Below are 72,089 nucleotides of genomic sequence, written 5' to 3' on the forward strand. Positions count from 1 at the left end.
TATTGGCCATATACCACACCCCCTCGTGCCTTATTGCTTAAATAGTTCCATGCGTCCATTTCTTTAGCCACCAATGGATCACAGTGTATCAATGTGTCCATATGGCAGAGGCTGGTGATCTCACATTAGTAGACATTTAACTTTAAGATTATAAATTGAATTCAGATTTTTATGATAATGATTGAAATTAAAATATTATTATTGAAATGAAACTTTTTCTCCAGGTAATAGGCCAAACAGAAACCCTGCTGACACATTTACTGAAAATATAGGCTATGACCATTTTTTGTGGCATCACAATTGATGATGACTTTCAATTATCGTCGCTATTGTAACAGTATTCAGAGGTGGAAGAAGGATCGGACCAAAGTGCAGAGTGGTAAGTGTTCATGATGTAATATTTAATGAAACAAACTGAACACTGAAATACAAAACAATAAAGTGAATGAACGAAAACCGAAACAGTACTGTGTGGACCAAACACCCACAACTCAAAAGTTAAACTGATAGAGGAATTCTAAATTCCTTTATGTTTTAATTGCCAAAACCAATTTCGCACTCGTTTCTAATTCATTAATGATGTGTAAGTTCATTAATTATGCATGAAGTAGATCGAGACCAGTCTTAAAAGCCAGGTAAGAGCATTTAATTCCAGAGAGTACTAACCACATACACAGATTTCCACAGGTTATAAACTCAAAATGACATCATCAGTTTCCCACGATAGCCCCGTTGTTTTTTTGTTTAGGTCCGGAGATGCTCTCTACTCCCCTCATAAACCAGACATTCCAATCTGTCTAAAATATATACTTTTCTCCCACCAATGGAACATAACCCAAACATTCTTATCTTGTCTGAAAAGCTTTTCTCTCCCTTAACCTTCCCAAGAGGCACAGACAATTAATTAGTTCTGCTTACATTTTCAGTAACAGCTTAACCAAGAACTAATAATAGTATTAGAATAAATGGTTCTAATCAATAATGTATACATAATTAATCATTTCAAATATAATTTCCTCTAACAGAAACCCAGGCTACCTAAGTATGATTCTCAATCAGGGACAACGATTGACAGCTGCCTCTGATTGAGAACTCACGAACCCCAACATAGAAAAACACACAGACTGCCCACCCAACTCACGCCCCGACCATACTAAAACAAAGAAACTGGTCAGAACGTGACAGCTATAGGATGCAATCATAATTTATTTTTTATTTTACCTTTATTTAACCAGGCAAGTCAGTTAAGAACATATTCTTATTTTCAATGACGGCCTTGTTCAGGGGCAGAACGACAGATTTGTACCTTGTCAGCTCGGGGTTTGAACTCACAACCTTCCGGTTACTAGTCCAACGCTCTAACCACTAGGCTACGCTGCCGCCCATAGTAAGCTAGTCATTCCCCTGACAACAGTGGGCTGTACTTGACCCTTTGACCTGGTGACTCACATAGCTGATTGAAACATCCCTGACAACCTCCCTAGACCAGCTGACATCAGCTCCGGTGACAAAGGACGCTGACTGTAGACAGACGGTCTCCAGGGGAAGAATTCTTCCTGTAACCTAGATGAACCAACAGAATAGTTCATAGTACTTTTTAATGTTACACAAAGAAAGGTATGTGAGCCTGTATGCATGGAACATCTCAAGGGGGGGAGAAAAAAGAAGAAGAAAAAGTCCTTTTACAAGTGCTTGTAAAACCGGAGAGTAGTGGATACATACTCTGACCTCAATCAAAGTAGTAAGAGCACGTTAAATATTCTTTACCCTTGAGTCCATTTATCTCGGCAGGAATTTTAGAAGACTTGAACTATTCTAACCCATTAGGAGCTGCCAGCAGGTCACTGCCAAATGTTTATCAACTGAGATTTACTCTTGGGAATGTATTTTATTACTCAACTTTTAAAAGCAGCTTTGAGACAATTTATGACATCCTCTTGTGGTTAAACTTTGAAGGAAAAGCCATTTTGTCAGGATTTGGCCAGGGTTGTTCCGGTTTTTGGTCACTAGATGCCCCCATTGTGCTTTTTGACCTTTTGTTTTCCCTTGATCCCCATTATTATTTGCACCTGTGCCTCGTTTCCCCTGATTGTATTTAAACCCTTAGTTTTCCTCTGTTCTTTGCTCTGTGTTTGTATGTTAGCACCCAGCCCTAGTATTCTGTGAACTCTTGTTGATCCCGGTGGACTCTCTTGTGGAATTCTGTTTTTTGTTCTTGTTTATTTATTTTTGAGTATCTTTTGAAGCTTTTTATGCTATACCTACCACCTTGTGGATTTACCTTTTTGTCTTGGAGGATTACCTTTGTTCTTGTGGAATTCCTTTTGAGGTTGTGGAGTTACATGTTTTCCTGAAGGACTTCACTTTTTACTTCATTAAATACACCGTCTCAAGTACTGCTGTGTCTGCCTCATCTTCTGGGTTCTGCCGACTATTCGTGGTTCAGTTGGTTAAGTGACTGTTTCTCACTCCGGAGACCTGGGTTCGCAACCGGGTCCTGACACATTTGTCCTAAGTTATTTTTCGAAAGCTAAACTCAGCTTCAACGTGGCCCCTGGGAGCTGTGTTGGTAGGCTTTCTGCACACAGGACGAGCCCAATAAACCTAAACATAGCGATTGTAGAGCCCGACCAATGTAGGATTTTTGGGTCCGATTAGCGATTTTAGGTAGGCAAAAGTGACCTATTACCAATATGTTTTTTTAGAGGTGGAATTAAAAATCATACATTTTTTTCACATTGTGCCTCAAAAGGATGAACTGATACTCCAAATTCTTAACTAAATATTACAATTTAAGAACATTTTATTTGTGGTTTACATGATCACCACCAAAAAGCAACTATATCCTATATATGTCTTGCTGCTTTTTGTTCTATGTTGCTCTATCTGTATGCTATGTCTTGCTTGTCCTATGTTGCTCTGTCTGTATGCTATGTCTTGCTTGTCCTATGTTGCTATGTTTTGCTTGTTCTATGTTGCTATTGTCTATATTGTAATTGTTTTTAATAACCTGCCCAGGGACTGCGGTTGAAAATTAGCCGGCTGGCTAAAACCGGCACCTTTATTGAAACGTTGATTAATGTGCACTGTCCCTGTAAAAATAAAAAATAAACTAAACTAAACTAAATACAAAACAAATAAAAAATAAATAAAAAATACCTTAGGTAAAACATACAGATTTGTCTATGGCAGAAGTGTTTGTGCTGAAGGGCTGAATGAATTAAACTTAGTCTCAAAGTAAATCTGAAACTGCACTTTTTATTAAAACACACATCACCACAACACTACATAACGAGATACCTAAGACGACAACATAGCATGGCAGCAACACATGACAGCATGGCCGCAACACATGACAGCTTGGCCGCAACACATGACAGCATGGCCGTAACACATGACAGCATGGCCGTAACACATGACAGCATGGCCGTAACACATGACAGCATGGCCGTAACACATGACAGCAACACATGACAGCAACACATGAAAGCATGGCAGCAACACATGACAGCATGGCCGTAACACATGACAGCATGGCCGTAACACATGACAGCATGGCCGTAACACATGACAGCATGGCCGCAACACATGACAGCATGGCCATAACACATGACAGCAACACATGACAGCATGGCCGCAACACATGACAGCATGGCCGTAACACATGACATCATGGCCGTAACACATGACATCATGGCCGCAACACATGACAGCATGGCCGTAACACATGACAGCAACACATGGCAGCATGGCCGCAACACATGACAGCATGGCCGTAACACATGACAGCATGGCCGCAACACATGACAGCATGGCCGCAACACATGACAGCATGGCCGTAACACATGACAGCAACACATGACAGCATGGCCGTAACACATGACAGCATGGCCGTAACACATGAAAAGCATGGCCGTAACACATGAAAAGCATGGCCGTAACACATGACAGCATGGCAGCAACACATGACAGCATGGCAGCAACACATGACAGCATGGCCGTAACACATGACAGCATGGCAGTAACACATGACAGCATGGCCGTAACACATGACAGCATGGCCGTAACACATAACAGCATGGCCATAACACATGACAGCAACACATGACAGCAACACATGACAGCATGGCAGCAACACATGACAGCATGGCCGTAACACATGACAGCATGGCCGTAACACACGACAGCATGGCCGTAACACACGACAGCATGGCCGCAACACATGACAGCATGGCCATAACACATGACAGCAACACATGACAGCATGGCCGCAACACATGACATCATGGCCGTAACACATGACAGCATGGCCGTAACACACGACAGCATGGCCGTAACACACGACAGCATGGCCGCAACACATGACAGCATGGCCATAACACATGACAGCAACACATGACAGCATGGCCGCAACACATGACATCATGGCCGTAACACATGACAGCATGGCCGTAACACATGACAGCATGGCCGTAACACATGACAGCAACACATGGCAGCAACACGACAGCATGGCCGTAACACATGACAGCATGGCCGTAACACATGACAGCATGGCCGTAACACATGACAGCAACACATGACAGCATGGCAGCAACACATGACAGCATGGCCGTAACACATGACAGCATGGCCGTAACACATGACAGCATGGCCGCAACACATGACAGCATGGCCATAACACATGACAGCAACACATGACAGCATGGCCGCAACACATGACAGCATGGCCGTAACACATGACAGCATGGCCGCAACACATGACAGCAACACATGACAGCATGGCCGCAACACATGACAGCATGGCCGCAACACATGACAGCATGGCCATAACACATGACAGAAACACATGACAGCATGGCCGCAACACATGACAGCATGGCCATAACACATGACAGAAACACATGACAGCATGGCAGCAACACATGACAGCATGGCCGTAACACATGACAGCATGGCCGTAACACATGACAGCATGGCCATAACACATGACAGCAACACATGACAGCATGGCCGCAACACATGACAGCATGGCCGTAACACATGACATCATGGCCGTAACACATGACAGCATGGCCGTAACACATGACAGCAACACATTGCAGCAACACGACAGCATGGCCGTAACACATGACAGCATGGCCGTAACACATGACAGCATGGCCGTAACACATGACAGCAACACATGACAGCATGGCAGCAACACATGACAGCATGGCCGTAACACATGACAGCATGGCCGTAACACATGACAGCATGGCCGTAACACATGACAGCATGGCCATAACACATGACAGCAACACATGACAGCATGGCCGTAACACATGACAGCATGGCCGCAACACATGACAGCATGGCCGTAACACATGACAGCATGGCCGCAACACATGACAGCATGGCCGTAACACATGACAGCATGGCCGTAACACATGACAGCAACACATGGCAGCATGGCCGCAACACATGACAGCATGGCCGCAACACATGACAGCATGGCCGTAACACATGACAGCATGGCCGCAACACATGACAGCATGGCCGTAACACATGACAGCAACACATGGCAGCATGGCCGCAACACATGACAGCATGGCCGTAACACATGACAGCATGGCCGCAACACATGACAGCATGGCCGCAACACATGACAGTATGGCCGTAACACATGACAGCAACACATGGCAGCAACACATGACAGCATGGCCGTAACACATGACAGCATGGCCGTAACACATGAAAAGCATGGCCGTAACACATGACAGCAACACATGACAGCATGGCAGCAACACATGACAGCATGGCCGTAACACATGACAGCATGGCCGCAACACATGAAAAGCATGGCCGCAACACATGACAGCAACACATGACAGCATGGCCGTAACACATGACAGCATGGCCGTAACACATGACAGCAACACATGACAGCATGGCCGTAACACATGACAGCATGGCCAGCACAAAACATGGTCAAAACATTATTGGGCACAGACAACATCAAAGGGTAAGAAGGTAGAGCCAACAATACATCACATGAAGTAACCACAACTCTCAGGGATGTGTGTGCCTTGGGGAACTTTAACAGAATATGACTGGCAGAACGGGTGTTGTATGTGGAGGATAAGGGCTGCAGTAGATATCTCAGATAAGGGGGAATGAGGCCTAAGAGAGTTTAATAAATAAGCATCTACCAGTGGGTCTTGCGACGGGTATACAGAGATTACCAATTTACAGACGATTGTAGAGTGCAGTGATGGCCGAATGGTAAAGAACATCTAGCCGCTAGAGAGCACTCTTACCCGCTGATCTATAAATGACTTCTCCGTAATCTAGCATAGGTAGGATGGTCATCTAAATCAGTGTTAGTTTGGCAGCTGGGGTGAAAGAGGAGCGATTATGATAGAGGAAACCAAGTCAAGATTTAACTTTAGCCTGCAGCTTTGATATGTGCTGAGAGAAGGACAGTGTACCGTCTAGCCATACTCCCAAGTACTTGTATGAGGTGACTACCTCAAGCTCTATACCCTCAGTGGTAGTAATCACACCTGTGGGGAGAGTCTTCTTACCAAACCATATGACCTTTGTTTTGGAGGTGTTCAAGGTTAAGGGCAGAGAAAGCTTGTTGGACACTAAGAAAGCTTTGTTGTAGAGCATTTCACACACTCAGCTGGCCCCTCCCCAGATTTTAAGACTACACTACAGTGCTTTACAACAGTCAAATGTCATGTAAATAAACTATTTATGACAACCGTGCAATGAGAGCTTGTTCAGAGAATTTTCAGGAGATTGTAAACTCCATTGGAATCGTTCCCATTGTGTATGTTCCCATGCATTGTCAATGGACCGCATGGTGCATTCTGGGAGATTCTAGGACAAGAGCTGTCCTTCATGGGAATGTATGGGAGTCAATTGTGCACCAGCTCAAAAGAACAACATTAGCATGAATTTCATCAACAAGTAAAACGTAAATATTTTCAGAGATTTGAGACAATTAACTTGTTCTCTGTAATATCGCATAGCTTTGAAATTGTTATGTTACTTACTTTCATGGAAAATAGGCTGGTTTCTCGATTCATACCCTGATTGAGGGATTGCTTGACGATAGGCTTAGCAACCACGTGACCAGCATGACAACATGAACACTGCGCCAACTAACTAAGCCCACTAACATAATAGCCCTAGACAGTAACAGTGTTATTTTTGTATGAAGGATGAGTCAATGTTGACACATATGTAGGACAGATTGCTTGCTAGCTAGCTAGGCTAACTACCTTTCTGGCAAGAGAGCTTAATTACATTGCTGGTTAGCTAACGTAAACTCACCCCATTCCGTACAAATGTGCGCAACCGCGACATTCAAACGAGGCTGCAAAGAAAATTAATGGGACTGTAGCGACTGTGTTGACTTCAAAATCTGGGGTGTGAACTACGTTTCTATTCAAGCGTTGATGGACATGGTAATGGATCTATAGTTTTGGAGAAAAGTTGAATAAACGGACCCTCCGTTACACCGTGACGTGTCATGCCGTAACGTACAGCACGCATAAAGCTACTATTTCTGTCTTACAACCTCTCTCCACCAGGTGGAGCACTTCTCATCGTTAAAAACAATAAATGGACAGTGACGGGGTAAGGGGGGATACCTAGTCATTTTTTGCATCATCACTGCATGCGATCATGACTCTCAAAGCCTCTGTTTACTTCTTAAGATCACTTTAGCAACGCCTTAACAACCCGATTCAAATTCGATACACAAACCGTCAAATATGTATGTAATGACACATTATATAAACTCTTTATAGTTTTTATTTACATTTACGGGCGATAAGGTAATAAATTGGACAGATTGAGTGAAAGGCTAAATGATGTTCAATGAGCAGCTCAGAGCGCCCTCTTCAGGCAACCATTGAAATATTATAAAAAATAACTGCAAATGAGCACATGTATTTGTTAATTCTATGTACACAATATCGGTGCTTTAAATGGTGGAATAAAGACTAATACAAATGTTTCTGTGAAAGGCTAACATCTGCAGATAATATCAGTCGGGCTCTAATTAATTGTGCATTTAATTTAACACACGACTGACCTATTGCTGTCCATTTCACTTGATGGATTTTTTAAGAGTAATGTGTGAGTGAGCATGTCTAATGATCTGTGTGGAGCCTCACCACCAGATAAATGACTGTTCATTTTATGTGCGACTTCAGCGACACAACAAATTTCCGTCAAATGTAGATTTTTTAAACTGTGCTGTGTGTATCCTCACCACCAGGATGTCTTGGCTGATCTCCAGCCCCCAGTGTGCCAACTCCATCTGGGCCTCTGGGTTGGTGTTCTTCAGGAGCTGCTTCAGGGAGTGGGTGTGCTGCTCACTCCTCACTCACATTGATGTGCATTGTCAGGTCCTGGGACGGTTAAACCGTCACTTTCATTCTATAACAATATAATTACTCTGACTTTGCCCTTCCCATTTAATCTCTGACGTGTCTGGGTTCAAATAGTATTTGTTTCCCCATCCCCAATACTTAGAGCACTACATTCAGCCTGTCTGGATTGCCAGCTGGGTTTATGGTGTACAATTTTTGGATGATTCAATTGATTTAATTGAGTCAGGAAAACTCAAATAAGCACAACATTTGAAAGAAAACAATAGTAACCAGCTAATGTGTAATCAAATGCTGCGTTATCAAAATCACTGTGCTGCCATCATGGACTGTGGATGTCACAGAATGTAAATGTCACAGAAAACCCCCCAGGGAATAGAATGCATTGCTGACACAATGATTTTACCATCATGGCTCGGAAGTCCGTTCTCATTTGGTCAGGGATTCCAGTCATGAAGGAGAGCTCAGGCAGAAGCAGGATCATGCCGGTTATGATGTGCTGTAAAAGAAAAACACTCAATTAAATAGAACGTATTGTATCTATATGGAGAAGAATGTCTCCAACTCCTCAATAGAAACTCAAAACGACTATTTATAAAGCATGTGTGATAGTAGAACATCAGTAAGAGCTATGAAAACAGAGTATGTTGAGATTAATCCCAACACTGACTCGCCCCATATGGGTTGGGCCATATCTTTTATGGTGATGCCGTAGTTTTTGCTGTTCATATTACAGGAAAACGGTTGTAATACACACATAGGAAATGCACTTGAATAACACACTCGGCTCTGTTCAAAAACATAGATTAGTTGCCTGCTTGAGATCGAATGAATGGGCAACTTCAGACCCGGCCTTACCTGTAGTCGGCCATGTTGAAGGAATCTTTGAGGGATGCGGTAGGTGTGGTTGTTCAAGCGGGTGATGACAATGCTGCCAATCAGCTCTTTGGTGCACTCATCCCAGAAGCTCTCCCTGCTTTTCTGGTAGATCACTTTCCTGGGATGCAGAGGGGTCAAAAGGACAAAGGTTACCACTGAAGGTCCTGCAAGTCAGCCCAATTGTTTCCCAGCATATGTCCCTTTAGTGACCAAGACTAGACAACCCCTCAGTCTCACAAGTCCCTGAGGTTGTTTTGAAGTGGTTGACGCATACTCGGTGTCCAAATCTCTATGAGCAGGCTGATGCACTTTCTGTGAGAACTTGTCAATATTTGTTGAAATATGAGTGTATTAGTGAAAATGCTATTTGTAAATATCTTTGTCAAAAAAGTGTTTTAAATTAGTATGAACTATAGTAGACAGTGCACCACGTGGGTATAAACACAATGTGTATGTATCTACACTGAGTATACCAAACATTAAGAACACCTTAATATTGACTTGCACCCCACAGTTGTGTCAAGTTGGCTGGATGTCCATTGGGTCGTGGACCATTCTTGATACACAACTGTTGAGTGTGGAACAACCCAGCAGCATTGCAGTTCTTGGCACAAACCGGTGCGCCTGGTACCTACTACCATACCACGTTCAAAGGCACTTAAATCTTTGTCTTACTGATTCACCCTCAATGGGACAAGTAAGGTGACATCAATAAGGATCATAGTTTTCACCTGGATTCACCTAGTCAGTCTGTCATGGAAAGAGCAGGTGTCCTTCATGTTTTGTACACTCAGTGTACACCTCAAAATACCTGTCCAGAGAACAGATTTATCATGCATATTTTAGAGTATTAGACAAGTTAGTCAGTGACGTAATGTAACCATTTTTCTAAGTGGTTAGGTTGAACTCACATGCAGTCAAGGACGGACTCGTTTCATAGCACTTTGTGGGACACATCCACCTGGAGGTACAGGCTTCTGCCAGTGTGCATTCTGCACATTGAGTAACCTTGCCACACCTGCAGCCTAGAATATGAAGATGGAAACCAAGTGGCTTGAGTCAGCTGCTATTATCCAAGAGATTTCAGTTGGAGTATAATTTCTCAGTCTGTGGACAATTTGAATTCCTTCCCGATGTTCCCAAGTATGACTGCGCTTTTTGGAACATAATGATTCCGCCCCACATGCTTCAGTCCCAGGATCCTCATTAACCTTGACAACACACAGGGAGAGAACACTAATGTCTCGTCTAACCAGACAAATGTAACATTTGGTGTACCCGCCAGGCTTTTTTGGGGGGTATATATTTGATTTGTAAAATGAGCTACTTCAGTGAAAAAGCTTTTTAGGATTTAGGGGGAAATTGACCGTTTTAAACAGTCTGGCCTCATGTGTAAAACATTTGAGGCCTCTCAAGAAAGCAATTGTTTTTCCTTGAAACTATCAAACGAGCACAATAGATGACTCAAATCAAATCAAATCCAATTTTATTTGTCACATACACATGGTTAGCAGATGTTAATGCGAGTGTAGCGAAATGCTTGTGCTTCTAGTTCCGACAATGCAGTAATAACCAACAAGTAATCTAACTAACAATTCCAAAACTACTGTCTTATACACAGTGTAAGGGGATAAAGAATATGTACATAAAGTTATATGAATGAGTGATGGTACAGAGCAGCATAGGCAAGATACAGTAGATGGTATCGAGTACAGTATATACATATGAGATGAGTATGTAAACAAAGTGGCATAGTTAAAGTGGCTAGTGATACATGTAATACATAAGGATGCAGTCGATGATATAGCGTACAGTATATGCATATGAGATGAATAATGTAGGGTAAGTAACATTATATAAGGTAGCATTGTTTAAAGTGGCTAGTGATATATTTACATCATTTCCCATCAATTCCCATTATTAAAGTGGCTGGAGTTGAGTCAGTCTGATGGCCTTGAGATAGAAGCTGTTTTTCAGTCTCTCGGTTCCAGCTTTGATGCACCTGTACTGACCTCGCCTTCTGGATGATAGCGGGGTGAACAGGCAGTGGCTCGGGTGGTTGATGTCCTTGATGATCTTTATGGCCTTCCTGTAACATCGGGTGGTGTAGGTGTCCTGGAGGGCAGGTAGTTTGCCCCCGGTGATGCGTTGTGCAGACCTCACTACCCTCTGGAGAGCCTTACGGTTGTGGGCGGAGCAGTTGCCGTACCAGGCGGTGATACAGCCCGCCAGGATGCTCTCGATTGTGCATCTGTAGAAGTTTGTGAGTGCTTTTGGTGACAAGCCGAATTTCTTCAGCCTCCTGAGGTTGAAGAGGCGCTGCTGCGCCTTCTTCACGATGCTGTCTGTGTGAGTGGACCAATTCAGTTTGTCTGTGATGTATATGCCGAGGAACTTAAAACTTGCTACCCTCTCCACTACTGTTCCATGGATAGGGGGGTGTTCCCTCTGCTGTTTCCTGAAGTCCACACCTCCTCCCTGTAGGCCGTCTCGTCGTTGTTGGTAATCAAGCCTACCACTGTTGTGTCGTCCGCAAACTTGATGATTGAGTTGGAGGCGTGCGTGGCCACACAGTCGTGGGTGAACAGGGAGTACAGGAGAGGGCTCAGAACGCACCCTTGTGGGGCCCCAGTGTTGAGGATCAGCGGGGTGGAGATGTTGTTGCCTACCCTCACCACATGGGGCGGACCGTCAGGAAGTCCAGTACCCAGTTGCACAGGGCGGGGTCGAGACCCAGGGTCTCGAGCTTGATGACGAGCTTGGAGGGTACTATGGTGTTGAATGCCGAGCTGTAGTCGATGAACAGCATTCTCACATAGGTATTCCTCTTGTCCAGATGGGTTAGGGCAGTGTGCAGTGTGGTTGAGATTGCATCGTCTGTGGACCTATTTGGGCGGTAAGCAAATTGGAGTGGGTCTAGGGTGTCAGGTAGGGTGGAGGTGATATGGTCCTTGACTAGTCTCTCAAAGCACTTCATGATGACGGAAGTGAGTGCTACGGGGCGGTAGTCGTTTTGCTCAGTTACCTTAGCTTTCTTGGGAACAGGAACAATGGTGGCCCTCTTGAAGCATGTGGGAACAGCAGACTGGTATAGGGATTGATTGAATATGTCCGTAAACACACCGGCCAGCTGGTCTGCGCATGCTCTGAGGGCGCGGCTGGGGATGCCGTCTGGGCCTGCAGCCTTGCGAGGGTTAACACGTTTAAATGTCTTACTCACCTCGGCTGCAGTGAAGGAGAGTCCGCATGTTTTCATTGCAGGCCGTGTCAGTGGCACTGTATTGTCCTCAAAGCGTGCAAAAAAGTTATTTAGTCTGCCTGGCAGCAAGACATCCTGGTCCGTGACTGGGCTGGATTTCTTCTTGAAGTCCGTGATTGACTGTAGACCCTGCCACATGCCTCTTGTGTCTGAGCCGTTGTATTGAGATTCTACTTTGTCTCTGTACTGACGCTTAGCTTGTTTGATAGCCTTGCGGAGGGAATAGCTGCACTGTTTGTATTCGGTCATGTTACCAGTCACCTTGCCCTGATTAAAAGCAGTGGTTCGCGCTTTCAGTTTCACGCGAATGCTGCCATCAATCCACGGTTTCTGGTTAGGGAATGTTTTAATCGTTGCTATGGGAACGACATCTTCAACGCACGTTCTAATGAACTCGCACACCGAATCAGCGTATTCGTCAATATTGTTATCTGACGCAATACGAAACATATCCCAGTCCACGTGATGGAAGCAGTCTTGGAGTGTGGAGTCAGCTTGGTCGGACCAGCGTTGGACAGACCTCAGCGTGGGAGCCTCTTGTTTTAGTTTCTGTCTGTAGGCAGGGATCAACAAAATGGAGTCGTGGTCAGCTTTTCCGAAAGGAGGGCGGGGCAGGGCCTTATATGCGTCGCGGAATTTAGAGTAACAATGATCCAAGGTTTTTCCACCCCTGGTTGCGCAATCGATATGCTGATAAAATTTAGGGAGTCTTGTTTTCAGATTAGCCTTGTTAAAATCCCCAGTTACAATGAATGACTCATTGCGAGCTCACAGAACAGGGCTCCGGGCAGCCGAGCGGAAATGGAGGAAAACTCGCCTCCCTGCGGACCTGGCATCCTTTCACTCCCTCCTCTCTACATTTTCCTCCTCTGTCTCTGCTGCTAAAGCCACTTTCTACCATTCTAAATTCCAAGCATCTGCCTCTAACCCTAGGAAGCTCTTTGCCACCTTCTCCTCCCTCCTGAATCCTCCCCCCCTCCCTCCTCCCTCTCTGCAGATGACTTCGTCAACCATTTTGAAAAGAAGGTCGATGACATCCGATCCTCGTTTGCTAAGTCAAACGACACCGCTGGTTCTGCTCACACTGCCCTACCCTATGCTCTGACCTCTTTCTCCCCTCTCTCTCCAGATGAAATCTCGCGTCTTGTGACGGCCGGCCGCCCAACAACCTGCCCGCTTGACCCTATCCCCTCCTCTCTTCTCCAGACCATTTCCGGAGACCTTCTCCCTTACCTTACCTCGCTCATCAACTCATCCCTGACCGCTGGCTACGTCCCTCCCGTCTTCAAGAGAGCGAGAGTTGCACCCCTTCTGAAAAAACCTACACTCGATCCCTCCGATGTCAACAACTACAGACCAGTATCCCTTCTCTCTTTTCTCTCCAAAACTCTTGAGCGTGCCGTCCTTGGCCAGCTCTACCGCTATCTCTCTCAGAATGACCTTCTTGATCCAAATCAGTCAGGTTTCAAGACTAGTCATTCAACTGAGACTGCTCTTCTCTGTATCACGGAGGCGCTCCGCACTGCTAAAGCTAACTCTCTCTCCTCTGCTCTCATCCTTCTAGACCTATCGGCTGCCTTCGATACTGTGAACCATCAGATCCTCCTCTCCACCCTCTCCGAGTTGGGCATCTCCGGCGCGGCCCACGCTGGATTGCGTCCTACCTGACAGGTCGCTCCTACCAGGTGGCGTGGCGAGAATCTGTCTCCTCACCACGCGCTCTCACCACTGGTGTCCCCCAGGGCTCTGTTCTAGGCCCTCTCTTATTCTCGCTATACACCAAGTCACTTGGCTCTGTCATAACCTCACATGGTCTCTCCTATCATTGCTATGCAGACGACACACAATTAATCTTCTCCTTTCCCCCTTCTGATGACCAGGTGGCGAATCGCATCTCTGCATGTCTGGCAGACATATCAGTGTGGATGACGGATCACCACCTCAAGCTGAACCTCAGCAAGACGGAGCTCCTCTTCCTCCCGGGGAAGGACTGCCCGTTCCATGATCTCGCCATCACGGTTGACAACTCCATTGTGTCCTCCTCCCAGAGCGCTAAGAACCTTGGCGTGATCCTGGACAACACCCTGACGTTCTCAACTAACATCAAGGCGGTGTCCCGTTCCTGTAGGTTCATGCTCTACAACATCCGCAGAGTACGACCCTGCCTCACACAGGAAGCGGCGCAGGTCCTAATCCAGGCACTTGTCATCTCCCGTCTTGATTACTGCAACTCGCTGTTGGCTGGGCTCCCTGCCTGTGCCATTAAACCCCTACAACTCATCCAGAACGCCGCAGCCCGTCTGGTGTTCAACCTTCCCAAGTTCTCTCACGTCACCCCGCTCCTCCGCTCTCTCCACTGGCTTCCAGTTGAAGCTCGCATCCGCTACAAGACCATGGTGCTCGCCTACGGAGCTGTGAGGGGAACGGCACCTCAGTACCTCCAGGCTCTGATCAGGCCCTACACCCAAACAAGGGCACTGCGTTCATCCACCTCTGGCCTGCTCGCCTCCCTACCACTGAGGAAGTACAGTTCCCGCTCAGCCCAGTCAAAACTGTTCGCTGCTCTGGCCCCCAATGGTGGAACAAACTCCCTCACGACGCCAGGACAGCGGAGTCAATCACCACCTTCCGGAGACACCTGAAACCCCACCTCTTCAAGGAATACCTAGGATAGGGTAAGTAAGGGTAAGTAATCCTTCTCACCCCCCTTCTCCCCCCAACAAGATTTAGATGCAAGTGGCTGTTCCACTGGTTGTCATAAGGTGTATGCACCAATTTGTAAGTCGCTCTGGATAAGAGCGTCTGCTAAATGACTTAAATGTAAATGTAAATGTGAATGCAGCCTCCGGATAAATGGATTCCAGTTTGCAAAGAGTCAAATAAAGTTTGTTCAGAGCCATCGATGTGTCTGCTTGGGGGGGATATATACGGATGTGATTATAATCGAAGAGAATTCTCTTGGTAGATAATGCCTGTCTACATTTGATCGTGAGGAATTCTAAATCAGGTGAACAGAAGGATTTGAGTTCCTGTATGTTTCTTTCATCACACCATGTCTCGTTAGCCATAAGGCATACGCCCCCGCCCCTCTTCTTACCAGAAAGATGTTTGTTTCTGTCGGCGCGATGCGTGGAGAAACCCGCTGGCTACACCGCCTCCGATAACGTCTCTCCAGTGAGCCATATTTCCGTGAAGCAAAGAACGTTACAGTCTCTGATGTCCCTCTGGAATGCTACCCTTGCTCGGATTTCGGACTCCATGAAGAGAACAAGGGGAGATTAGCTAAATTCAGACGACTTAGGGCAGGTTTTCCCCCAGAGAACGTCTCTCATAGGTAGACAACAGGCCTTTAAAACAAAAACACCTCCAATTTCTCAAAATTTAAAAAGGTCAATTGGTGGTGGACCATATTGCAGCACTGGGGTGTATTTTTTGAGACCAAATGGAAGACAACATAATGTAAACAGGGAGGGACTACCTGAACCTGTCCAATAAGAACCATTGTTTTCTGTTGTAAAATGTTTTGCTATGATGTGCCTTAATGAAGGCTGCATTGTTATTTCTACAGCAGATATTTTTCACAGGATTGTTGCTCTTTTTTTCCCTAATACATGTACTTACGTGAAAGTGACATGGTACTGATAGACTGCCTCGTTTCTGCAGCCAATGGTGATATGGTTTGAACCTATGTGCAATGTTACTCCTTTGGTACCAATCTTTGGCAATGGTTTACTGAAAAAGGAGAAAATATCCGTTCAATGACTGTTAGACCTAGTCATAAAACACACAATTCATAATATAATGAGCTTCAACAATATTGGGACAGTGACACAATTGTTGTTGTTTTGGCTCTGTACTCCAGCACTTTAGAATTGAGGGTATTTTCATCCATATCGGGTGGACCGTTTTAGAAATGACAGCACAGTTTGTACATAGTACCCCCATTTTAGGGGACCAAAAGTATTGGGACAAATTCACTTATGTATATTATAGTAAAAAGTATTTGGTCCCATATTCATAGCACGGAATGACTTCATCAAGTTTGTGACTACACATTTGTTGGATGCATTTGCTGTTTGTTTTGGTTGTGTTTCAGATTATTTTGTGCCCCGTTTTAATGAATGGTAAATAATGTAGTGTCATTTGGAATCACTTCTATTGTAAATAAGAATAATGTTTCTAAACACTTTGTCACGCCTTGGTCATTGTATTTTGTGTTTTTGTTATATGTTTGGGTAGGCCAGGGTGTGACATGGGTTTATATGTTGTATTCGTATTGGGGTTTGTATTATTTGGGATCGCGGCTGATTAGGGGTGTTGTTAGGCTTGGCTGCCTGAGGCGATTCTCAATCAGAGTCAGGTGCTTATCGTTGTCTCTGATTGGGAACCGTATTTAGGCAGCCTGAGTTTCGCTTTGTATTTCGTGGGTGATTGTTCCTGTCTCTGTGTTGTAGTCACCAGATAGGCTGTAATTAGTTTCTCGTTCCGTTCTGTTGTTTTTGTATTTAGTTTCAGCTATTTCATGTACCGCGTTTTCTTTCATTAAAGTCATGAGTAACCAACACGCTGCATTTCGGTCCGACTCTCTTTCTTCAACAGACGAACGCCGTTACACACTTCTACATTAATGTGGATGCTACCATGATTACAGATAATCCTGAAAAATGATAAGGGAGAAAGTTAGACTCATAAACCTTGAAAATGCTAACCTCCCCAGTCATTGTAATGGTGCGAGGTTAGCATGTCTTGGGGATCTGATATTTGTGAGTCTCTGTTATGAGGTGTACACGAGGTGAGGAAGTTACACTTGTATGCAATTTATTACTAAATGTTTGCCATAAGATATTTTATAGCGGCTTTCTGCCAGAAGTCAAAGATCTCTGGATGAGTTCTGTACAGCTGCCATTTTCCCCCTGTGCTTCCTACTAGCATTTTTTCACCTCTTCGGTTCTTTTCCCCTCTGCTCCATGTACACATGCTGCTCTTCCTTTAGAAAATGCATGCATTACACCTTTCTTTATTTGCACATTTTCTCTTCTAAGTGTCCAATCACCAAAAACGACATTCGGTAGCTACTAGCCATGCTTGTATAACTTTATGAGCTGGATTTGCCTGTCTTTGCAATTAGTTTGTTCGTTTTCACTCATTAGAATTGAGCTTTTAGTTTGTACTAATTTAGTTTGCATTCTGGTAATAGCATTCTGGTAATAGCATTATGGTAATAGCATTCTGGTAATAACATTCTAGTAATATAGGCTTTTCTTGCACTTTAAGCGCCCCCTTGTCTGCTATGCTGTTAATACCGTAAATTCCGAGGTGAGAGAAGGACGGTATGACAATATAGAAATATGGATACCGCCCAAGCCTACCTTATAGTCCTTGGAACATTTCAAGTACAAAGTGCTGGAGTAAAGAGCCAAAACAACAACAAGAATGGTCAATGTCCCAAAAGTTTTGGAGCTCACTGTATACAAATACATTTCTGCCTCATCATTTGATTGCCTTCAACAACAGTAAAGTCATTTATAGCAACAATAACAACATCATTTACTTCATAACAATATATGTTTTCAGAACATGGTTTGACCAATACTGGTATTTAGTTACTATATGGATGGTACTTACCAGGTGGCCTCCATTTTAAGTTCTCCCTCAGTTGGACATCTACCTGGAGCCATGTGGGCCTCTTTGGGTGGGCAAGAGGGGAATCAGCGAAGACAGGATGGGGCTAGGAGGAAGAGCAGGGGCCACAGTGGGCCCCCTCCCAGTACCCAAGGGGGCATTGATGCTCGTCCCATTCCCATCATCTGAGATGGCAGACCTTGGCCAAGGAAGCTGCAGACAGAGACGGACACATTACAAGTTCTTAGTTGATCAAAAACACCATCCAGAACATAAGTGTGACATAATATGTAGAAGAAAATAAAAATCAGAAAATATTTAAATATTTGTTTTTATATAACTCATAAGCTCCATTATCTAATTAAATATTACTGCTTATCAATTTGTCTGAAGAGAATGGCTCTATTTGTATTGTCTGGCCTAGACAGTTCCTTGAATTATTATAGGGAATGAATTATGACAATGACAAATCACATTAGGGCTGCACAATTAATTGCAATATTGACATATGCAATACCCATATTGTAAGATATCTTTATCGCAATATTTTGAAACAGCCAAGCCTGGTCCTGGCCGTTCTGCGGCCCTAAGCAAGGCAAAAAGAATTGCCCTCCCATACCCCTGCAAATCGAGAATAGTCCCAGTAAGATAAATGAAAAAAATCTGAACCAATCATAGACGTTTATAATTTGGTCGAAAGCCGGGCCAGACTACATCCCCAAAAAATGACGACACAAAAAAAGAGGGGCGGTCCAGGTCACTATAACTATATCAATTTTGCCAATTAGATTGGTCCCCTCTACCACACAGAACCTCACTAATCTACGGACGGAAACGCACGAGGTGGCTAAAAACAGACCTCCATCCTCTGCTAGCTTGCTACCCATGGACCGGCTAGCTGTCTGAATCGCCGTGACTCCAACCAACCTCACTACTCACTGGACCCTTATGATCACTCGACTAAGCATGCCTCTCCTTAATGTCAATATGCCTTGTCCAGTGCTGTTCTGGTTAGTGTTTATTGGCTTATTTCACTGTAGAGCCTCTAACCCTGCTCATTATACTTTATCCAACCTTTCAGTTCCACCACCCACACATGTGATGGCATCACCTGGTTTCAATCATGTTTCTAGAGACAATATCTCTCTCATCATCACTCAATGCCTAGGTTTACCTCCACTCTATTCACATCCTACCTGTTACTGTAATTTAATTATTCCAATATGTTTTCATTAATTGAATTCCCTATTTTATGAGAATTTGTAAGATTCTTGTTTGCATAAAATAGACGGAGACCAGTCTTTTCAATAATAGGTAACATAATTTATTCTCGGAGCGTGCTGCAACAGTTTATATACAATAACATGACGTCATTTCATTGCTTCTAAAAATGAATCTCCTCCTCTCGACCGGGACAAAGGGAACTTTAAAAGTTCATTCAAAGTTCATTCCAACTCACTAACACATACACAAGACACACAACACAACTGAATTAACTTTTGACTCCTCACCATTATCGATCACCACTTAGCTGACAGTTCTAATTAACAGAACCTAGGAATGCACTCACTGCCTTATCTAAAACACCCCAGAGCTCAGTTTCGGCGGTTCAACCATAGGTTAACTACCTTATCTGTTTACTTAATCCGCAAACCATTCCTTTCTTCCTAGTTGGAATGGTGTTCATTAACTTTAATTACTCCTTGTCCGTGTCACACAATCCCTTCTTATGAACTCATATTGTTAATCAGATATGCATGCTCATCAACCGATCACTGCCTGCACCTGCCCGCCTGTCCAGCATCACTACTCTGGATGGTTCTGACTTAGAATATGTGGACAACTACAAATACCTAGATGTCTGGTTAGACTGTAAACTCTCCTTCCAGATTCACATCAAACATCTCCAATCCAATGTTAAATCTATAATTGGCTTCCTATTTCGCAACAAAGCATCCTTCACTCATGCTGCAAAACATACCCTCGTAAAACGGACCATCCTACCGATCCTCGACTTCGTCGGTCATTTACAAAATAGCCTCCAATACCCTACTCAATAAATTGGATGCAGTCTCTCACAGGCCCATCCGTTTTGTCACCAAAGCTCCATATACTACCCACCACTGCGACCTGTACGCTCTCGTTGGCTGGCCTTCGCTTCATACTCGTCACCAAACCCACTGTCTCCAGGTCATCTACAAGATCCTGCTAGGTAAAGTCCCCCCTTATCTCAGCTCGCTGGTCACCATAACAGCACCCACCTGTAGCACGCGCTCCAGCAGGTATATCTCTCTGGTCACCCGCAAAACCAATTCTTCCTTTTGCCGCCTCTCCTTCCAGTTCTCTGCTGCCAGCTGTCAGAGCTGTCAAACACATCTCCCTCACTCGCTTTAAGCACCAGCTGTCAGAACAGCTCACAGATTACTGCACCTGTACATAGCCCATCTATAATTTAGCCCAAACAACTACCTCTTCCCCTACTGGATTTAGTTATTTTGCTCCTTTGCACGGCATTATTTTGATTTCTCCTCTGCACATTCTTCCACTGCAAATCTACCAGTCCAGTGTTTTACTTGCTATATTGTATTTACTTCGCCACCATGGCCTTTTTTTTGCCTTTACCTCCCTTATCTCACCTCATTTGTTCACATCGTATATAGACTTATTTTTCTACTGTATTATTGACTGTATGTTTGTTTTACTCCATTTGTAACTCTGTGTTGTTGTATGTGTCAAACTGCTTTGCTTTATCTTGGCCAGGTCGCAATTTTAAATGAGAACTTGTTCTCAACTTGCCTACCTGGTTAAATAAGGGTGAAATAAAAATAAATAAAAAATCTATTTCATGGCCTACCTTCAAACTCAGTGCTGCTTTGCTTGACATCATGGGGAAATCAAAATAAATTAGCCAAGAGCTCAGAACAAAATAGTACGCAAGTATAAACACCTTGGGATCACGCAGCCGTCATACCGCTCAGGAAGGAGACCCGTTCTGTTTCCTAGAGATGAACGTACTTTGGTGCGGAAAGTGCAAATCAATCCCAGAACAACAGCAAAGGACCTTGTGAAGATGCTGGAGGAAACAGGTACAAAAGTATCTATATCCATAGTAAAACGAGTCCTATATCGATATAACCTGAAAAGCCACTCAGCAAGGAGGAAGCCACTGCTCCAAAACTGCCATAAAAACGCCAGACTACGGTTTGCAACTGCACATGGGGACAAAGATCATACTTTTTGGAGAAATGTCCTTTGGTCTGATGAAACAAAAATAGAATTGTTTGGCCTTAATGACCATCGTTATGTTTGGAGGAAAAAGGGGGAGGCTTGCAAGCCATCCCAACCGCATCATGTTGTGGGGTTGCTTTGCTGCAGGAGGGACTGGTGCACTTCACAAAATAGATGGCATCATGAGGCCGGAAAATTATGTGGATATATTGAAGCAACTTCTCACGACATCAGTCAGGAAGTTAAAGCTTGGTCCCAAATGGGTCTTCCAAATGGACAATTACCCCAAGCATACTTCCAAAGTTGTGGCAAAATGGCTTAAGGACAACAAAGTCAAGTTATTGGAATGGCCATCACAAAGCCCTGACCTCAACCCTATAGAACATTTGTGGGCAGAACTGGAAATGCGTGTGCGAGCAAGGAGGCCTACAAACCTGACTCAGTTACACCAGCTCTCAGGAGGAATGGGACAAAATTCACCCAACGTATTGTGGGAAGCTTGTGGAAGGCTACCTGAGACATTTGACCCAAGTTAAACAATTTAAAGGCAATGCTACCAAATACTAATTGAGTGTATGTAAACTTCTGACCCACTGGGAATGTGAAAGAAAAATGAAAGCAAATAAAAGATGAAAAAAAGAATTCTCTACTATTATTCTGACATTTCACATTCTTAAAATAAAGTGGTAATCCTAAATGACCTAAAACAGGGAATTTGTACTAGGATTAATTGTTAGGAATTGTGAAACAGTTTAAATGTATTTGGCTAAGGTGTATGTAAACTTTCGACTTCAACTGTATGCCAATGTAATTTTTTTTCTATTAAATACATTTACAAACATTTCTAAAAACCTGTTTTTGCTTCGTCATTATGGGGTATTGTGTGTAGATAGATGGGGGGGAACTATTCAATCAGTTTTAGAATAATGTAACAAAATGTGGCAAAAGTCAAGGGGTCTGAATACGTTCTGAATGCACCCGCTAGAGGACATTGCCAGGCATCCTCTTTAGCATATGCATCAGCTGCATATCAACCTGCACAAACATGCTTGATAAATAAATGCTTGATAAATAGTGCATAAACTATTGTAAAGGATGAATTGCTTGAAGAAATATTCATGGAGATATATCAATAAAAAAATGACAACAATAGTTTTGTTTCGATAGAGTCAAGAATATGTTTTGTATAATTCTACAAAGTCCTACAAAAATGTAGGCCTATAGACAAAAATGTTTGTGTCATCCATTTGATCAACTTTATTTGTAGATTTGATTAGTAATAGAATTATAATCATTCTAAAAAGTCCAGTTACAGCTTCTTTTGACAAAGTAGAAACTGAAATGATGACGATGATTACCATAATAATAATATAACCAGCATAGGTGAAATGATTTGCAGTATTCCTAAACAAAAGCCCCAGTGCATTACCAATTGTAAAGGATGAATTGCATAAATAAATATTAATGCGAATATATTAAATAGCAAGATATTAAAACAGTCATTTGTTGATTGTGTCAGACACTGTATTGTGCCCATATACCCATGCCTTTACACATTAATCAATTGCGTCTTCTCTTTATGCTTCGGGTCCACAGTCAGCACACAGCTGACTATGGAGCCACACAAACAAAATGGCTTGCACTGCACACTGTATGGGCCTTGTTTTGTGTGCACCTGCCGACTTAACATCGTGTCTTATTTGTCCCAAGTGTGAGCTGTGGTGGTTGGGGAAGGAGGAGGGCAGGACCTGCTGCCTTGGCGGCTGGCTTGGCGGCTGTAGCTTCTTTCTTGGCGTTCATGTGGTTCTCACAAAGCTCACATGCCAGATCCAGTGGGATGCATGGTGCTGAGGATGCAAACACTCTTATTTAACATCTGTACACAGTGTTGCTTTAACACTCTCCATCACTGATGTGGAGTACAGCATTGCTGGTATGTTGTTTTGCGCAGAGGGGGGCATCTCCTGCCTCTGTCCATTGTTCCGAGCAGGCTAGTCTTCTTTGCAATCAACTTGTCTGCCAGGGGAATTGATGTGAAGAAGTTGTCCATGGTCACATTTCTGCCTTTGCCCATGTAAGGCTCCACGAGTCTCAAAACCAGTCTCAGAAAGGTGCTCACCCACTAGCCTGGTTTCATCTTTCCCCTGATACAGAAAAACATTGAGCAAGTACTTGGTTTCAACACCGGCGACTAACCAAAACGTAACTGAAGTCATTTATCATTTTCTATCTGGCGACAGAATGACATATTGTCATTTTACATTTATTATGTTTCTATGTTTTTTCTTAGTAGCCAGAGCAATGCTGAAGCACGAGTGGTCATGAGAATAAGCTCTGGCTTTCTAGGTCCGTATCTTGTAATTGGTTCAGCCTACGACTCTCATCTCCCCAAGGTGCCAGAATTAGTGATAACAGGTGTAGGAACTGTGCCTAACTTATTTCTGCTGCCGGCTCCTGTTTCACTAGTTCTGACTGCAAATTGTGGTGAACCCTGCTCGCAGCGCTAACTGTTAGGTTCTAATTATCAGAGTAAGAACTCAACGGACACTATGAAAGCTCAAACCAAGTTTATTCTTCCCAAAGGATCGAACAGCTGAACAGACAACATATTCTTCACACAAGCACTCACATTTAACCCTTTCTCCTATGCTGAGTCTCCTCCTACACTGAGTCTCCTTCTACATATCTGAACAGCCAATGCATCTCTGTTGCTAGACAGAACCTGAGTGATATGTTCTTCCTCACTTCATCTGACCTGTCCTCTGTCCCAAAGTGCTCACTCTACTCCCCAGCTCACGGCTGTCATGGTGACTGGTACCAGACTGTCTCTTCTCCCAGAGGATCCCTGATGGCTAACAACAACATATCCTGACAATGTAAACGTTATACATTAACCTCTCTCCCTCAGTGACATGAATAAGTATATTTAATATTCTCAGAACCCAACAGTATCAACCCGTAAGGCATACGGTCAAATGATTTGCTGCTGGTAAATGGGCATAACACACTCATCATTACATTATTGTCTTTCTAAATTAAAATCAACATTTTCACCCTCCTTGTCATTGTTAGGCCTAATTTAAATTCAACTGTGAAGTAAGGTGCACAATTGTCATACATTTGTCATTAATTCAGTGAGGAGAGAGAGAGACAAATTAGCACCTGGCTGGGTACCAATGTCCTACAGCACATTGTCTTGGCGGATTAAGTTAGCACTAAGTGTGGGGGTGAAAGAAAAAAAAAACTGGTAAAAAGTTTAAATACTTTTCTGTTTGTGATTTAAAAATGAGCAGACATTGAGGAAATGTCAGGGATGGAGCAGGATTTATTTTTTTTGGCTGCTTTTTAATTTATTTACAAAATCAAATGGCTGGCAGTTGGCCTATGGCGGTTCTAGTGTTAAAGGGATACTTTGGGATTTTGGCAATGGTAAACATTTTATGTCTCTGCATCCAGTATGAAGGAAGTTTAGAGGTCATTTCACCAGCTAATGCTAACTAGAGTTAGCGCAATGACTGGGAGTCTATGGTATCTCCTAGCATGCTAGCAACTCCCTTCACACTACACGCAGACATAAAAATGGTATCCATGAGTTCATCTGACTCTGGGGAGGTAGATGAAGGGCTTCATTGGCAAAATGCTGAAGTATCCCTTTAAGCTCTGAATATCAGCTATCCAACTTTATAAGGAGTTATGAGCCTATTTGTTCAATGAAAATCAATGTGTTTACACAGCAGGAAATGCAGAAGTATTCTCCTTTCACTATGATCAGCTCGTTTGTATGGATAGAAACTTGAAACCACTGATCATGACAATTTAGCCCATGGGGCGAAACTCTAGTACTGCAGTTGTGAGTCGCCTGACTGTCCATTCCATATTGCCTATTCTACTCTGACCTGTCCGGTTTTTAGGATATGGTGTTCGTAGGGCTGTCCCGACAAAAAAAGTTGTCTGTTCTTTCAATATATTGACACATCCTATGTGTTTTAAACAACTCAATTATATTCACTGCGCTTATCTGATGCTTTAAAACACACAATTTGATAAAAAAATTAAGACACACAAATGACTAGGAGTCTGACCAGCAATTGATTTGATTGTGCCAGGCTGGGCCAGGCTGGGACAATTTGACACTGTGGTGGGATTAACAAGATTACCTTTAAAACGGTATAAAATACATGTATGTTTGAGGAATTTTAAATATGAGATTTCTGTTGTTTTGAATTTGGCGCCCTGCACTTTCACTGGCTTTTGTCATATCGATCCCGTTAACGGGATTGCAGCCCTAAGAAGTTGTTTAAGAAATCTGTCGACAAACAGCCTATGTAATTGTTTGACTTGGGGTCAGCCCTAGGTGTTTGTTAACATTTTTTTATTTGATTGGTTGCCATTTAGGTTAGGCTAAATGATCTGAGAAACGGGCATGATGTAAAAAGTGTCTTTCTTATTACATTGTCATACACTTTCTCTCTAGTCTGTAGGCTACAGAAAAGGCCACATACTCTTTTGACCATATCCGTTATCTGATATATTATTTACAGTGCATTCGGAAAGTTTTCAGACCATAGCTGTTTGAATACCCATACTAACATACTGTATAATAAACTCAGTATACACTATTTACATTATGTGTCGGGGGGCTAGGGTCAGTTTGTTATATCTGGAGTACTTCTCCTGTCCTATCCGGTGTGCTGTGTGAATTTAAGTATGCTCTCTCTACTTCTCTCTTGGAGGACCTGAGCCCTAGGACCAAGCCTCAGGACTACCTGACATGATGACACCTTGCTGTCCCCAGTCCACCTCCAGTTTCAACTGTTCTGCCTGTGATTATTATTATTTGACCATGCTGGTCATTTATGAACATTTGAACATCTTGGCCATGTTCTGTTATAATCTCCACCTGGCACAGCCAGAAGAGGACTGGCCACCCCTCATAGCCTGGTTTCTTCCTACGTTTTGGCCTTTCTAGGGAGTTTTTCCTAGCCACCGTGCTTCTACACCTGCATTGCTTGCTTTTTAGGCTGGGTTTCTGTACAGCACTTTGAGATATCAGCTGATGTACGAAGGGCTATATAAATACATTTGATTTGATTTGATTCAACAAAGTACTGCGTAAAGGGTCTGAATACTTATGTGTATGTGATTTCACTTTTTTTTGCAAAAAACATAAAAACAGTTTTTGCTTTGACATTATGGGGTATTATCTATAGATTGATGAAGGGGGGAAAATGATTTAATTAATTTTAGAATAAGGCTGTAACATAACAAAATGTGGAAAAAGTCAAGGGGTCTGAATACTTTCCGAAGGGACTGTATCTTGCAGCCCTAAGTCACATACACACGGAAGAGTGGGAAGTCTGACTTAACTTCACATAGACAATGGATAATGAATTAATAAGGAGATGGGCATGTTATGATAAGGATATATGAGTGGGATTCCTGTATATGCACAGCATGAATTATGAATTCTAGAAGCATTACTGCCAGGTCCCAAAATACCTTTTTCCCCAGGCTAAATAGAAGGGTTTGAGTTTACCATGTCATTCTCCTTCCTGCCTGCTGCCTCAGCCTATCATGTCCTCAGGGAACCAGTCTCTCCCCAGGCCAGCAACTGCCACTGCACCAGTAGGGGTTGTCTGTGGTTTGTGCTTTGCTCCGAAATCTCCGACAGCACCCCTTTCTGTGCCAAAAAGAACACCAGAGAAAAACACCAGGGGATTCAGTGGATTCATACCTCTCCTAATTCCTGGGGCCTCATTTGGTGCATAAGGAAATCAACCAAGCATACCAGTTTCCTAAATCTTTTTAAACTCTAATTACAATTTGACTATGTTCCATTTTTACAGGAGTCTTCAGTACTTCTACTTATTGCGTACAGAAGATGGCTTAACTTTAGTGCATCAATATTTGACAGATTTCTAATATTAATGGATTTTGGAGGTCGGTTCGGTTTTGATTATTAAAAAATAAAAGTTTTCAATTTTGGTTTTCATTATTTGTGTTGATGCTCGAACACAGAATAAAACCATGAACAAATCCCCATGATGGTAATGACTGCCCATTACTGCGTATCACTTACTAACCATGATTTATTCACAAAAGCTTTACAAAAATATTTCAGTGGTTTTATTTGATGACTATTATTTAATTCCAAGTCATCTCAATAGAGCTGCTGCCTATGCTGTAACTATTTTGTAGTTCTTCAAAGTAAACAAGGCATACTTCTTTGACTGCTGAATACCAATTATCAATCCCTTTGATCGTGTATTTTCAGGTAGAAAAGCAACAGCTGCTCTATTCCCCCTCACAATCATGCATTCTTGTCTCTTCTGTAGCAGGTGTTAAAGAAACACAGACCGGACAAGTAAATGTGCAATGGATTATGGTCATTGTAGTTAATTTAGTGCATACAATGAGTTAATTATGTAGTATATTGGTCTGTTGGAAACTACAACTCCCTACTACATCGCAGTTCTGGCTGGCTCTGAAATTGCGCACATTGAGCTCCACAGACAGAAACTGAATGAAATGGAATTCAAATAATTGAACCTATGTAGGTCAATTAGTTGTTTAAAAAACAATAATAACAAAAAATAGCCAACATTTTGGTTAATCATTCAGCACTAATTTGAACTCAAACTTGTGGAAAACATGATCTTCCCAGTTAGTTTGATCCAGTGTGCCTTCATCTCTCGCCAAGTGTCCCAAATGGCACCCTATTAGCTATGTAGGGCACTACCTTTGGGCCCTGAAAAGAAGTAGTGTACTACATTGGGAATGGGGTGCCATTTGGGACATGAACCTAGTCTTTCATAAAGTTATTATAACTCACCCACTGGCAGAGCTCCCTTACCCCAGGAGGTCTTTGAGGATTCGATTCCAATGCCTCTGAACATGGACACCAGAGACGACCCCTGGTCTTGGATGGGCATGTCCACCTGCCAATTACAATATCGTTACAAGAGCTATGCGAGAGCCAAACCTGGGCTCAAATGGTATTTGAACAATTTTGAGCGGGCGGCAGGTATCCTAGAGCGTTGGGCCAGTAACCGAAAAGGTCACTGGTTCGAATCCCCGAACGGACAAGGTGAAAATTATGTTGGTGTGCCCTTGAGCAAAGCACTTAACCCTAATTGCTCCTGTAAATCGCTCTGGATAAGAGCGTCTGCAAAATGTAAGTATGTAATCTGTCCTTGATTGAGCTTGCAATGAGTGAAATTGAACTAACTGAATAGTCCCATAAGCGCAAACCACCTTGAACCCTAGTCTGAGTTGGAGTTAGGAGAAGGACTTTACAAACCCTAAGTAACACAACACAAACCTGCTTGATTACTACTTCTACTTCAGGCCAGACTTGTGTGATAGGCTGACCTGGAGGACCTTGACCAGTGAGGCTCCAAACCCCTCTTGCCACCCCTACCACCGACTCAGCTGACGAAAGAAGCAGTCCTCTTGTGCGGCCAAGCCCACCATCTTCTGATGTGGGCATGAGTATCCCCTTGGCGAAGCCAATGGAGGGCTCGCTCGCTGAGAAGGGCAATCCTCTCCCATACTGCATTAGCAGTGTATCACCAGGGTTGATGAAACTCCTGGCTCTTCCTGTTGCTGGCTTATCTGACAGAAGTCCTCCCTCCCGCTGCTGCAGGCAAGCCATGAGGGAGGCTTGGGAACGAGGCGTGTTTGGATCAATTCAAACTAGCTTCTCTCCCATGCAATGCTTGTGAGATGGAAAAGGACATGGAAACTCGCTAAACCATGAGAATGCTCCAGATGGCAATATGCACATGTATTGTCTCATAATGAAAAAACCTACTTTGCTAGTATCAAAACACATATGGAAAAGGTATTATGACGGGGAAAAAGACAGGAGGCGACTTGCTGGGTTTGCTCAACGCCGAGGGCGCAACACTTGAGTTCACTTAGCAAGGCTCAGCCGCCAAGCCAATTCATGTCAGCGTAAAATTTACAATATCGACGCCCGAAAAAGCAGCCGGTTGCCGCCAGTCGGGAATAGTTAGCCGGCTAACTAGTTGCATGTGTTTTTCCACCCTAACATTCATTAGACTAGTAACGTAAACTACTCAGACATGTTATACCAACATCAAAGGTTAACACAATATTGCAATAGCAATTTCTAGTGTTTCAACAACAGCTAATGAATGCTAGCAGCAAGTGCGACTGCTTTCACTTGCAAAAACATGCACCGGTGGGAACGCGAGAGATAATCATCAAATGCGTCGCTATTTCGTTGCGTGATACGTTCTTTACAATTCAAACAGAACGCCAAACCTTATTTTCGTCAACCTTTGCTGTATTTACAGGTCTCGCATCTCGAAATGTGTACTGACCTGTCTGCCACTTGACAACTAGCAAAAATTACGGAATGTTTGGAAACACCCTGGTAAATCGAACAAATTTGTCTAAAGTGCATTGGTTCACGATAGCTGTCAATCTGGGGGAAATAATATTCTATAAAATATTTCAAATTGTAATATTTTACGAGAGCATACATTTTCACAAATTACGCTTTAAAAATGTTAGCAATCTATTGTAATGAAACAGCAGGGTGCAGGTCTCGAACCCTCCACCTTCTAGCCCGAGGTCAGGTGTGCTATCGACTGCCGCAAAAGCATGCTTCAGCGGCAGAGTCGATTTCCGAGCTTAATACAATAGTATGTGAAAAGACAGGACAGGAACACATCAGTCTCCAATGCACCATCTGACAAGTTGTTCTTTCTCTGTGTTTTCTCGCACTCACACAACCACACATAAAGCCATAATGTATACTATAAAATAATAATCAGTCTTTAATACAAAGGTCAACCGATTAATTGGAAATCGGTATTTTTGGGCGCCGATTTGCCCATTTAAAAATAAAAAATAAATGTAATACCTTTTTTTAACTAGGCAAGTCAGTTATGAACACATTCTTATTTTCAATTACGGCCTAGGAAAGGTGGGTTAACTGCCTTGTTCAGGGGCAGAACGACAGATTTTCTCCTTATCAGCTCCGGGATCCAATCTTGCAACCTTACAGTTAACTAGTCCTATATCTGTTCTGAGTTCTACATTTTTTGGAAGGGGCATGCTTATTTAAGATGGTGAGGAAATTACTGTTAAAGAACGACCGGGCATCCTCGACTGACGGGATGAGGTCAATATCCTTCCAGGTCGATTAGAAAGGCCTGCTCGCAGAAGTGTTTTAGGGAGCGTTTGACAGTGATGAGGGGTGGTCGTTTGAGCGGGCCCATTGCGGATGCAGGCAATGAGGCAGTGATCACTGAGATCCTGATTGAAAACAGCAGAGCTGTATTTGGAGGGCAAGTTGGTCAGGATAACAAGTTGGTCATTGGTGCTGGTGGCCTGTGTTCATTATCCGCTAGAGGAGTCACACTACTCTCACATTCTTAGCAATATATGTTAATGTCATTATTTGGCAACAGTTGTAATTCCCCTAATTTATCTAATTCAATTGAGTTTCTCATTGAAAGATGGGAATCTGTACGATTACCCCTTGAGCCCAAATTATGACCAAAGCTGGGAAGTACCTCCCTCTCAACCTCCAGCATGAACTATTCTGAATTCTGCACCAGTGATATACATTCTAGGGGGAAGGCTGTCATTGACATGTATTATCTGCATGATTTAGGAAAACAACTGACTTCTTGCATTTCAACACATTTTGCCATGGGGCATAGTGAAAAATGTGCAGCTTTATAATGCTATTCTACAAATGTATGTTTATGTGCACTACATCATCAGACACAGCCTTTTATCTGCTAGAAGGAAATGAGATGGAAACATCTATGTATGTAAATCTGTTGCCATTTGGATGGAAACCTAGCTATAGTCCTCGTTATGTCAACTGGTTTATTGGACATTAGTCCAGTTAATTACTACCTTCAAAGAGATGAGGCTGTTGCACAGCTGGCAACCTCGGCAGGGTAGCCTAGTGGTTAGAGCGTTGGACTAGTAACCGGAAGGTTGCGAGTTCAAACCCCCGTTCTGCCCCTGAACAGGCAGTTAACCCATTGTTCCCAGTCCGTCATTGAAAATAAGAATATGTTCTTAACTGACTTGCCTGGTTAAATAAAGGTAAAATAAAAATAATAAAAAAATATATAACTTTTATAATTTCTCTGATTATTGGCATTTGTAATCATCATAATCTTTCGATTATTTAATGTCCCAGAACTGATTCCTCGACCAGATAATGTCGGGATTAAGGTCACAGTAATGAATAATCCTCAATTTACCACCAACCAAACGAGATAAACAATGTGTATCTTCATCTCTCCTAGAATAAGCCTGCATTATCACAAACTGTCCCATAGAATGTACTACACTTCATGACCAAAAGTACAGTTGAAGTCAGAAGTTTACATACACCTAGGTTGGAGTCAGTAAAACTCATTTTTCAACCACTCCACAAATGTCTTGTTAACGCATTATAGTTTTGGCAAACATCTACTTTGTGTATGACACAAGTCATTTCCACTCACTGGACCCCTATTGATCACCAGGCTACGCATGCCTCTTCCTAATATCAATATGCCTTGTCCATTACTGTCCTGGTTAGTGATTACTGTCTTCTTTCACTGTAGAGCCTCTAGCCCTGCTTAATATGCTTTAACCCACCATTTAGTTCCACCTCCCACATATGCAGTGACATCACTTGGTTTAAAAGTCTCTAGAGACAATATCTCTCTTATCATTACTCAATGCCTAGGTTTACCTCCAATGTACTCACATCCTACCATACCTTTGTCTGTACATTTAGCCTTGAATCTATTCTATTGTGGCCAGAAACCTGCTCCTTTTACTCTCTGTTCTGAATGTAATAGACGACCAGTTCTGATAGCCTTTAGCCGTACCATTATCCTACTCCTCCTCTGTTCCTCTGGTGATGTAGAGGTGAATCCAGGCCCTGCAGTGCCTAGCTCCACTCCTATTCCCCAGGTGCTCTCATTTGTTGACTTCTGTAACCGTAAAAGTATTGGTTTCATGCATGTTAACATTAGAAGCCTCCTCCCTAAGTTTGTTTTATTCACTGCTTTAGCACACTGCCAGCCCGGATGTCCTAGCTGTGTCTGAATCCTGGCTTAGGAAGACCACCAAAAACCCTGACATTTCCATCCCTAACTTTAACATTTTCCGACAAGATGAAACTGCCAAAAGGGGCGGGGTTGAAATCTACTGCAGTGATAGCCTGCAGAGTTCTATCTTACTATCCAGGTCTGTACCCAAACAATTCGAGCTTCTACTTTTAAAAATACACCTTTCCAGAAACAAGTCTCTCACCGTTGCCGCTTGCTATAGACCACCCTCTGCCCCCAGCTGTGCCCTGGACACCATATGTGAATTGATTGTCCCCCATCTATCTTCAGAGCTCGTGCTGCTAGGTGACCTAAACTGTGACATGCTTAATACCCCGGTCATCCTGCAATCTAAGCTTGATGCCCTCAATCTCACAAAAATGATCAATGAACCCACCAGGTACAACCCCAAATCCGTAAGCACGGGCACCCTCATAGATATCATCCTAACCAACTTTCCCTCCAAATACACCAAGATCTCAGCGATCACTGCCTTATTGCCTGCACCCGTAATGGGTCTGCGGTCAAACGACCACCCCTCACCACTGTCAAACGCTCCCTAAATCCCTTCCGCGAGCAGGCCTTTCTAATCGACCTGGCCTGGGTATCCTGGAAGGATATTGACCTCATCCGTCAGCTGAGGATGCCTTGTCATTCTTTAAAAGTGCCTTCTTCACCATCTTAAATAAGCATTCCCCATTCAGAAAAATTAGAACCATGCTGCCAAACATGCCCTTGTAAAACTGACCATCCTACCGATCCTCGACTTCGGCGATGTCATTTACAAAATAGCCTCCAACACTCTACTCAACAAATTGGATGAAGTCTATCACAGTGCCATCTGTTTTGTCACCAAAGCTACCCACCACTGTGACCTGTACGCTCTCGTTGGCTGGCCTTCGCTTCATACTCGTCACCAAACCCACTGGCTCCATGTCATCTACAAGTCTCTGCTAGGTAAAGCCCTGCCTTATCTCAGCTCACTGGTCACCATAGGAGCACCCACTCGTAGCACGCACTCCAGCAGGTATATCTCACTGGTCACCCTCAAAGCCAATTCTTCCTTTGGCCACCTCTCCTTCCAGTTCTCTGCTGCCAATGACTGGAATGAACTGCTGGAGACTGATGGAGACTGATATCTCCCTCACAAGCTTTAAGCTCCAGCTGTCAGAGCAGCTCACAGATCACTGCACCTGTACATAGCCCATCTGTAAATAGCCCATCCAACTACCTCATACCCATACTGTATTAATTTATTTATCTTGCTCCTTTGCACCCCAGTATCTCTAATACCATTTCATATTTTTAACAAGAGTAATAGTTTGTATATTACATTTATGCAAATCATGAATGCTTAAAAAAATATATTTATTACTTTCAATGTAGATTTTATATTTCCATGTTAATACATGTGTAGCCATAAGAAAGAACCCCCATTCAGATGGGACGCAATCGGGCGATGTAGGCTTGTACACAAATCGCCCAACCTACACACACACTGTGTGTGTGGTTAGAGTAGGCTATTATATGTCAATGGCTTTAGGAACAGCAGTAACATCAGGCAGGATTTAGGCTACCAACTGCCAAACCAGTTGTAGCTCAATCTTGGGTGCAGTGATCACATTCCAGCACTGACTGACTGTGTGGAGGCTCATTGATTTAACGTTTCATTAGCAACATGCTATACTGGCAAAGTTATGAGTGATATAGCTGTTGGCTATATTAGCCATGACTTACCGTTCTTTGTGCAGCTTCAAATGTTGAACAAATTTGGAAGTTGTTGCGCTTCCGGTTGCAATCCGGTTTTTGTTGATACAGAGTAGTCTTTATATCCGAAAAATAATAATTTGGGGTATCATCTTTCCAAGGGCTCCATCTAAATTCACTCGCAGACGTTCCTCTGCACTGCCACATGCAACTTTTTCTCAGCTGGAAGAATTTGATTGGTTGCTGTCCGATTCAATCTGTAATCCGTTAAATTAAGAGTTGATGCGCTGCACACTTTTTTTAATAGGATAAGTTTTATATATTTGGAATTGGGGAGGGTATCAAGTCAGTTTGAGTCAAAAGGCTCAAATCCAAGTTAAGTCACGAGTCATTGGTGTTAAAGTCAAAGTCGAGTTGCAAGTCATCATGACCACACGTTTTCTAATTAAGTGTATGTAAACTTCTTGTCCACTGGGTATGTAATGAAAGAAATAAAACCTGAAATAAATAATTCTCTCTACTATTATTCTGACATTTCACATTCTTAAAATAAAGAGGGGATCCTAACTGACCTAAGACAGCCTTTTTACGAGGATTAAATGTCAGGAATTGTGAGTTTAACTGAGTTTAAATATACTTGGCTAAGGTGTATGTAAACTTCCGACTTCAACTGTATGTGGACACCTGCTAGTAGATCATCTCATTTGAAAATCATGGGCAATTATATGGAGTTGGTCCCCCTTCTCTGCTATAACAGCCTCCACTCTTCTGGAAAGGCTTTCCACTAGATGTTGGAACTAGAGGTCGACTGATTATGATTTTTCAGCGCAGATACCGATTATTGGAGGACCAAAAAAAAGCTGATACCGATTAATCCTCCGATATTTATACATATATTTGTAATAATGACAATTACAACAATACTGAATGAACAATGAACACTTTTATTTTAACTTAATATAATACATCAATAAAATCAATTTAGTCTCAAATAATGAAACATGTTCAATTTGGTTTAAATAATGCAAAAACAAAGTGTTGGAGAAGAAAGTAAAAGTGCAATATGTGCCACTTAAAAAAGCGAACGCTTAAGTTCCTTGCTCAGAACATGAGAACATATGAAAGCTGGTGGCTCCTTTTAACATGAGCCTTCAATATTCCCAGGTATGAAGTTTTAGGTTGTAGTTATTATTGGACTATTTCTCTCTATACCATTTGTATTTCATATGCCTTTGACTATTGGATGTTCTAATAAGTACTTTAGTATTGCCAGTCTAATCTCGGGAGTTGATAGACTTGAAGTCATAAACAGCGCAATGCAAAGAGCTGCTGGCAAACGCAGTAAAGTGCTGTTTGAAGGAATGCTTACGAGCCTTCTGCTGCCAACCACTGCTCAGTCAGACTGCTCTATCAAATCGTAGACTTAATTATAATATAATAATACACAGAAATACGAGCCTTATGTCATTTATATGGTCAAATCCGGAAACTATCATTTCGAAAACAAAACGTTTATTATTTCAGTGAAATACGGAACCGTTCCGTATTTTATCTAACGGGTGGCATTCATAAGTCGAAATATTTCTGTGACATTGCACAACCTTCAATGTTATGTCATAATTACGTACAATTCTGGCAAATTAGTTTGCAATGAGCCAGGCGGCCCAAACTGCTGCATATACCCTGACTCTGTTGCACAGAACGCAAGATAAGTGACACAATTTCCCTAGTTAAAAGAAATTCATGTTAGCAGGCAATATTAACTAAATATGCAGGTTTAAAAATATATACTTGTATATTGATTTTAAGAAAGGCGTTGATGTTTATGGTTAGGTACACATTGGTGCAACGACAGTGCTTTTTCGCGAATGCGCTTGTTAAATCACCCGTTTGGCGAAGTAGGCTGTGATTCAATGATAAATTAACAGGCACCGCATCAATTATATGCAACGCACGACAAGCTAGATAAACTAGTAATATCATCAACCATGTGTAGTTAACTAGTGATTATGTTAAGATTGATTGTTTTTTATAAGATATGTTTACTGCTAGCTAGCACCTTACCTTGGCTCATTGCTGCACTCTCATAACAGGTAGTCAGCTTGCCTCGCAGTCTCCTCATGGAGTGCAGTGTAATCGGCCATGATCGGTGTCCAAAAATGCCGATTACAGATTGTTATGAAAACTTGAAATCGGCCCTGATTAATCGGCCATTCCGATGAATCAGTCGATCTCTAGTTGGAATATTGCAGTGTGGACTTGCTTCCATTCAGCCACAACAGCATTAGTGAGGTTGGGCGATTAGGCCTGGCTTGCATTCCAATTAATCTCAAAGGTGTTAGATGGGGTTGAGGTCAGTGCTCTGTGCAGGCCTGTCAAGTTCTTCCACACTGATCTCAACAAACCCTTTCTGTATGGACCTAGCTTTGTGTATGAGGGCACTGTCATGCTGAAACAGGAAAGGACTTTCTCCAAACTGTTGCCACTGTCGGGGTAGGTTCCTTGTCCCTTGTCAATCATTGTCTTATTGGTGAAATCGGCAGTCAGACAATATCTTTAAGTAAATCAATCATTCATTTATTAATGCAATTGCAGACAGAAGTTGACAACGGGAACATAGCACGCATGTTTCCGAGTAGGTTCTGCAACCCACCTAAGGGCGCAGCTGATTTTATACACTCGTGGTATGATACCTAGTGGTATGATCGCCTAAGTCAATGTATGTGTGTATCAATAAGCTGAGGTTACCTTATAAGAAAACCTAGTACAGTAGCTTCTCTGGATGTATTAGCATGGTCTACTGTCACACAAGATCAAAATGCCAAAACCAGACAGTGGTTACTTCTCTATCTATTTTCGGTCTGACTCAGACCGAGCCTACAAGCACACTTTCGCAACAGCTAGGGCTTAACCACAAAGACTAATATAGATAGCTTATGCAACGTATAGTGGCATAGTTTTTAGAAGCATAGCAACAGTATCTTATTATAAAGCCTGCAGCAAAACATATGAATCTTAAGGTCCCCTTAATCAATAATGAGGAGGGTCTTTGGGACCCACCCCCTACACCACAAAGTTGGAAGCACAGAATCATCTAGAATGTCATTGTATGCTGTAGCATTAAGATGTCCCTTCTCTGAAACTAATGGGCCTAACCCGAACCATTAAAAACAGCCCTAGACCATTATACCTCCTCCACCAAACTTTACAGTTGGCACTATGCATTGGGGCATGTAGCATTCTCCTGGCATCTGCCTAACCCAGATTCGTCCATCGGACTGCCAGAGAATGACGCATGATTCATCACTCCAGGGAACTGTTTTTCACTGCTCCAGAGTCCAATAGTCCAATGGCGGCTAGCTTTACACCACTCCAGCAGACACTTGGCATTGTGCATGGTGATATTAGGCTTGTGTGTGGCTGCTTGGCCATGGAAACTCATTTCATAAAGCCCCCGACGAACAATTCTTGTGCTGACATTGCTTCCAGAGGCAATTTGTAACTCAGTAGTGAGTGTTGCAACCGGGGACAGATTATTTTTACGCGCTACGTGCTTCAGTGCTCGGTTGTCCCGTTCTGTGAGCTTGTGTGGCCTACCCCTTCGTGACTGAGCCGTTGTTGCTCCTAGACATTTCCAAGTCAAAATAAGAGCACTTAACATTTAACCGGGGCAGCTCTAGCATGGCAGAAATCTGACGAACTGACTTGTTGGAAAAGTGCCATCTTATGACTAGGCCACGTTGAAAGTCACTGAGCGCTTCAGTAAGGCCATTCTACTGCCAATGTTTGACTGTGCAGATTGCATGGCTTTGTGCTTGATTTTATACACCTGTCAGCAATGGGTGTGGCTTAAATAGCTGAATCCACTAATTTGAAGAGGTGTCCACATTTTTTGTATTTGTAGTATATCTGCTGTTAAAAGAGAAGACAGCAGAGAATGGAGCTCTGTGTTTGATTGACCAGGACAATTATACCTATTTATACACTGTCAGTCGCAGCAGTTTGGACTTGGGCAGATTGACTCCTATACCCATTTTTCCCAATTTAGTCACATCAGATGACAAAATAATTCACTCTACTCTACTATCACAGGCAGAGTTTTAGGGAATTGATTCCTTCCCTGGAGCCACAGAGAGCACAGAGATTGCTGGGCTGACTGGTTGCCCACAAAGAGGGGAGAGAATGTGCTACACTTGTAAATCTCATACAGGGTTAGTTATCAAGATTTTCTTGAACTCGTTTTGCAGTCTGACTATCTCACAAAGCCGAAGTGACTGAAAGTGACCCCAATCAGCAGCTACTATCTACAGCTAGTTTCAGTTGTCACTCACTGCATAAACTTTCGCTCTTGCACAGCAGAAGTGTTCCTCCAGTCTGCCAGAGCAGCTGTTATCCCAATTAATCACCTCTGCTTCTACCCTCTTCTCCATTACATGAGGCTGATTGAGGTGCGGACTGGATGCTGACAGGTTGTTTTGCATAAGCTCTCTGCACTTGGGTCCTCCGGGTTTTCCTGTGTAACAATGTGTACCACTGTCTCCTTGGCGTCCATTCCAGTGATAATGTGCCTTGTTGTAAGTGGAGCAATTTCAATGACAGTAGGGCTGGCCAAGCACTGGCGTCACTGGACACTGGCGGTAATCTAATGCGACAATCATTATTACCGGCGTGCCCATCAGGCCCAGCAGTGGGTAATGACAAGCGAAGCCCTAGGCTGCGCTGGTGATCACATCCGGGGGAGAGACAGACAGCCCAGGCAGTGGTGCTATGTGGGAAGGAGCTGGCCTTCCCAAGGCCCAGAGTGGTTAACATACCACAGCTGTTCCCTGGATGATGTTGTGAGCAGCCATGGAAGCTCTCTATCCCTTATGTCCTATCCATGCTGTCTGTCTCCCCCAGCATTTTTCCAATGTTGAAAATAACGTGTTTTCAACTCCAGTGGTTTTGACCGAATGTTCCTCCTCCGTTTATTTATAGACAGTTGCCCTCTGCCAGGCCCAGAGGTGGCATGGAAGACACCAGGACTGTTTCCTATCTGATCTACAAGGTCACAGTCCACAGAGCATATGCATGGGAAAATCAGGTACTTTCCCATGTATTGAATAGGAAGCAAGATGTCAACTATTTGTTGTGTTTATCATTAAGTACAGTTAACCCTGTACTTGACACTTCAAAACCAACACAACAAAAAAGTATTATACATATTTGTTTTTGTAGCGTCCATGTAATCAATCATACTATGACCAGACTCTGCCAAGAGGTCTGGTGTTTACGGCACAGGCAGTAATGCACTTGTTTTATTTCTCCATGGACCACTGGTTCAGGCCCCACCAATGATTACCCTTTATTTACTATACCAAGTAAAACAGTATGTCCAAACATCTCAAAGAAAATGTGATTACAAATAACAGAAAGCAGTCATTTTACCTGGTTTATGTTTAATAATGTGAAATTAAGAATGTTTGGCATTTATAGCCCATGAATCTAAATTGAGGATAGTATTAGGCTAATACAGCAATGTCCTCAATTTGAACCAGTAAACTATACTGTCTGTCCTCAATTTAGGTTTCCGATTATGTAAATATGTGAAGAATGATCCGTTTCCTTCATTGTTTAAATCCTGTTGTCCCTCCTGACCACCCCCTCATAATCGCCGTATAGCTTTTAGTACATGAGAAATCACCTTTTTGATACTATTCAATTAACTTGCGTCGTAGCCTGTGTTTGTGAACTCATTTTCTGGTGTGAGCGTTCGCAGACGGAGCTAAACCACTCGTGAGGAAATTCACATCTGTCAGCGAAACGAAACAAACCACACAGGGAAACAAGCGCGTCGTGCAAACAACTTTTTAAGAATTGCTTAACATTTCAAGTGATTTTTTACGTTTTAGGGATTTTTCTCTGAAGAAAACGCGGTGCTGCCCATAGAATGCATTATTGTTTTTCGCCTCTTATTTTTGGAGAGGTGCGAATCACTATTTTGGGCAGGTGAAAGCTCTGACTGTGCATGGCTTTGATGAGCGGGCTTATGTTTCTCAGTACTGGCTGTCTTTTTATATAAGAAAATAGCTACTGGATCCAAGACCAGAGACAAACTAATCAAGTATGCGCTTAACTGGAGTAGCCTACACTGGCGAGGTGTCCCTTGGATACCCGCCGGGATTACGTTGTCGTAATGTTCAATACTTCGGACGTCGATCACACTTTCAATAAGAGAGAGGATGTTTCCGAAGTTATCAATGGCACTCTGGAGCTTGTCTACAACGTCACCGCTGATCCTACAGTCATGTGGAACGATACGTGCGGGGAGACACTACTTGATTTCGGCAGTGGAGAGAAGATAATTATCGGAGTGATGTTGGCTATCATCACAGCGGTCACTGTGATGGGAAACACATTGGTTGTCATAGCGGTTTGCGTGGTGAAAAAACTAAGACAACCATCAAACTATCTTCTTGTGTCTCTGGCCGTGGCAGATCTCTCCGTGGCAATAGTTGTAATGCCGTTTGTTATAGTGACCGACCTAACTGGAGGCAAGTGGCTTTTTGGGGAGGTGTTTTGCAACATCTTCATTGGTATGGATGTAATGTGCTGCACAGCCTCCATCATGACCCTGTGCGTGATCAGCGTTGACAGGTGAGTTAGTTAAACTCTAACAGTGGAATAAAATGTAGGGTGAATAATGGTAAAGTGAAACACTCAAGCTTTGTAATGGATATCTTTAAATGTGTACAATAACATAACCAACAATCAATGCCTGTGTGTTAGTGAGGAAGTATTTCAGGATAACTAATGGGTTCAATGGGAGTAGCGTCATCGTTGTGGGCTTGGCATCCCATGGAATGACACGTGTCTCTTAACTAGAGACATAATGGTAAGTAAAATTACATAGGGTTCTGAGGTAAAATGTTATGGTCATCTAGACCTAGGAAAGGATATTCAGTGTCTCAGTAAAACATAATTTGTAATGGGATGTGCTTTTTACTCACAAGCATTTCGCTACACTAGCAATAACATCTGCTAACCATGTGTATGTAATTTGATTTACTTCTCTCATCTTTTTAGAATATAGACATTTTGGCAGTGTCCCAGTATGCCAATTTAACTACTGTCAAACTGGGTCACTCAGGCCATTTTAATGCAATAAAATATTTTTGGGGATTATGAAATACATGTTTTCTTAACAGAAATCCTCTAAATTGTCTAAATCAGGTGAAATGTTGGATTTAATTTTCCTCAAATCTGTTATCAGCTAGCATAGCTGCATTTTACTTAAAACGATATTACCTCAACAACATTAAAATCCTAGCTAGCCATATTCATAACCATATGATGACAAAAAAACATTTATTTTGCTGTATGGTGACAATAAAACAAATTGAAATTGTTGAGGGGTGAGGTCTTTCTGGTTTCATTCTACAACATTTCCACTAGAGTATACTGTTGAGAATGTTGAGCTGATAGGCCTAGATGAAGTTTATGTTATTTATAGGATTTACAATTGCATATAGGCTACTTCATATAATTATAATAATATATGCCATTTAGCTGACGCTTTTATCCAAAGCGACTTACAGTCATGTGTGCATACATTCTATGTATGGGTGGTCCCGGGAATCGAACCCACTACCCTGGCGTTACAAGCGCCATAATCAAGTATGATAATGATGATAATAATATGAATAATAATGTAATAATAATAATAATGTAATAATAATTTAATGTTCCACAAAAATATCTAAAGAATGCGTATGAATAATTTATCATTAAAATATTGAAATCTCTAACTCATCCTTCTTTACAATAAAGAATGAAGTGTCCCACTTTGCCAATCAAGGTGTCCCAATTTGCCAGTATTGACAATAAATGTGGTCTCAGGACAATATGTTTGAAGAAGAGTCATCCATCCATTTTTCAATATTTTATTTTGTATAGTCTAGTAGAGTTTTTAAGCTATTTGGAATGGTATCATGTTGGGGATTGAGACAATGGGATGATTCTGTAAGGTGTTCCAGAAAGCACATTTTCATAAAGTGTCCCACTTTATCAATACTCACCCTAAAACAAGGAAGGAAGTATCTAATGTATCGGCTATTAGGTGACATTAGTCTGGGGTTGGGCTGATTTTTATGATTAAATCGAATATCGCGATATTTGACATTGAAGATGTATCATGAAGTGTAAGACGATATACCGATAAGACTGTGCAAGACTCTATTTAAACTTTACAAATAAACTGTACAGTTTTTTCAGTTAGACTGTATCAACATGTTAAACATTAAGTATACATTTATAAACTAAGCCAAAATAAACATGATTATTTAATGAGAATAGCTAGGTTATCCATCCAGTTGCCAACAGATTTTCATGCCAATATTCTAAAATCTGCTAAAAACAATATGTGCATTTTCCCACCAGAGATGTTTCCATCAAATTGGCTTGTGGATAAAATGCTGTGTGTGATGACGTAGTGCACATAAACTTTTGCGGTTAAATTCCCATGTACCGAAAAAACAACAACTAGTTAAATGGGTTTCCATAGCATGTTCAACTCTACTGATGGTTTAGAATTTTGCGCTATTTAGCAAATGTGCCTACTCTGGTCTTGGCACGTGCTCTCTAACCAACAGCTTGCAGATACAGTGCGGCTAGGCTACAGTACATACATAATGAGATTATTATGGACAAAATAGCAAGATTATTTTTATTTGTCAATTGGCAGCCAAGTATCGATCATCATGTCACCAGAATAAGACCCCATTTTTATTAGAAAGGCGCAATCAAGTTCATCACTATGGACATTCACCACCCTGTGAAGTTCATCATAATTTATTTGATCTGTGGCCTAATAAACTGTAGCCTATGCTTTCCAGAGTCCTAGTGGGAGGACCACAAAATATAATTGCGTGACTTCAAGTTTACTTTGATTTGATGGTTATTAATCAAATCAAATTTATTTATATAGCCCTTTGTACATCAGCTGATATCTCAAATTGCTGTACAGAAACCCAACCTAAAACCCCAAACAGCAAGCAATGCAGGTGTGGAAGCATGGTCACTAGGAAAAACTCCCTAGAAAGGCCAAAACCTAGGAAGAAACCTAGAATGGAACCAGGCTATGAGGGGTGGCCAGTCCTCTTCTGGCTGTGCCGGGTGGAGATTATAACAGAACATGGCCAAGATGTTCAAATGTTCATAAATGACCAGCATGGTCAAATAATAATAATCACAGTAGTTGTCGAGGGTGCAGCAAGTCCGCACCTCAGGAGTAAATGTCAGTTGGCTTTTCATAGCCGATCTTTAAGAGTATCTCTACCACTAGAGAGTTGAAAAGAGCAGGTCTGGGACAGGTAGCACGTCCGGTAAACAGTTCAGGATTCCATAGCCGCAGGCAGAACAGTTGAAACTGGAGCAGCAGCACGGCCAGGTGGACTGGGGACAGCAAGGAGTCATCATGCCAGGTAGTCCTGAGGCATGGTCCTAGGGCTCAGGTCCTCCGAGAGAGAGAAAGAAAGAAAGAGAGAATTAGAGAGAGCATACATAAATTCACACAGGACACCAGATTAGACAGGAGAAGTACTCCAGATATAACAAACTGACCCTGCAGCATAAATACTGGACGCTGAGACAGGAGGGGTCAGGAGACACTGTGGCCCCATCCTATGACACCCTCGGACAGGGCCAAACACTGACATCTGACATTGAACTGACATCTGTGCCCAGTGTTTTTTGTTGTTTAGTTTTTCCAGTTAGTAATAATCTAATTATTGATTCACAGCCCTTTGTGAGTGGATCAATCAATTTACAAGGGTTGGTCGCTAGATTTGTTTCTTACATGCCAATGTTAAAGTTATGTTTAGTCACTACAAAGAGCATTTGACTGTGAATAACCAGTTAACAATTCTAGATAGACCGTTTTTATGTTACCAGTAATGTTCCCCTGACGTTTGAGTGTCCAGTTTTCCTAAGTTAGGCCAACATTCTACGTATGTCAGCAAAAACATCATAAGAACCTATTTAGAATGTTTTGGCGTTAGTGTTAGAACACTCCCTTGATGTCAAACAGAACATACCCAGAACATTGTTACCAATGTTGGAAGGTTGTTATAGTAAACTAAAACTGAAAATAAACTAAAAACTAATCATGAAAAAACTATATTAATTTAAGAAACCAATTTGAAAAAATGTGAAACTTAGTGAAACTATTATCTTTGACTCCCAAACGAACTAAGAAAAACATAATAAATTATGTTCAGTTTTTAGGTAGTAAAAAAAAAAACTTTGGGCAAAAATCAAATGGGGTTTCCAAGCTGTTCTTTCCAATGGGGTTTTCAGGCATCTGTATCTGGCAGGTAAATGCTGCCAGGAGATGGCGATGTTTTAAATAGGCCTAGTTTGTGCGTCACTAATCTCTGTCGACAGACTGATTGCCTCATACAATGTACCAATGTTCCTGCATACATGTCTGTAGAAGTTCCTGCATCAGTTGGGACAGAGAGAAGGTGTCGGAAAAGGGTCGCGTGTCACCGATGACGTCACCGCCACATCTTCTTATTTTCCTAGTGTAAACATACCCGCAATACACAAAGTAGTAGCTAGCTAGGAAATGGAGAATGCAGAGGTTATTTTTAATGAATGCCTTTCGTAAGTGTTTAGTTTGCATCATCTACCTTCACTAAAACCACTGTTTTGCCTGCAAACTTTGGTTTCAAATTGTGATGTCCTGGTAGAGTTCAAAGGTGTTGACACTCTAGACCCAAACTGCTACAGACCTATATCTATCCTACCCTGTCTTTCAAAGGTCTTCAAAAGCCAAGTTAACAAACAGATTACCGACCATTTCGAATCCCACCGTACCTTCTCCACTATGCAATCTGGATTGAGAGCTGGTCATGGGTGCACCTCAGCCACACTCAAGGTCCTAAATGATATCATAACCGCCATCGATAAGAGACATTACTGTGCAGCCATATTCATCGACCTGGAAGAGGCTTTCGACTGTCAATCACCACATTCTCATTGGCAGACTCGACAGCCTTGGTTTCTCAAATGATTGCCTTGCCTGGTTCACCAACTACTTCTCTGATAGAGTTCAGTGTGTCAAATCGGAGGGCCTGTTGTCCGGACCTTTGGCAGTCTCTATGGGGGTGCCACAGGGTTTAATTCTCGGGCCGACTCTCTTCTCTGTATACATCAATGATGTCGCTCTTGCTGCTGGTGTGTCTATGATCCACTTCTACGCAGACGACACCATTCTGTATACTTCTGGCCCGTCTTTGGACACTGTGTTAATTAACCTCCAGACGAACTTCAATGCCATACAACCCTCCTTCCGTGGCCTCCAATTGCTCTTAAATGCAAGTAAAACAAAATACATGCGTTAGATCACTGCCTGCACCGGCCCGCCCGTCCAGCATCACTACTCTGGACGGCTTTGAATATGTGGACAACTACAAATACCTAGGTATCTGGTTAGAATGTAAACTCACGTTCCAGACTCACAGGAAGCATCTCCAATCCAAATTTAAATCTAGAATTGGCTTCCTATTTCGCAAGAAACCATCCTTCACTCATGCTGCCAAACATACCCTCGTAAAACTGACCAGCCTACCGATCCTCGACTTCGGCGATGTCATCTATAAAATAGCATCCAACAGTCTACTCAAGAAATTGGATGCAGTCTATTACAGTGCCATCCGTTTTGTCACCAAAGCCCCATATACTACCCACCACTGCGACCTGTACGCTCTCATTGGTTGGCCCTCGGTTCATACTCGTCGCCAAACCCACTGGCTACAGGTTATCTACAAGTCTCTGCTAGGTAAAGCCCCACCTTATCTCAGCACACTGATCACCATAGTAGCACCCACTTGTAGCACGCGCTCCAACAGGTATATCTCACTGATCACCCCCAAAGCCAATTCCTACTTTGGCCGCCTCTCCTTCCAGTTCTCTGCTGCCAATGACTGGAACGAACTGCAAAAATCATTGAAGCTGGAGACTCATATCTCCCTCACTAGCTTTATGCACCAGCTGTCAGAGCAGCTCACAGATCACTGCACCTGTACATATCCCATTTGTAAACAGCCCATCTATCTACCTCATCCCCATACTGTATTTATTTATTTTGCTCCTTTGCACCCCAGTATCTCTACTTGCACATTCATCTTCTGCACATCTACCATTCCAGTGTTCACATGCTATATTGTAATTACTTCTCCACCATGGCCTATTTATTGCCTTAACTCCCTTATCTTACCTGATTTGCACTCACTGTATATAGACTTTGTTTTATTTTTTCTACTGTATTATTGACTGTATGTTTTGTTTATTCCATGTGTAACTCCGTGTTGTTGTATGTGTCGAATTGCTATGCTTTATCTTGGCCAGGTCGCAGTTGCAAATGAGAACTTGTTCTCTACTAGCCTACCTGGTTAAATAAAGGTGAAATAAATAAAGAGTTGTCTGTCTGAAGCGGACCCTCCCCGGAATTGTCCAAGAGAATCCGACATCCTCCTCAGACCTAATGCTGCTGTTGCCTAGGTTTGGGATTTATGGGACTAGTGCATCACTATCATTAAACTAACAAATGTGCTATGACTTCATTTGTTTTTGTTTCCTCTCTATTTCTGTCAGATAAAGGTTGATTCTTCTTACATGTCAAATCAAATCAAATCAAATGTATTTATATAGCCCTTCGTACATCAGCTGATATCTCAAAGTGCTGTACAGAAACCCAGCCTAAAACCCCAAACAGCAAGCAATGCAGGTGTAGAAGCACGGTGACTAAGAAAAACTCCCTAGAAAGGCCAAAACCTAGGAAGAAACCTAGAGAGGAACCAGGCTATGTGGGGTGGCCAGTCCTCTTCTGGCTGTGCCGGGTGGAGATTATAACAGAACATGGCCAAGATGTTCAAATGTTCATAAATTACCAGCATGGTTGAATAATTTAAGGCAGAACAGTTGAAACTGGAGCAGCAGCATGGCCAGGTGGACTGGGGACAGCAAGGAGTCATCATGTCAGGTAGTCCTGGGGCATGGTCCTAGGGCTCAGGTCCTCCGAGAGAGAGAAAGAAAGAGAGAAGGAGAGAATTAGAGAACGCACACTTAAATTGACACAGGACACCGAATAGGACAGGAGAAGTACTCCAGATATAACAAACTGACCCGAGCCCCCCGACACACAAACTACTGAAGCATAAATACTTGAGGCTGAGACAGGAGGGGTCAGGAGACACTGTGGCCCCATCCGAGGACACCCCCGGACAGGGCCAAACAGGAAGGATATAACCCCACCCACTTTGCCAAAGCACAGCCCCCACACCACTAGAGGGATATCTTCAACCACCAACTTACCATCCTGAGACAAGGCTGAGTATGGCCCACAAAGATCTCCCCCATGGCACAACCCAAAGGGGGGCGCCAACCCAGACAGGATGACCACATCAGTGAATCAACCCACTCAGGTGACGCACCCCTTCCAGGGACGGCATGAGAGAGCCCCAGTAAGCCAGTGACTCAGCCCCTGTAATAGGGTTAGAGGCAGAGAATCCCAGTGGAAAGAGGGGAACCGGCCAGGCAGAGACAGCAAGGGCAGTTTGTTGCTCCAGAGCCTTTCTGTTCACCATCCCACTCCTGGGCCAGACTACACTCAATCATATGAGCCACTGAAGAGATGAGTCTTCAGTAAAGCCTTAATAAAGGTTGAGACCGAGTTTGCGTCTCTGACATGGGTAGGCAGACCGGCCATGATTGGGAGTCCCATATGGCAGCGCACAATTGGCTCAACGTCGTCCGGGTTTAGCTGGTGTAGGCCATCCATTGTAAATAAGAATTTATTCTCAACTGACTTGCCTAGTTAAATAAATACAATGAAAAATCGATATCCATCAATTTTTAGCCCCACAAAAATTCACAGGCAATAATCTTTCTAGGATTGTCTTGGGGTGTTCATAGTGAGGAGGGGGAAACTGAAAACTAGCTGTTATTGGCAGAGAGGTTTGGAACTCTTTTTTTTATTGGTCTATTGACCAAATTTGCTTCGTGGTGATGTTACCATGGACAGCCGAAACTCCGCCCATGCAAACCTGCTGATTAGAAGGTCCTGTGTATGTTGTATTCTCATCTAGCAACTATCAGGAAATAGCACTAATCACATTTTTTAAATTTTTACAGTGTTAGTTTCATCAGCTGTTCTACAATATGATACAAAACACATAAAAAAACAGAATTTTGACAGCACTGGGCTTTTCAACCTACCCTAACCTATGACCTGACCCATCAATTTATGTATTGCTGCCCAACAGTGGCAAGAAGTGACATCCCCAGAAACACAACTATAGGCCTACAACACATAACTATCTCCTAGCCTCTGACACATAGTCTATTTGGCCGCGCCAACGTTCTTCTCATCTTTGTCCATTAAAACTTGTCCCCGAGGACCTTTTTCTAGGCCTCTTTTCACTATACTATTTCTCCTCTAACTTTAATTTTACTTCAATTAAAAAGGCTTACATGTTCCCAATCAACAGTAGCCTAGGCCAAGTCTCCTTTCACTCGCTTTGTCTCTCTCCTCAGCAGCAGGCACACTTGACATGAACAGCCAGAACCAGTTTCAGCTGTACATAAGCTGTACCTTTTATTGTGCTGCAATTTGCTAACACAGTTAACAAGCTCCCGCTTGAGTCCCGGGTTGGATCTCGGAATTTCGAGTCTGTTCGACCCGTGAAGACCTCTAGCCCTACCTCGCATAAGCTGCTTTCTGTCTCTAACACTAAAACTGAAACTAAATAATATAAAAATGAAGTAGACATTTTTTGTCAAACTAAATTAGAATAAAACGAGTAAATCAAGTCTGAAATCTAACTGAAACTAAACTGAATTTCAAATGAGAATCGAAAAAACAAAACAAATATTAAAACACAAAACTATAATAATCTTGGAATGTTGTAAGAACGCTCATGTGTCCAGTTTTCTGAGGGTTAGGAGAATATTCCATCAACATCACACCAAACATACACAACATGGTTGCCATGTTCTCAGAATATAAGATATTAATGTTATAGACATTTCATTGATGTTTCATTGTAAGAACATTCCTCTATCCAAGGATGTTTAATACATAGGACATCCTGCAATGGTCTCTGAAGGTTTTTCTTGTTCCCGGCACGTTCCTAAAGACATCACCGTCCCAAAGAAACTTTCATTACACATCATCCCTTGATACTACTGCCGAGTCCATTGAGGCACTGATTGGTGAATTACTGATACATGTTGAAAGCTCTTTTTCTGTTGGAATGGTTTGGGACACTCACACACAGTTTTCAACTTTCATATTTGACATACATGATTACATTGTGCATGTTTATTTATACAGTAACTATCATTCAACATGTCTTCACCTGGGATTTGAACTCCTAACGTCTTGGTTCACAGCATTCCAATCTTCCTGGTACCCCACCATGTCTGTGTAAATGACTGATTTCACCTGTATTGCTACACTTTGCACATCTAAGTAAATCTCAGCTCTGTTAAATGCACACTCAAGAAAAACAATTGGTATTTATCATAGTGATTAAGGAGTAATATTAAAATAGAGTAATATGCCCCACAAACATTAGACAACTATACAGAAAAACCCGAAACTTGCTGAAATAAGTAAATAAAATCAATGATGTGAGATTAGCTGGCGTAGCAGGAAGATCGGAATGCCGTAAACCAGGTTTAATAATAATTCCTGTATAAATTAACAATGTTAACATGTATATCTGTCACCACCACTAAACTCTTACCGTATGGAGAAAAAAAAATCACGACAGCTGTGATGGAAACAGGAAGTATGGTTGTCCCTGATCTTGCCAACAGACACATAATGAATGGATTAGCTATGAATGGATCAGCTGCCATTCTGTATATAAAGAAACAGCTAGATTGATATTTTCAATGTCTTTGTTCAGCCACGACTCAGAGAAACATAGAATATTACTGTTCTTCAGATCACATTGATAGGATAGTCTCAGTGAGCTTGTTCAGTTTATTCTCCAGTGAATGGACGTTTGCCAATAGAACAGGGGTTCAAGGTGGTTCATCCACTCACCGAGGTTGTCTTGTCAGATATCCTGCATGCTGGCCTCTGTAATGCCCCCTCTTCCTTCTTAGAGTGTTGGGGATTTGGGGATCCTCCTGGATGAGTAGTATGTCATTCATCTCATTGATCTAGAAATGCTCATCCAAATCGAGGTTAGTGGTCACTGTTTAGATGTTCAGACGCTCTTTTCGGTCATAGGAAATGATGGCATAAACATGTAAACATTATTATTTATTTTTTTATCTGTGCCAGAACAACACACAAAATTGCACAATTGATCATGAGCCCGTAAAACGGCTGATATTCCATTCAGGCCAATTTAATATCATTTTTTTGGGACCATCAGGCAACGTCCTAAATATGCGTGACCCCGGATCAAGCTGAGAACTAGCCCAAAACCTCCAGGAGACCATGATAGAACAACTTGTCTAGAACATTAACATCTTATATTCTGAGAACATGGCAACCATGTTCTGGGTATGTTTGGCGTGACGTTGATGGAATATTCATCTAACCCTCAGAAAACTGGACACTTGAATGTTCTTGCAACATTCCCATGAAATGTGTCTATAACATTAATATTGAATATTCTGAGAACAGGGTAACCACATTCTGGTTAAGTCTTTTTGACATTAAGGGAATGATATCTTGGAAACAGTCATTGCACATCACTGGGACATTCATATGAAAACGTTAGGTGACCTAATGAGACTCTTAAACGCTTAAGGGAATGTTCTCTGAAGTTGTGGGAATGCTTGTTGTTAGCTGGGTATGAAGTCATAAATTATTATGATTCTGCAAGTCGCGCAAATGACACGATTACATGCCAGTGGTTTTAGGAAAAACAAGCAAAAACAGGGAGTCATGCCGAGACCAAGGTCTCTTTTACAGATACGCCATTTTCACACATCAATACACATCAATATACACTATAAACATCAATATACTCATCAAGGTTCACATCAATACACAAAAAGCAAAAAATACTCATAGAAAACCAACACATTCTTCAGTAAAAATCTGCCTTTTGAATTGCTCTAGAGGCACCAATTCATCCAATTTCAGAGAGCCTGGAGATGATTCCACAAGTAAGGTGCTGAGGTACGAACTGTTCTCTCATATGTTAAGAATGAAGTAAGATACGGCAGAAGTTTATGCAGGCGGGCTTTCTTAACAAAAAGAGTGCAATATATCGATCTACAATACTTCAGAGGGCCAGCCTACTTTCTGATACAAAACGCAGTGATGTGTATGGAACCACCTAGCGTAATGTGCTGTGATAAACTGTGTCCAGTGGCTTTAATACAGTGGCAGCTGCTTTCATACAGACAATATCACCATAGTCTATAACCTGTACAAATGTCGACTGAATTATTTTGTTTTCTGCTATTTAATGAAAGGCATGAACTATTACTATAATTAAAGTCATTTGAATTATTGTCTTTGTAAAAGATAGCTTTTCGTCAATCCAGATGCCCAGATATTTATAAGCATGTACACGATCAATGAGGGCACCATCCAATGTACTTATGCATTAATCATCATTTATGTGATTTGGAGAATAATATATACAGTACTTAGGGTTGCAAAACTCCAGGAATGTTCAATAAATTCCCGTTTTTTTCCAGAAATCCTGGTTGAAGGATTTCCTGCTTATTCTCTCCTAATTCCGAGAATCCTTCAACTGGGAATTTGGGAAATCCTGGGAATATATTAAAAGTTCCTGGTCCATACCAATTGCAGACAATATTCTTTACCAATAAACAGTATCGAAAGCCTTTGATAAGTCAATAAAGAGGGTCGCACAGTGTTTCCTCCTATCCATACCGATTACCACATCATTTAACACCAAGGTTGCAGCAGAGATGGTGCTATGACCAGGCTTGAAACCAGATTGGTGAACGCTTAGAATACATCTCATATACAAGAAGGATCTACGCTGAGAGTTGATTAATGACTCTAAAAATGTTGCTAGGCAAGAACATTTTGACAAGGCACATTTTTGGGGGGTTGGAGTGGTCACCACCTTTGTGGAGACTGAGTACATGGGTCGCCTTCCAATCCCTGGGGATAGCACCTGAGATAATCATAAGATTAAAAACATTTGTCAATGTCTCCAGAATCAGGGGAGCAGAAAGCTGCAGCAAGAAAATAATGTACTTCTGTCCTGTCAAGTGATCTTCCCATTGGAAAATAAATGAGCAGACAAAACATTTATTTAACTTTTTAAAATGAATGTATAGTCATTTTATTTGGTTATCCATTCATACCAGAACATGGATACAAGCATGCATAATTACACATGTTGGTTAATGCATTGTGTATTCTATGGATTATGTACAGTGTTTGTGTTAATTGTCCACATAAGCTACAATGCCTTCAGAAAGTATTCACACCCCTTGACTTTTTCCACATTTTGTTGTGTTACATCATGAATTGAAAATTGATTAGATAGAGTTTTTTTGTCGCTGCCCTACACAATATACCCCATATTGTCAAAGTGGAATGATGTTTTTAGACATTTGTACAAATACATTAAAAAGTATTGGACTCCCAATCACGGCCAGTTGTGATACAGCCTGGAATCAAACCAGGGTCTGTAGTAACGCGCCTCTAGCACTGAGATGCAGTGCCTTAGACTGCTATGCCACTCAGGAGACCTATATTGCATGCTCTGTGTGCAAAAATGGTGTTTAACAGTCTTTTGGAATGACTACGCCATTCAAATACAATTCTGTAAGGTCCCTCAAGTCGAGCAGGGAGGTTTTCCATTGCCTCATAAATTAGTGAACCTATTGGTAGTTGGATAAAAATAAAGCAGACATTAAATATCTTTTTGAGCCTGGTGAAGTTACAAAATTACACTTTGGATGGTGTATCAATACACCCAGTCACTACAAAGATACCGTCCTTCCTAGCTCAGTTGCTAGAGAGGAAGGAAACTGCACAGGTATTTCACCATAAGGCCAATGGTGACTTTAAAACAGTTACAGAGTTTAATGGCTGTGATAGGAGAAAACTGAGGATAGATCAACGGCTTTGTAGTTACTGAACAATATTAATCTAATTGACAGAGGGAAAAGAAGGAAGCCCGTACAGAAGATTCCAAAAAATACATCATAATTATTTATTTACCTTTATTTCATCATGCAACGAGGCACTAAAGTAATACTGAAAAAAATGTGTCAAAGCAATTTACTTTTTGTAATGAATATTATGTTATGTTTGGGGCAAATCCAACACAAGACACTACTGAGTACCACTCTCCATATTTTCAAGCATAGTGGTGGTTGCATCATGTTATGGGTATGCTTGTAATCGTTAAAGACTGGGACTTTTTTCAGGATAAAAAATAAACGGAATGGAGCTAAGCACAGGCAAAATCCTTGAGGAAAACCTGGATCAGTCTGCTTTCTAACAGACACTGGGAGATGGAGTTGTTTACCAAGAAGACCGTGAATGTTCCCGAGTGGCCGAGTTACAGTTTTGACTTAAATCAGTTTGAAAATCTATGGCAAGGCTTGAAAATGGTTGTGGAGCAATGATCAACAACCAATTTGGACACACCTACTCATTCAGGGGTGTTTCTTTATTTTTGCTATTTTCTACATTGTAGAATAATAGTTAACACATCAAAACTATAAAATAACACATATAGAATCATGTAGTTACCAAAAAGTGATTCTTCAAAGTAGACACCCTTTGCCTTGATGGCATCTTTGCACATTTTTGGCAATATCTCAACCAGCTTCACCTGGAATACTTTTCCAAAAGTCTTGAAGGAGTTCCCACATATGCTGAGCACTTGTTGGCTGCTTTTCCTTCACGCTGCGGTCCAACTCATACCAAAGCATCTCAATTGGGTTGAGGTCGGGTGACTGTGGAGGCCAGGCCATCTGATGCAGCACTCCATCACTCTCCTTCTTGGTCAGATATCCCTTACACAGTCTGGAGGTGTGTTGGGTCATTGTCCTGTTGAAAAACAAATGATAGTCACACTAAGCGCAAACCAGATGGGATGGTGTATTGCTGCAGAATTCTGTGGTAGCCATGCTGGTTAAGTGAGTCTTGAATTCTAAATAAATCATTGACAGTGTTACCAGAAAAGCATCCCTACACCATCACACCTCCTCCTCCATGCTTCACAGTGGGAACCAAACATGTGGAGATCATCCGTTCACCTAATCTGTGTCTCACAAAGACACTGTGGTTGGAACTATAAAATTTGAACTCATAAGACCAAAGGAGAGATTTCCACCGGTCTAATGTCCATTGCTCGTGTTTCTTGGCCCAAGTAAGCCTCTTCTTCTTATTGGTGTCCTTTTTAGAAGTGGTTTCTTTGCAGCAATTCGACCATAAAGGTCTGATTCACACAGTCTCCTCTGAACAGTTGATGTTGATGTTTCTGTTACTTGAACTCTGAAGCATTTATTTGGGCTGCAATTTCTGAGGCTGGTAACTCTAATGAACTTATCCCCTGCAGCAGAGGTAACTCTAGGTCTTCCATTTCTGTGGTGATCCTCATGAGAGCCAGTTTCATCATAACGCTTAATGTTTTTTGCGACTGCACTTGAAGAAACTTTCAAAGGTCTTGAAAATTGGTATTTTACCAAATAGGGATATCTTCTATATACCCCCCCACCTTGACACAACACAGCTGATTGGCTCAAATGCATTAAGAAGGAAAGAAATTCCACAAATTAACTTTTTAAGAAAGCACACCTGTTAATTGAAATGCATTCCAGGTGACTACCTCGTGAAGCTGGTTGAGAGAATGCCAAGAGTGTGCAAAGCTGTCATCAAGGTAAAGGGTGGCTATTTGAAGAATCTCAAATATGAGAAAAATTAAGAAACCTGCACACTGCTCTTGATAGTAACACTGCTCTTTAATAAGCTTTACGTATCGGCCTCACAGCCTTCGTCAAAGCTTTTGTGAGTTTAAATTGGCACTCTTATGTAGACAGCCCCTCTCACATTAGTTCCACGCATCGAATGGGATTGGAGTTGAGGGAAAACAAATAAGTGCAACCAAATATAACTGCATTTCATATATTATTATTATTATTATTAGAATAAAGTGTACATTAAACACGTCTGTAAAACCACAATGAGGACATCGACCTACCAAGCAAGTTTTCATATATCATTGGATACAGGACAAGAAAAACTTCAGAGTAATCTGAAATGGGGGCATAATTCATATTCACATTTACAAAACACTTTTTATTTACTTATTTTAACCTTTATTTAACCAGGTAGGCCAGTTCTCATTTACAACTGTGACCTGGCCAAGATAAACAAAGCAGTGCAACAGAAACAACAACAGAGTTACACAAGGAATAAACAAACGTACAGTCAATAACACAATAGAAAAAGTATATATACAGTGTGTGCAAATGGCGTGAGGAGATAAGGCAATAATTTGGCCATAGTAGCAAAGTTATTACAATTTAGCAAATTAACACTAGAGTGATAGATGTGCAGATGATGATGTGCAAGTAGAAATACTGGTGTGCAAAAAAGTAAATAAAAACAAATATGGGGATGAGGTAGGTAGATTGGATGGGCTATTTACAGATGGGCCGTGTACAGCTGCAGCGATCGATCGGTAAGCTGCTTAGATAGCTGATGCTTAACGTTAGTGAGGGAGATATTAGTCTCCAACTTCAGCGTTTTTTGCAATTCGTTCCAGTCATTGGCAGCAGAGAACTGGATGCCTAGGCGGCCAAAGGAGGTATTTGCTTTGGGGATGACAAGTGAGATATACCTGCTGGAGCGCGTGCTATGGGTGTGTGTTGTTATGGTGACCAGTGAGCTGAGATAAGGCGGAGCTTTACCTAGAAAAGACTTATAGATGACCTGGAGCCAGTGGGTCTGGCGACGAATATGTAGCGAGGGCCAGCCAACGAGAGCATACAGATCACAGTGGTGGGTGGTATATGGGGCTTTGGTGACAAAACGGATGGTACTGTGATAGACTGCATCCAGTTTGCTGAGTAGAGTGTAGGAGGCTATTTTGTAAATGACATCGCCGAAGTCGAGGATTGGTAGGATAGTCAGTTTTACGAGGATACGTTTGGCAGTGTGAGTGAAGGAGGCTTTGTTGCGAAATAGGAAGCCGATTCTAGATTTATGTTTATGTTTATGTTTAATATGAGTCTAGAAGGAGAGTTTACAGTCTAGCCAGAAACCTAGGTATTTGTAGTTGTCCACATATTCTAAGTCAGAACCGTCCAGAGTAGTGATGGTGGGCGGGTGCGGACAGCGTTCGGTTGAAAAGCATGCATTTAGTTTTACTGGTGTTTAAGAACAGTTGGTGGCCACAGAAGGACTGTTGTATGGCATTGAAGCTCGTTTTGAGGTTTGTTAACACGGTGTCCAAAGAAGGGCCATATGTATACAGAATGGTGTCGTCTGCGTGGAGGTGGATCAAGGAATCACCCGCAGCAAAAGCAACATCGTTGATATATACAGAGAAAAGAGTCGGCTTGAGAGTCGGTTGATGAAGACGGCTGCACAGTACTGTCTGTTATCGATGGTGGTTATGATATCGTTTAGTACCTTGAGCGTGGCTGAGGTGCACCCGTGACCAGCTCGGAAACCGGATTGCACAGCGGAGAAGGTACATTGGGATTCGAAATGGTCAGTGATCTGTTTGTTAACTTGACTTTTGAAGATTTTAGAGAGGCAGTTCAGGATGGATATAGGTCTATAACAGTTTGGGTCTAGGGTGTCATCCCCTTTTGAAGAGGGGGATGACCGCAGCAGCTTTCCAATCTTTAGAGAGGTCGAACAGACTGGTAATAGAGGTTGCAACAATAGCGGCAGATAATTTTAGAAAGCGAGTTCAGATTGTCTAGCCCAGCTGATTAGTATGGGTCCAGGTTTTGCAGCTCTTTCAGAACATCCGCTATCTGGGTTTTGGGTGGAAGAGAAGCTGGGTAGGCTTTGGCATGTAGCTGCGGGGGGTGCAGAGCTGTTGGCCGGGGTAGGAGTAGCCAGGAGGAAAGCATGGCCAGCCGTAGAGAAATGCTTGTTGAAATTCTTGATTATCGTGGATTTATCGGTGTTGACAGTGTTTCCTAGCCTCAGTGCAGTGGGCAGCTGGGAGGAGGTGCTCTCATTCTCAATTGACTTTAGTGTCCCAAAATGTTTTGGAGTTAGAACTACAGGATGCAAATTTCTGTTTGAAAAGCTAGCCTTTGCTTTCCTAACTGACTGCATGTGTTGGTTCCTGACTTCCCTGAATAGTTGTATATCGCGGGGACTATTCGATGCTAGTGCAGTCTGCCACAGGATGTATTTTGTGCTGGTCGAGGGCAGTCAGATCTGGAGTGAACCAAGGGCTATATGTGTTCTTAGTTTTACATGTTTTGAAAGAGGCATGCTTATTTAAGATCAAATCAAATCCAATTTTATTTGCCACATACACATGGTTAGCAGATTTTAATGCGAGTGTAGCGAAATGCTTGTGCTTCCAGTTCCGCCAATGCAGTACTAACCAACGAGTAATCTAACCTAACAATTCCACAACTACTACCTTATACACACAAGTGTAAAGGGATAAAGTATGCAGTGCCTTGCGAAAGTATTCGGCCCCCTTGAACTTTGCGACCTTTTGCCACATTTCAGGCTTCAAACATAAAGATATAAAACTGTATTTTTTTGTGAAGAATCAACAACAAGTGGGACACAATCATGAAGTGGAACGACATTTATTGGATATTTCAAACTTTTTTAACAAATCAAAAACTGAAAAATTGGGCGTGCAAAATTATTCAGCCCCTTTACTTTCAGTGCAGCAAACTCTCTCCAGAAGTTCAGTGAGGATCTCTGAATGAACCAATGTTGACCTAAATGACTAATGATGATAAATACAATCAACCTGTGTGTAATCAAGTCTCCGTATACTATGCCCAGGGTCCCTGCTCAAATGCGTGAACGTACCTTAGGCATGCTACAAGGAGGCATGAGGACTGCAGATGTGGCCAGGGCAATAAATGGCCATGTCTGTACTGTGAGACGCCTAAGACAGCGCTACAGGGAGACAGGATGGACAACTGATCGTCCTCGCAGTGGCAGACCACGTGTGACAACACCTGCACAGGATTGGTACATCCGAACATCACCCCTGCGGGACAGGTACAGGATGGCAACAACAGCTTCCCGAGTTACACCAGGAATGCACAATCCCTCCATCAGTGCTCAGACTGTCCGCAATAGGCTGAGAGAGGCTGGACTGAGGGCTTGTAGACCTGTTGTAAGGCAGGTCCTCACCAGACATCACCGGCAACAAGGTTGTGCCCAAGGTGGGCACAAACCCACCGTTGCTGGAACCGACAGGACTGGCAAAAAGTGCTATTCACTGACGAGTCGCGGTTTTGTCTCACCAGGGGTGATGGTTGGATTTGCGTTTATCGTCGAAGGAATGAGCGTTACAACGAGGTCTGTACTCTGGAGCGGGATCGATTTGGAGGTGGAGGTTCCATCATGGTCTGGGGCGGTATGTCACAGCATCATCGGACTGAGCTTATTGTCATTGCAGGCAATCTCAACGCTGTGCGTTACAGGGAAGACATCCTCCTCCCTCATGTGGTACCCTTCCTGCAGGCTCATCCTGACATGACCCTTCAAATTGACAATGAGCCATACTGCTCGTTCTGTGTGTGATTTCCTGCAAGGCAGGAATGTCATTGTTCTGCCATGGCCAGCGAAGAGCCCGGATCTCAATCCCATTGAGCACGTCTGGGACCTGTTGGATCAGAGAGTGAGGGCTAGGGCCATTCCCCCCCCCAGAAATGTCTGGGAACTTGCAGGTGCCTTAGTGGAAGAGTGGGGTAACATCTCACAGCAAGAACTGGCAAATCTGGTGCAGTCCATGAGGAGGAGATGCACTGCAGTACTTAATGCAGCTGGTGGCAACACCAGATACTGACTGTTACTTTTGATTTTGACCCCCTCTTTGTTCAGGGACACATTATCCAATTTCTGTTAGTCACATGTCTGTGGAACTTGTTCAGTTTATGTCTCAGTTGCTGAATCTTGTGTTCATACAAATATTTACACCTTAAGTTTACTGAAAAAAATGTAGTTGACAGTGAGTGAACATTTCTTATTTTTTGCTGAGTTTAGTATGGAAACGATAACTCATAGAATAAGAAACAAAATGACTATTTGAGACTTATAGTATGAAATATTTATAGGCCCTAACAGGAGATGAAATGTACATGTTTTAGGTGGATGTGTGTGTGTGTGTGTGTGTGTGTGTGTGTGTGTGTGTGTGTGTGTGTGTGTGTGTGTGTGTGTGTGTGTGTGTGTGTGTGTGTGTGTGTGTGTGTGTGTGTGTGTGTGTGTGTGTGTGTGTGTGTGTGTGTGTGTGTGTGTGTGTGTGTGTGTGGGTGCATGGGTGCATGTATGCATGTATGCAAGTTTAGAAGTGCCAGTTTGTGTATGCATGTATGCAGTGTGTGTATGCATGTATCTGCGTGTTTTTGTGTGCATATGTTTGTCCTGCATTAAAAAAATACCCCTAAAAGGCTTAGACTTTTAGGGGTTAGTATTGTTGGGGCCCTTCCTTCATGATGCCTATGGTAGGGAGGATAGGTATGACATATGATGACATGGTCCTATTATGAATCAACAAGTGTGACAGAAGCATTCGTTGGGGATAAGATGGTTTGAGAATGACCCTATTTTAAATATTCAGCCAGGTCAGTGTGATAGACACTGACAGGTGAGGAAAATTGATGGCTCAAAGAGACAGAAACTATGGTATGCAGTATGGCCAGTGGTTGTTCACCCTTCAGTGAACTCAGCATCTGCCTTTCTATAGCACATGGATCCTCTCTCAACAAATACTTCAGCTGTCCCACATGCAGGTGGTTCTAAAGGCCTACATTTTCATAACAATCAATGACAGGCTGTTGTCAATAAGATTGGAAAATAAAGGTCAATTTAAAAATATATATATATCCTTAAACCTCCCTGCCTTTCCTGCTTATACAGAATGACTCCAACATTTTCTTTGCGCAAGGAGAGCAAGATCCATTCATCTAACCATTTAAGCCATCGATTTCATCCTTCCTTACAAATATATTCCATCAAGCTAACCTTTAAAAGGAGAAATAAACAAAGCTAATGTGTTAAATATAACCACGCTTTTGAGGACCGCAGCACTGAGAACAAAGTCAACATGACCTCACCCCTTGTTGGGCATTGTTGACAGACAATTGGCCCCAATCTTTAAAAGGAGGTTGTCTCAGTCTCGTTTTAAACAAAAGAAAACGTCATTGTGACTGCTGTGTATCAGGGACCATCGTGTGAGATAAAATGTCCTAGTAATTAGGGCTCTGAACTGAACAGCTCATCGCTTGTGCTCAGCGGACCCAGGGAGGAAAAGACCTTGTATGAGGAAAAGCATGTCTAAAATGATTAGATAGACAATTGGATCCGTCAACTACTTGAGACAAATAAGACACGTGTGTGTACACAAAATAGTCGTTGAGAAAGGGAAGACCATTCCAGAGTTTAGTTTCATGCTGCAACTCACTTCTCTATTGGGAAATTAAGTCTAAACTGATCTAGCACGGTAGCACCCTAGTTCAATAATGCCATTTTATAAAGATGTAAATCATCTTGAGATAAATGCTTGAGATTATGAGGAGATAATCTTCTGGCATGTCAGTATTATTGTCAGATTGGGTATTTCGAATGATTGACTGTACCTGCACACTAGGCTATATTCAGTCATATCCTGGAAAGCCGAAAAGGTTTTGCTCTTCAGTGTAGCGTACTCATTTAGAAAATGACTGTGCAGTTGTAGAAACATTTTATTGGCCTATACACTATTGATATCTGTGTAAAAAAAAAATCTATAGATTGATGAATTTGTCAGTTGTAAAAATAAAATAAAAAATAACTAAAACTTTGATTGTGGATCATAGTGTCAGTGTGTTTCAGGGGACCAGTTTAAGTAAGGTGAGGTGCAGAATCTGTAATCTTAATGAAATAATGTGGATTTATTTTGGATTCAAGGTGGTGATTTGTAGAACAGTGATTCTTTGCAGCCGAACAGCATGCATCACAATGTAGTGATTTAGTGAATCTCAAACATGTATACAAGCAGTGGTTTTTCACCATATATTGCTACTGGTTAAAGGAAGTGTACTATAAATGATGCCTGCTAGATTGGCATGATCCTGTCAGCATTTTTGGCAGGGCTAAAGGATGTATTTTTATTTAACGAGACAAGTCAGTTAAGAACAAATTCCTATTCGCAATGACGGCCTACCCCGGCCAAACCCTAACCCGGACAACGCTGGGCCAAATGTGTGCCGCCCTATGGGACTCCCATTCACGGCCTGTTGTGATACAGCCTGGAATCAAACCAGGGTCTGTAATGACGCCTCTAGCACTGAGATGCAGTGCCTTAGACCACTGCGCCACTCAGGAGCCCATCGAAAAACATGGACCACTCTGCTGGAACTAATACCTGTGTTTCTCTGACCTTTCCCCGTCTGTCAGGTCGGTTGGTCTGCCCCGTCTTGGACACACGCAGGCTTGCACGCACCCAAGCATGCTTGCTCACACACACACAAACACACACACATACCTATACAGTGGGGCAAAAAAGTATTTAGTCAGCCACCAATTGTGCAAGTTCTCCCACTTAAAAAGATGAGAGAGGCCTGTAATTTTCATCATAGGTACACTTCAACTATGACAGACAAAATGAGAAAATCACATTGTAGGATTTTTAATGAATTTATTTGCAAATTATGGTGAAAAATAAGTATTTGGTCAATAACAAAAGTTTTCCTCAATACTTTATTATATACCCTTTGTTGGCAATGACAGAGGTCAAACGTTTTCTGTAAGTCTTCACAAGGTTTTCACACACTGTTGCTGGTATTTTGGCCCATTCCTCCATGCAGATCTCCTCTAGAGCAGTGATGTTTTGGGGCTGTTGCTGGGCAACACAGACTTTCAACTCCCTCCAAAGATTTTCTATGGGTTTGAGATCTGGAGACTGGCTAGGCCACTCCAGGACCTTGAAATGCTTCTTACAAAGCCACTCCTTCGTTGCCCGGGCGGTGTGTTTTGGATCATTGTCATGCTGAAAGACCCAGCCACGTTTCATCTTCAATGCCCTTGCTGATGGTAGGCTTTGTTACTTTGGTCCCAGCTCTCTGCAGGTCATTCACTAGGTCCCCCCGTGTGGTTCTGGGATTTTTGCTCACCGTTCTTGTGATCATTTTGACCCCACGGGGTGAGATCTTGCGTGGAGCCCCAGATCGAGGGAGATTATCAGTGGTCTTGTATGTCTTCCATTTCCTAATAATTGCTCCCACAGTTGATTTCTTCAAACCAAGCTGCTTACCTATTGCAGATTCAGTCTTCCCAGCCTGGTGCAGGTCTACAATTTTGTTTTTGGTGTGCTTTGACAGCTTTTTGGTCTTGGCCATAGTGGAGTTTGGAGTGTGACTGTTTGAGGTTGTGGACAGGTGTCTTTTATACTGATAACAAGTTCAAACTGGTGCCATTAATACAGGTAACGAGTGGAGGACAGAGGAGCCTCTTAAAGAAGAAGTTACATGTCTGTGAGAGCCAGAAATCTTGCTTGTTTGTAAGTGACCAAATACATATTTTCCACCATAATTTGCAAATAAATTCATAAAAAATCCTACAATGTGATTTTCTGGATTTTTTTTTCTCATTTTGTCTGTCATAGTTGAAGTGTACCTATGATGAACATTACAGGCCTCTGTCATCTTTTTAAGTGGGAGAACTTGCACAATTGGTGGCAGACTAAATACTTTCCCCCCCCACTGTATATACACACAGTTGAAGTCGGAAGTTTACATACACCTGAGCCAAATACATTTACACTCCGTTTTTAACAATTCTTGACATTTAATCCTCGCAACAATTCCCTGTCTTAGGATCACCACTTTATTTTAGAAATGTGAAATGTCAGAATAATAGTAGAGAGTGATTTATTTCAGCTTTTATTTCTTTCATCACATTCCCAGTGGCTCAGAAGTTTACATACACTCAATTAGTATTTGGTAGCATTGCCTTTAAATTGTTTAACTTCGGTCAAACATTTCGGGTTGCCTTCCTCAAGCTTCCCACAATAAGTTGGGTGAATTTTGGCCCATTCCTCCTTGACAGAGTTGGTGTAACCGAGTCAGTTTTTTTAGGCCTCCTTGCTCTCACACGCCTTTTCAATTCTGCCCACAAATATTCTATAGGATTGAGGTCAGGGCTTTGTGATGGCCACTCCAATACCTTGACGTTGTTGGCCTTAAGCCATTTTGCCACAACTTTGGAAATATGCTTGGGGTAATTGTCCACTTGGAAGACCCATTTGCGACCAAGCTTTAACTTCCTGACTAATGTCTTGAGATGCTGCTTCAATATATCCACATAATATTCCATCCTCATGATGCCATCTATTTTTTGAAGTGCACCAGTCCCTCCTGCAGCAAAGCACCCCCACAACATGATGCTGCCACCCACGTGCTTCTTGGTTGGGATGGTGTTCTTCGGCTTGCAAGCCTCCCCATTTTCCTCCAAACATAACGATGGTCATTATGGCCAAACAGTTCATCAGACCAGAGGGCATTTCTCCAAAAAGTATGATCTTTGTCCCCATGTGCAGTTACAAACTGTAGTCTGGCTTTTTTATGACGGTTTTGGAGCAGTGGCTTCTTCCTTGCTGAGCAGCCTGTCAGGTTATGTCGATATAGGACTCGTTTTACTGTGGATATAGATACTTGTGTACCTGTTTCCTACAGCATCTTCACAAGGTCCTTTGCTGTTGTTCTGGGAATTATTTGCACTTTTCGCACCAAAGTACGTACATCTCAACAAGACAGAACACGTCTCCTTCCTGAGCGGTATGACGGCTGCGTGGTCCCATGGTGTATACTTGCGTACTATTGTTTATACAGATGAACGTGGTACCTTCAGGCATTTGGAAATTGCTCCCAAGGATGAACGTCTTGTGGAGGTCTACAATTTTGTTTCTGAGGTCTTGGCTGATTTTTTTGGATTGTCCCATGATGTTAAGAAAAGAGGCACTGAGTTTGAAGGTAGGCCTTGAAATAGATCCAGAGATACACCTCCAATTGACTCAAATGATGTCAATGAGCCTATCAGAAGCTTCTAACGCCATGACATAATTTTCTGGACTTTTAAACAGCTTAGAAAGGCACAGTCAACTTAGTGTATGTAAACTTCTGACCCACCGGAATTGTGATACAGTGAATTATAAGTGAAATAATCTGTCTAAACAATTGTGTCATGACTTTGTGTCATGACATGCTCAAAGTAGATGTCTTATCCAACTTGCCAAAACTATAGTTTCTTAACTAGAAATTTGTGGAGTGGTTGAAAAATGAATTTTAATGACTCCAACCTAAGTGTATGTAATCTTCCGACTTCAACTGTATATATATATATATATACACATATATATATACACACACACACACACACACTGACTGCACATTGCAGAGTGTGGCCCCACTTCACAGTGATTGAGGATTATGTTTTTGTTATCTTGGGATGGATTTTCTCTATGGGTTGTTTCTGCATCATTTGTGGTTATGAAAACCATGCAGGTAAATTAATTCTGGCTCAACTATCATCTCTGGATGAGGATTTTCTCAATTCTACTCAGCTGTGCCAAACAATATACAGCTCTTACTAAGTACATGATCACTGCATAAATCTTACTCTGGAAAGTGTGAATAATGAAAAGAGTTTTCAGAAATATGATCAGGACTTTTCTCCATCCTTTGTTATTGCTTTTCTGTCCCTCCTCACTCTCCAAACAAACAAATTCATCATCATTTGGAAATAGTCTTACCTAGTGTGATAGCACTAGAGCTGCCCTTGTCCACTCCTAAAAAGGTGCTTTCTCTTATGGCCAGTTCTAGTTCTCACCCCTCTGAGAGTAATACAGTATATTGTATATACATTTTTTCAAAAGCCAGATATTAATTATTCATTGGCAACAGAGGGGAGAGAGAGGATATTCACTGTCTAGAGTCACCCAGCCATTGACTAAATCTAGATGGTACCAAAGGGAATGGAATAGTTAGTTATTGCAAAAACACATATCCTCATTAAAATTGCAAACGGATAAAAAACAGTCTTGCACTCAATGCATTTTTGGATGGAGGGAATGGTATCGTCTGTCTTAAATGGTGAGGTGTCCCTCTTACAGGGTCAGGCAGGCTGCTAGACGAAAGATGTCCCTTCTCTATGTGTGATGTGATTCCCCTCCATTGTAACAACCTGCTTTGGCCCTTAAAGCACCTGGATAAGCCCAAGCTGACTTGACAATCCTGTAGATTCTAACATACTGTAGTGATCTTTGAAATTTTTGAAAATAAATTATCCGCCTCTACCCCCATTCTATTGGTGAACGTACAATCACTGCAGGACAAACTGGACGAGCTCTGGTCGAGACTATCCTATCAAAGAGACTTGAAGAACTGTATTATCCTATGTTTTTCGGAGTCATGGCTGAACAAGGACATGGATAATATACATCTAGCTGGTTTTTCTATGCATCCGCAGGACAGAACAGCAGCATCAGGTACGCTCCAGGTGGGAGGTGTGTGTATCTTTGTTAACAACAGCTTGTGTGCAATCTCTAATATTAAGGAAGTCTCGGAGTTCTGCTCACCTGAGTTAGAATACATCACGATAAACTGTAGACCATACTACTTTAAGAGTTTTAATCCATATTTTTTGTAGCTGTCAATTTACCACCACAAACCAATGCTGGCAATAAGACTGCATACAACAAGCTTTATTGGGCCAAAAGCAAACAAGAAAATGCTCATCCATAGGCGGCACTCCTAGTGGCCGGTGATTTTAATGCAGGGAAACTGAAATCCATTTTACCTAATTTCTACCACTTTGTCACCTGTGCAACTAGAGGAGACAAAACCAGATCACCTTTACTCCACATGCAGAAATGCATACCAAAGCTCTTCCTAGCCCTCCATTTGGCAAATCTGATCATAGCTCTATCGTCCTGATTCCTGCTTACAAGCAAAAACTCAAACAGGAAGTACCAGTGAAGTGGTCCGATGAAGCGTATTCTAAGTTACAGGACTGTTATGCTAGCACAGGCTGGAATATGTTCTGGGATTCATCCGATGGCATTGAGGAGTTTACCACATTAGTCACCAGCTTCATTAATAAGTGCATCGACAATGTCGTCCCCACAGTGACCTTATGTACATATCCCAACCAGAAGCCATGGATTACAGGCAAAATCCATACAGAGCTAAATGCTAGAGCTACCGCTTTACAATCCAGACACTTACCAGAAATCCCGCTATGACCTCCAAAGCATCACTACAGGACATAATTTGAATCCTACTACACCGGCTCTGACGCTCGTCGGATGTGGCAGGGCTTGCAAACTATTACGGATTACAAAGGGAATCCCAGCCGCAAGTTGCCCAGTGATGCGAGCCTACCAGACAAGCTAAATGTCTTCTATGCTCGCTTCGTGACAAGCAACACTGACCCATGCATGAGAGCACTAGCTGTTCTGGACGACTGTGTGATCAAGGTCTTTATAGCCGATGTGTGTAAGACCTTTAAACAGGTTAACATTCACAAGGCCGCAGGGCCAGATGGATTACCAGGACACATACTCAAGGCATGCGCTGACCAGCTGGCAATTGTCTTCACTGACAATTTCAACCTCTCCCTGACCCAGTCACCAATACCTACATGTTTCAAGCAGACCTCCATAGTCCCTCTACCAAAGAACAGCAAGGTAACCTGTCTAAATTACTATCTCCCTGTAGCACTCACATCTGTAGCCTTTCAAAGCATTATGAAATGCTTTGAAAGGCTGGTCATGGCTCACATCAACAGTATCATTCCAGACACCCTGGACCCACTCCAATTAGCATACCACCACAACAGATCCACAGATGACGCAATCTCTATTGGTCTCCACACTACCCTCTTCCTTCCTGGACAAGAGGAACACGTATGCTGTTTATTGACTACAGCAAAGAGATTTGATTTGATTTATTAGGACACCATAGTACCCTCCAAGCTCATCACTAAGCTTAGGACCCTGGGACTGAACACCTCCCTTTGCAACTGGATCCTGTACTTTCTGACGGGCCGTCCCCAGGTGGTGAGGGTAGGCAACAGCACATCCGCCACGCTGACCCTCAACACAGGGGCCATTCAGGGGTGCGTTTTTAGTCCCCTCCTTAACTTCTTGTTCACCCACGACTGCGTGGCCACGCACGACTCCAACACCATCATTAAGTTTGCGGGCGACACAACGGTGGTTTTCCTGATCACCGACGACGTTGAGACAGCCTATAGGGAGGAGGTCAAACCTGGCAGTGTGGTGCCTGACATCCAGGACCTCTATACCAGGCGGTGTCAGAGGAAGACCCTAAAAATGTGAAAGACTCCAGCCACCCAAATCATAGACTGTTCTCTCTGCTCCCGACCGGCAAGCAGTACCGATGCACCAAGTCTGGAACCAACAGGACACTGAACATCTTCTACCCCCAAACCATAAGACTGCTATATTGTTAGTTAAATAGGTACCCAGACAATTGGCCCTTTTTGCACTAACATTTTTGACTCATCACATATGCTGCTGCTACTGTTTTTCTATCCATCTTGTTGCCTCGTCACTTTATTCCTAGTTATATATACATATCTGCAATTACCTCGTACCCCTGCACATTGACTTGGTACTGGTACCCTGAGTATATAGTCAAGTTATGGTTATTCATTGTGTATTTATTATTACTTTTATTATTACGTTATTACTTTTCTGTTATTTCTCTATTTTCTTTCTCTCTGCATTGTTGGGAAGGGCCCATAAGTAAGTATTTCACTGTTACCTGTTGTTTATGAAGCATGTGACAAATAATATTTAATTTGATGAGCTATGTTACAATGGGATAACCCTATTGGTGTGAAGCGAAGGGTGTTTGCCTTTCACACCTGTGACCCGGGTTCACTTCCCTGCCGAGCCGTTCGCTACAATACTTTATATAGTTTCTTTTTACTACCTTTTGTGTCTTCAGAAAGTATTCACACCCCTTTTCCACATGTTGTTGTGTTACAAAGTGGGATTAAAATGGATTTAATTGTCATTTGTTTGGCAATGATCTACAGAAAATACTGGAAAGTGGAGGAAAAAATCTAAGATTTCAAAAATGTATGGAAAATGGAACACCAATATATTTTGATTAGATAAGTTTTCAACCCCCTGAGTCAATACATGTTAGAATCACCTTTTGCAGTGATTACAGCTGTTAATCTTTCTGGGTAAATCTCCAAGAGCTTTGCACACCTGGGTTGTACAATATTTGCCCATTAGTCTTTTTAAAATTCTTCAAGCTCTGTCAAGGTTGATCATTGCCAGTCAGCCCATGTCTTGCCATATACACTGTTCAAAAAATAAAGGGAACACTTAAACAACACAATGAAACTCCAAGTCAATCACACTTCTGTGAAATCAAACTGTCCACTTAGGAAGCAACACTGATTGACAATACATTTCACATGCTGTTGTGCAAATGGAATAGACAACAGGTGGAAATTATAGGCAATTAGCAAGACACCCCCAATAAAGGAGTAGTTCTGCAGGTGGTGACCACAGACCACTTCTCAGTTCCTATGCTTCCTGGCTGATGTTTTGGTCACTTTTGAATGCTGGCGGTGCTTTCACTCTAGTGGTAGCATGAGACGGAGTCTACAACCCACACAAGTGGCTCAGGTAGTGCAGCTCATCCAGGATGGCACATCAATGCGAGCTGTGGCAAGAAGGTTTGCTGTGTCTGTCAGCATAGTGTCCAGAGCATGGAGGCGCTACCAGGAGACAGGCCAGTACATCAGGAGATGTGGAGGAGGCCGTAGGAGGGCAACAACCCAGCAGCAGGACCGCTACCGCCACCTTTGTGCAAGGAGGAGCAGGAGGAGCACTGCCAGAGCCCTGCAAAATGACCTCCAGCAGGCCACAAATGTGCATGTGTCTGCTCAAAATGTCAGAAACAGACTCCATGAGGATGGTATGAGGGCCCGACATCTACAGGTGGGGGTTGTGCTTACAGCCCAACACCGTGCAGGACGTTTGGCATTTGCCAGAGAACACCAAGATTGGCAAATTCGCCACTGGCGCCCTGTGCTCTTCACAGATGAAAGCAGGTTCACACTGAGCACATGTGACAGACGTGACAGAGTCTGGAGACGCCGTGGAGAACGTTCTGCTGCCTGCAACATCCTCCAGCATGACCGGTTTGGCGGTGGGTCAGTCATGGTGTGGGGTGGCATTTCTTTGGGGGGCCGCACAGCCCTCCATGTGCTCGCCAGAGGTAGCCTTACTGCCATTAGGTACCGAGATGAGATCCTCAGACCCCTTGTGAGACCATATGCTGGTGCGGTTGGCCCTGGGTTCCTCCTAATGCAAGACAATGCTAGACCTCATGTGGCTGGAGTGTGTCAGCAGTTCCTGCAAGAGGAAGGCATTGATGCTATGGACTCGCCCGCCCGTTCCCCAGACCTGAATCCAATTGAGCACATCTGGGACATCATGTCTCGCGCCATCCACCAACGCCACGTTGCACCACAGACTGTCCAGAATTTGGCGGATGCTTTAGTCCAGGTCTGGGAGGAGATCCCTCAGGAGACCATCCGCCACCTCATCAGGAGCATACCCAGGCATTGTAGGGAGGTCATACAGGCACGTGGAGGCCACACACACTACTGAGCCTCATTTTGACTTGTTTTAAGGACATTACATCAAAGTTGGATCAGCCTGTAGTGTGGTTTTCCACTTTAATTTTGAGTGTGACTCCAAATCCAGACCTCCATGGGTTGATACATTTGATTTCCATTGATAATTGTTGTGTGATTTTGTTGTCAGCACATTCAACTATGTAAAGAAAAAAGTATTTAATAAGAATATTTCATTCATTAAGAATATTTCAATGTGTTATGTTAGTGTTCCCTTTATTTTTTTGAGCAGTGTATTTTCTAGCCCTATTTAAGGCAAAACGGTAACTAGGCCACTCAGGAATCTTGGTAAGCAACTCCAGTGTATATTTCGCCTTGTGTTTTAGGTTATTGCCCTGCTGAAAGGTGAATTTGTTTCCCCGGGTCTGTTGGAAAGCAGACTGAACCAATTTTTTCTTTAGGATTATGCCTGTGCTTAGCTCTTGTTCTTGCCTGCTTGAAAATATGAAGAATGCTACTCGGTCACATCACTGGGGTGAATTTGCCCCAAACATAAGCTTTGTATTGATACACCATCTAAAGTGTCATCAATAACTGCACCATGCTCAAAGGGATTTTCAATTTTTTACCCATCTACCAATAGGTGCCCTTCTTTGCAAACCATTGGAAAACCCTCCCTGGTCTTTGTGATTGAATCTGTGCTTAAAATTCACTGCCCGACTGAGGGACCTTACAGATACAGTATATAGTCTTCCTCTACCATTTTCTACCATGTTTGTGAGCCAGTGAATAAGTTCAAACAAGGGTAGGCCTGTGTGTGTGTGTAGTTGTTTGGTGCAGAATGAACATCCACCCACCAGAGCACAGCACAACAGCACACGACCTGGATGAAGGTTGGACAGGTAATACAGAGTGACACAGAGGATGATACACACTCAGTGGCATTTTCCCTCCCTCCTCCACATCTCCAAAGATGAAGTCCCCTGCCTAATCTCAAATATGTAGGAGAGGAGGAATGTGGCTGAGGAGAGAGGACAGAGGAGGTCTCCTGTAAGCAATAGTAGTGCAGTCATATCAAAGTGAATGCGTGCTTGGAGAGGCATGCTTCTTCTCATGTAATCCTTTAATATACACCCCCCAAAATGTATAGATTTTCTGCAGAAGTCCATCAGTATATTATCCACTGATATACAGTGGCTTTGGAAAGTATTCAGAACCCTTGACATACGTTACAACCTTATTCTAAAAAGGATAACATAAAAAAAATTCTCATCAATCTACACACAATACCTCATAATGACGAAGTGAAAACCGTTTTTTAGTAATTTTAGCGAATGTATTAAAAATAAAATAAATAAATACCTTATTTACATAAGTATTCAGACCCTTTGCTATGAGACTAGAAATTGAGCTCAGGTGCATCCTGTTTCCATTGATCATCCTTGAGATGTTTCTCCAACTTGACTGGAGTCCACCTGTGGTAAATTCAATTGATTGGACATGATTTGGACAGGCACACACTTGTCTATATAAGGTCCCACAGTTGACAGTCAAAGGAATTGTCCGTAGAGCTCAGAGACAGGATTGTGTCGAGGCACAGATCTGGACATGGGTATCAAAACATTTCTGGTCCCCAAGAACACGTGGCTTACATCATTCTTAAATGGAAGGACTTTGGAACCAGCAAGACTCTTCCTAGCAATCGGGAGAGAAGGGCCTTGGTCAGGGAAATGACCAAGAACCCAATGGCCACTCTGATAGAGCTCCTGAGTTCTTCTGTGGAGATCATTCCGAAGGACAACAGTCTCTGCAGTACTCCACCAATCAGGTCTTTATGGTAGAGTGGCAAGACGGAAGCCACTCCTCAGGAAAAAGGCACATGACTGCCCGCTTAAAAAAAAGGCACAGACCAGAAACAAGATTCTCTGGTCTGATGAAACCAAAACTGAAGTCTTTGGAATGAATGCCAAGCTCCCACAGCATGATGCTGCCACCACCATGCTTCACTGTAGGGATGGTGCCAGGTTTCCTCCTCTGGCACCATCCTGGCACCAGGATGGTACCAACCTGATAGA

The 72,089-nt window shown here is 42.5% G+C and overlaps 1 protein-coding gene and 1 pseudogene across 1 annotated transcript; both read right to left on the reverse strand.

Moving 5' to 3' along the window:
- Window positions 1–362: 362 nt before the first annotated feature.
- LOC118358448 (piwi-like protein 2) lies at window positions 363–28,791 on the reverse strand (annotated as a pseudogene).
- Window positions 10,298–15,085, reverse strand: LOC127911710 (uncharacterized). The gene is made up of 2 exons (XM_052479008.1): window positions 12,292–15,085; window positions 10,298–12,151 (listed from the first exon to the last, which is right to left on the reverse strand). The coding sequence occupies exons 1-2, from the start codon at window positions 12,973–12,975 to the stop codon at window positions 11,684–11,686; spliced, it is 1,152 nt and encodes a 383-aa protein (XP_052334968.1). The 5' UTR covers window positions 12,976–15,085; the 3' UTR covers window positions 10,298–11,683.
- Window positions 28,792–72,089: the final 43,298 nt, after the last annotated feature.

The sequence above is a fragment of the Oncorhynchus keta genome, chromosome 25 (genome assembly GCF_023373465.1).
Source record: "Oncorhynchus keta strain PuntledgeMale-10-30-2019 chromosome 25, Oket_V2, whole genome shotgun sequence".
In the NCBI taxonomy this organism is placed as follows: Eukaryota; Metazoa; Chordata; class Actinopteri; order Salmoniformes; family Salmonidae; genus Oncorhynchus; species Oncorhynchus keta.

Coding starts and splice junctions, on each gene's coding strand:
- LOC127911710 (XM_052479008.1), bottom strand. CDS start 12,975: ATGTTTCGTATTGCGTCAGATAACAATATTGACGAATACGCTGATTCG. Junction 12,152..12,291: donor CTGTTCCCAAGAAAGCTAAG/GTAACTGAGCAA, acceptor CCGCCCAAATAG/GTCCACAGACGATGCAATCT.